Source organism: Bos javanicus, chromosome 19 (assembly GCF_032452875.1).
Source record: "Bos javanicus breed banteng chromosome 19, ARS-OSU_banteng_1.0, whole genome shotgun sequence".
In the NCBI taxonomy this organism is placed as follows: domain Eukaryota; kingdom Metazoa; phylum Chordata; class Mammalia; order Artiodactyla; family Bovidae; genus Bos; species Bos javanicus.
In genome coordinates, this window is record NC_083886.1 from 9,204,239 (window position 1) to 9,274,396 (window position 70,158).

The following is a 70,158-nucleotide window of genomic DNA, read 5'->3' on the forward strand; positions in this document are numbered from 1 at the left end:
TTGCATAGAAAATCCCATGGATGGTGGAGGCTGGTGGGCTACAGTCCATGGGGTCACAAAGAGTCAGACATGACTGAGCAACTTCATGGATAATAATAAAGGAAAAGAAATATAATACTTTTGATTATATTTTGTAAGACAATCTAAGTATTAGTCAACTGAGTAACTAAATGAAATTTACTTCTAAATATGTTGTGTATGATTTTTCTTTTACTCTAAATCACATTAAATTATCTCATTTTGAGATTGCAGATTAGCTGCATTCTATATAATAATCATCTGATGCATTTTTTAAACCTACATTGCATGTTGAGCATTTTTCCCCTGCTTTTTTGTGGTTGTTTTCTCTTTTTTCTCTTTGGTTTTTCACTTTTTTAATTTATTTTTTTTTACTTATCTATTTATTTATTCCCTCTACTGGGTCTTCATTGCTGCGTGCAGGCTTTCTCCAGCTGCAGCAAGTAGGGGCTGCTCTCTAGTTGCAGTATGCGTGCTTCTTCTTATGATGGCTTCTCTTGTTCTGGTGACACTGACAGGTGAACTCCCCAGGTCGGTAGGTGCCCAATATTCTACTGGAGAAGAGTGGAGAAATAACACCTTCTTCACAGTCCAACTTTCACATCCATACATGACCACTGGAAAAACCAAGCCTTGACTAGATGGGCCTTTGTTGGCAAAGTAATGTCTCTGCTTTTCAACATGCTATCTAGGTTGGCCATAACTTTCCTTCCAAGGAGTAAGCGTCTTTTAGTTTCATGGTTGCAATCACCATCTGCAGTGATTTTGAAGCCCCCCAGAAATAAAATCTGATACTGTTTCCACTGTTTCCCATCTATTTCCCATGAAGTGATAGGACCAGATGCCATGATCTTCGTTTTCTGAACGTTGGGCTTTACACCAACTTTTTCACTCTCCTCTTTCACTTTCATCAAGAGGCTTTTGAGTTCCTCTTCACTTTCTGCCATAAGGCTGGCGTCATCTGCATATCTGAGGTTATTGATATTTCTCCCGGCAATCTTGATTCCAGCTTGTGCTTCTTCCAGCCCAGTGTTTCTCATGATGTACTCTGCATATAAGTTAAATAAGCAGGGTGACAATATACAGCCTTGACGTACTCCTTTTCCTATTTGGAAGCAGTCTGTTGTTCCATGTCCAGTTCTAACTGTTGCTTCCTGACCTGCATACAGATTTCTCAGGAGGCAGGTCAGGTGGTCTGGTATTCCCATCTCTTAAAGAATTTTTCAGTTTGTTGTGATCCATACAGTCAAAGGCTTTGGCATAGTCAATAAAGCAAAAATAGATGTTTTTCTGGAACTCTCTTGCTTTTTCAATGATCCAGTGGATGTCGGCATTTTGATCTCTGGTTCCTCTGCCTTTTCTAAAACCAGCTTGAACATCTGGAAGTTCACAGTTCATGTACTGTTGAACCCTGGCTTGGAGAATTTTGAGCATTACTTTACTAGCATGTGAGATGAGCGCAATTGTGCGGTAGTTTGAGGATTCTTTGGCATTTCCTTTCTTTGGGATTGGAATGAAAACTGACCTTTTCCAGTCCTGTGGCCACTGCTGAGTTTTCCAAATTTGCTGGCATATTGAGTGCAGCACTTTCGCAGCATCATCTTTCAGGATTTGAAATAGCTCAACTGGAATTCCATCACCTCCACTAGCTTTGTTAGTAGTGATTCTTCCTGAGGCCCACTTGGTGTCACATTTCAGAATGTCTGGCTCTAGGTGAGTGATCACACCATCGTGATTATCTGGGTCATGAAGATCTTTTTTGTACAGTTCTTCTGTGTATTCTTGGCACCTCTTCTTAATATCTTCTGCTTCTGTTAGGTCCATACCATTTCTGTCCTTTATCGAGCCCATCTTTGCATGAAATGTTCCCTTGGTATCTCTAATTTTCTTGAAGAGATCTCTAGTCTTTCCCATTCTATTGTTTTCCTCTATTTCTTTGCATTGATCGTTGAGGAAGGCTTTCTTATCTCTCCTTGCTATTCTTTGGAACTCTATGATGGGTATATCTTTCCTTTTCTCCTTTGCCTTTCACTTCTCTTCTTTTCTCAGCTATTTGTAAGGCCTCCTCAGACAGCCATTTTCCTCTTTTGCATTTCTTTCCCATGGGGATGGTCTTGATCCCTGTCTCCTGTACAATGTCAGGAACCTCTGTTCATAGTTCATCAGGCACTCTATCTATCAGATCTAGTCCCTTGAATCTATTTTTCACTTCCACTGTATACTCATAAGGAATTTGATTTAGGTCATACCTGAATGGTCTATTGGTTTTCCCTACTTTCTTCAATTTAAGTCTGAATTTGGCAATAAGGAGTTCATATTCTGAGCCACAGTCAGCTCCCGGTCCCATCACTTCATGGCAAACAGATGGGGAAACAATGGTAACAGTGACAGACTTTATTTTCCTAGGCTCCAAAATCACTGCAGGTGGTGACTGCAGCCATGAAATTCAAAGACGCTTACTCCTTGGAAGAAAAGCTATGACTAACCTAGACAGTGTATTAAACGCAGCGACACTACTTTCCCAACAAAGACCAGTCTAGTCAAAGCTTGGTTTTTCCAGCAGTCATGTATGGATGTGACAGTTGGACGATAAGGAAAGCTGAGCGCTGAAGAATTGATGCTTTTGAACTGTGGTGCTGGAGAAGACTCTTGAGAGTCCTTGGATTGCAAGGAGATCCAGCCAGTCCATCCTAAAGGAAATCAGTCCTGAATATTCATTGGGAGGACTGATGCTGACGCTGAAACTCCAATACTTAGCCACTTGATGCAAAGAACTGACTCATTGGAAAAGACTCTGGTGCTGGGAAAGATTGAGGGCAGGAGGAGAAGGGGACGACAGAGGATGAGATGGTTGGATGGCATCACCAACTCAATGGACATGAGTTTGAGCTTCCAGAGTTGGTGATGAACAGGGAAGTGTGGCGTGCTTCAGTCCATGGAGTCGCAAAGAGTCGGACACGACTGAGCGACTGAACTGAACTGAGACTCTCAGCACAAGCATTTCAGTAGTGGTGGCACACGGGTTTAGTTGCCCCATGACTGGTAGCATCTTTCTGGACTAGAAATCAAACCCATGTCCTCTGCATTAGCAGGCAGATTCTTTTTTTTTTTTTTCTTGTTGCAGAGTGTCTTCCAATCACCAGATACTGAGCAAACTGGGAATGGAATGGGTACCTCTGCCAGGCTTGCTTTCCCTCCCGACTCCGAAGCTGGCAGAATACAAGCCATTCTCCAGATGCGATCCTGGGAGGTTAGCAGGCAGATTCTTAACCAATGGACCACCAGGGCAGTTTCTCCTTTTTCCTTTTTTTATGCTGAACATTTTTTCATCACATTTTAAAATAATTCTTATTAAACCTAGAAATTTTCCATTGTTTGCTATAAATATTGATTTGCCCATTGCCACAAAAAAAGTATAATTATTCTTGATTAAATTTGGACACATTTTATCCTCTAATTTAAAAAATTATCTTCCATATGGTTTATTACAGAATATTGAATGTCATTCCCTGTGCTATACAATAGGATCTTGCTGCTGTTTATCCATTCTCTACATAATAGTTTGTTAATCCTGAACTCCCAATCTGACCCTCTCCACCGCCTCTTCCCTTGGCAACCAGAAGTCAAGTCTGTTCTCTATGTCTGTGAGTCCGTTTTATAGATCAATTCATTTGGGTCGTCTTTTAGATTTCACAGATAAGTGATATCACTTGATATTCGTTTTTCTCTTTCTGGCTGACTTCACTTTGTATGATAATCTCTAGATCCAGCCAATGTAGCTACAATAGCAATCCTTCATTCTTTTTTATGAATGAGTAATATTCCATTGTATATGTGTGCGTATATATATATGTATATATATTGTATCTTCTTTATCCACTCATCTGTTGATGAACATTTAGGCTGTTTCCATGTCTTGGCTGTTGTAAATAGTGACACTATCAGCATAGGGGTCATTAAAAGTGTCTCTCTTTTAATTATAGTTTTGTCTGGATATATACTCAGGAGTGGAGTTGCTGGGTCATAGGACAACTCTATCTTTAGTTTTTTAAGGAACCTCAATCCTATTCTCCTAGTGGCTGCATCAGTTTACATTCCCACCAGCAGTGCAAGAGGGTTCCCCTTTTTTCATATCCTCCCCAACATTTGTTATTTTTAGGCTTTTTATTGATGGCCATTCTGACCGGTGTGAGCTGGTACCTTTTGTGCCACCTGTAAATTTGATTTGCACTTCTCTAGTAATTAGTGACGCTGAGCTTCTTTTCTTGTGCCCATTGGTCATCCGAACACATACTATTTTATAAGGATGTCATACATAATCTAAGAATATCATTTGCCTCTGTTGAATACTATTTTTGTTTTGCTGTTTATTCAATCTTTTAAAAATTAATTGTAGTAGTCTCATATATATATTTTTTGCGTGCAAGTGATGTTTCATTTTAGTCAAGAACCTAAGTGATTCCAGACACAGACACCTTAATTGGCCAAAACTGACCATGTAAAATTTTGTCATAGTGGTAACAAAATATTGCTTTTGGACCGAGGATATAAAAATACATAACAGCTATTTCTAGGATCTCTTTCTCCATCTAAAATAATTTTGCTGTAAAATTAAATACTACATTTAATTCTGCCATATTGGTGCAATGGAAAATTCTAATCATTAATTTGAATTGGCTCTTGCTAGAAACATATTTACGCTGTCAGAAGGACATGACAGCTATTTTTCAAGATCACTGTCCAATAAGCACAGTAAAGCTCCAGATGTTTTTGGTTTTCACATTCAATTTCAGCTTTTATAAATGCAATTTTCTTCATATGCTATTATTGGACAGGCCAGAATTGCATTTGGCTTCCTGAGTTATAACTTTGTTATCAACAAATCTTTTTGTTGCTGTTGTTGTTCTCATCGTTTTAATCAATAATGAAGCGTTCATTTCCTGGAGAATATGAAGTTGCAGGCATTTCATCTTTCCAAATATGAGTTGGAAGGTTTCTTTGTTCGTTTTCTTTTGATTATTAATGAGAACTTTATTGAGCAAAACATTTCTAAAATCCTTTTTTTTTATGTGAGTCATGCTCAGCAGAAGTCCACTCACTTGCATTGTTTCTAGTTCTTAGAAATTTAAGTAGAATGCTTTTTTAAAAATTGAGGTACAGTTGATTTACAATGTTCTGTTAATTTCTACTGTACAGCAAAGTGATTGTTATACATGCAATATACATACACACACACATATATATTCTTTTCCATTATGTTTTATCACAGGATATTGAATCCAGTTCCCTGTGCTGTATAGTAGCATCTTGCTGCTTCTCCATTCTGTATATAATGGTTGGCATCTGCTGGCCTGAAACTCTCCATTCATCCTCCCCTCCTGCCCTCTCCCCTTTGGCAACCACAAGTCTGTTCTCTGAGTAAGCAGACTGCTTTCTACTTCCTTCCCCTGCAGCTTTTTTCTTCTCTCAGCTCCGCTCTTCTTTTGGCGGCACCGTGTGGCATGGGGGATCTTAATTCCCCATCCAGGCACTGAAGCCGTGCCCCCTGTCGTGGAAGCGCAGAGTCTTAACCCCTGGACTTGCAGCGAAGTCCCTGAGCTCCACCTTTGCATTTTACATCTCTATGAAGATCTTGTGCTCATTTTCAAAATTATTTAAATAAAACTAAAATGTAAATCTAAATTTTTGAAAAATTTCCATTTTATTCAAATGTTAATGAAAACATCATTTTAGCATTCGGCGTGCGTCTAGTTGCCACTGTCCTTGCTCACCTGGTTGCCAATTCCTGTTTCCTGAATGTTGCACCTGAACCTGCATATGTACAAATTTGAGAGTAATATGAATTATTTAATGATATAAAATATCCTTTAGCGTTCACTTGCAGCCATTGCAAATATCAGAACCAGGCACCTCTGGGGAAATGATACCTTGTTATGCAGGAATATATGCATTCAAGCTAGCTGAGAGGAAGGATTTGACAAGTTAATTGATTTGTCTTTTTTCCTTAAATGCTTCCTCCACCTTGCACTTGGAGGCAGTGTCTAGCTCTACGTTAGTGGGAGCACAACTGGCACATCTACACGACACTTGGTCTCAGTCCCTTTGTGTTTCAAGGACAAAGGTCAGAAGTGTAAGGAAGTAACCTCTTGGGATCTGTACGTCATGAGAACAAATGTTTAGGGTTTATGAACTCTTCTGCGGCAGCACTGACTGCCAAACTCCAAATGACGGGCATGCTCACACTTCATAATACACCTATCAGTTGAGTTTGTGATTTGTAGGGTCCTCTAAAGTTCATGGCTTGGGTCCCTTTTGCCTAGGTTAAGGGCTATGGTGACCCCTTTGGATGTCGTCTTTGAAAGAGTGAGAATCGATAGAGGGTGGGATCCCTGGCAGACCAGCTACTAGGAGAAAGGAGCCTCACCAGATGAGATTTGGGAGAAAGAGAAGTGGCAGATTACCATGAGGCTAAATGAGGCTAAAGCTTCGGGTCTTTCACTTGCACAGACTTTTCCAAGACCCATACCTATTTTTGTGTTCTTTTTCTCAGCAATGGCCCCCAGCCTATAAAACATAAGGTAGGTTTAACAGGATTCAAGCCAGGCAGGTTCAGGGCAGTTCAGGATCTGTCCTCCTTCTGGCAGTAACCTGGAGTACTCAGCAGAGATACTGTTGATGCCTGGAGTACTCAGAGGCATTTGAGCTGAAGCGGAGCCCTAGGCCAACCCAGTCCAGTTTCACAGTAACATCAGAAAGCCCAGCAGTGAGATTCATCTGAATCCAAAGAACGGAGCTGATTAAGAGAAATATAATGCAAATAACAGGTGAAACTTTGAGTTTTCTAGTTTTACCTTTAAACAAGTAAAAAAAGAATCAGATGAAAGTAATTCTAATAACATATTTTATTTAATCCACTGTATCTAAAACATAATCACGTACAGATGTGAGAACTGGACCATAATGAAGGCTGAACATCAAAGAACTGATGTTTTTGAATTGTGGCGCTGGAGAAGACTCTTGAGAGTCCCGTGAACTGCAAGGAGATCAAACCAGTCAATCCTGAAGGAAATCAACCCTGAATATTCATTGGAAGGACTGATGCTGAAGCTGAAGCTCCACCTGATGGGAGGAGTCGACTCATTGGTAAAGACCCTGATGCTGGGAAAGATCGAAGGCAAAAGGAGAAGGGGGCTGCAGAGGATGAGATGGTAAGACAGCATCACCAACTCAACAGACATGAATTTGAGCAAACTCCAAGAGACAGTGGAGGACAGAGGAGCCTGGTGAGCTCATGGGGTCACAAAGAGTTGGACATGACTTAGTGACTGAACAACAAGAAAAATGCAAACCATTAATGAAGTCCCTAAAATCTGGTGTGTATTTTATACTTGCCACACATCTTAATTCAGACTACCCACATTTCAACTGCTCAATAGCTACGTGTGGCTATGGCTACCATATTGGGCAGCATGGCTCTAGATAAGCCCTCTGTCTCTACCTTCTCGTCAGTTCTAGCTGGGGCACTGTATTAGTTTCCTATTGCTGCAGTAAAAAGTCACCCCAAACTGAGTGGCATAAGACAACACAAATTTATTCTCTTATAGTTCTGGAAATCAGAAGTTTAAAATGGATCTTATGGAGAAAGTGATGGCACCCCACTCCAGTACTCTTGCCTGGAAAGTCCCATAGACAGAGGAGCCCGGTGGGCTGCAGTCCCTGGGGTTGCAAAGAGTTGGACATGACTGAGCGACTTCCCTTTCACTTTTCACTTTCATGCATTGGAGAAGGAAATGGCAACCCACTCCAGTGTTCTTGCCTGGAGAATCCCAGGGATGGGGGAGCCTCGTGGGCTGCCGTCTATGGGGTCACACAGAGTCGGACATGACTGAAGTGACTTAGCAGCAGCAGCAGTCTAAGATATTGGTCAGGTTGCCTTCTTTCTGGAGACACTGTTCCCTTGCCTTTTCCAGCTTCTAGAGGCTGTCCACATTCCTGGGCTTCTAGCCCCACATCACTCCAACCTCTGCTTCCATAGTCATATCTCCTCCTATAGCTCTAACCCTCTTATAGCTCTGTACCCCTCTTATAGGATCCGTGTGATCATGTTGGGTCCACACAGATAATCCAAGATAATCTCCTCATCTCAAGATCCTGCACTTAATGATATCTGCCAAATCCCCTTTACCATGCAAGATAGCATATTACATATTTGGGGATTAAGATGTGGACATCCTTGGGAGGTGTTTAGGAGAGGCCAAGGCTTCAGGGAAAAGATGCTAGGGCCTCTAGCCAAAGCAGGGTCAGGGGAAAAAAAAAAGAATGGCTCTATTTTGTCCAGAAAAAGAACAAGAATGAGCTGAAAGTCTATGGGAGGAAAACTAAGGGAAGCTGAAGGCGTTGAACCTGTGAAGGAACCTGGCTCAGGATCACCCCAACCAGCAGGCTCCCAACTTTTTCGGTTATTTGGGAAACTTGTCACAGTTATTAGTCCTAGAACAGAACCTCTTCTCCAAGGATCATATCCATTCCACACCCCCACCCCACCTCCTCCATCACTATCAGCTACACACAGAGACACAGAGACACACACACACTCAGCGAAAATCAGAGGCGGACTGCTCCTAAAGTGCTTGGTAGGAGAATGGATCATTTGAAAATGAACAAATTAATTGAAAAAATAAATATGTACTTTATTTCTTCATAAAGTGAAGTGAAGTCACTCAGTTGTGTCCAACTCTTTGCGACTCCCTGGACTGTAGCTGGAATTTTCCAGGCAAGAATACTGGAGCGGGTTGCCATTTCCTTCTTCAGGGGATCTTCCCAACCCAGGGATCGAACCCAGGCCTCCCGCATTGCAGGAAGACGCTTAACCGTCTGAGCCACCAGGGAAGCCCATTTCTTCATAGGAATACTATTAAAATGGAACAGTGGGCTCCTAACCAAGGACTCAGCAGTAAATAAGTTGGGGATATGGTCAAAAATACTTCCTGGAAGAAAAGATTATAAAAATCTATAATCACCTAGAACAATAAAACTGTGCTGCTCCAACTACTATAAAACAGACTTAAATATAGCTACAATGATTGCACAAGAGCCCAGCGAGCTGTAAGTGCATAAAAGTGCCTTTGGATCATATGTTTGAACTAGAATCCAATCTGACGGCTATAAAGTGGTCAATGAGAATCTTGCTCAACCCGTTGGAGTTTAGATGGCTCCTTAGAGGTGATTTAATGATCTAAGCTCTCTTGCTGCTAAGTCGCTTCAGTCGTGTCCGACTCTGTGCGACCCCATAGACGGCAGCCCACCAGGCTCCCTGGTCCCTGTGATTCTCCAGGCAAGAACACTGGAGTGGGTTGCCATTTCCTTCTCCAATGCATGAAAATGAAAAGTGAAAGTGAAGTCGCTCAGTCGTGTCCGACTCCCAGCGACCCCACGGACTGCAGCCCACCAGGCATCTCCATATCCATGATTTTCCAGGCAGGAGTACTGGAGTGGCGTGCCATTGCCTTCTCCAAGATGGCTCCTTAGAGGTGATTTAATGATCTAAGCTCTCTTAGGGATTCCTTTATTTTCTCTTGATACGCTTCACTGGGGCCAACAGAGGTGTTTAAAGCTCTTTCCATGAGTCAGTGTATCAGTATTCAATGCGTTATTGGGAATGGCAGCCACCCCAGCCAATCTGGTCCAGAGCATTGAAGAAACAAGTGCTCTGGAAGGGGCGGGGCCTGGCCCTGACACACCCACCCAGGATACGCTCTGGGAAGGCAGCCCACAGGTGGTGGGTGCGGGGAGGCTCTCCGGTTTGGCAGGTAGAACACGGAATCTGGGGAACAGGGCAATCAATAATAAGCAGGTTTTGCGTAAAATAGGAGGCATCAGGGTCATTTGCTACAAGAGGCAGATAGAGGTAACAACAGAGGGAGTAATAAATTAACACCCCTGGCGTTCTTGGATGTCACAGTTACCACTTAAAATACATTTGGGTAACCTCAAAGATCCATGACATGCAGCCATTTGTCATTTCGCCAGGACAAGCATCTTAAACACCTTGAGCACGTGGGAACTAATTGAATGAAAACCAGCCTTCCATCTCACCATGACACTGTAGTTCTTTGCTTAGAATGGAGCATATGGAAACTTTCTTTAGGTGATTTAAAAATAACAATAACCACGATGGTTTTTCCTTTGGAAGAGAAAGTTAGCTGCTGATGCTGTTATTAAACTGAAGAGAAATTTAGATGGAAGAATGAAACGTAATTGTCAAAGTCAGCTGTGCTGGGCTGGGAACGATGAATAGGTCCACTTGTATTCTATAAAAAGATTTGGAAGAAGTTCTTTGAGCATGGCACAAAAACTGGTCATCACAGGAGAATTAAATTTTAGGGAATGTTGAAAGGAAGGTGAGTATGTGATAAGGGGCTACGCACAACAAACAGTGACCCTTTGATTCTGGAGAACAAGAGTCACTTGTACAATGCAGGGGTTCAGAATGGCTTGGAAGAATATTGCTCAAGCATGTCATGGGCTTGCTGCAATCGAAAACCAAACTTGTAGGAGCTGGTTTGGGGAAAGTATGTTTGCAGATATCAGCCATTGTTCCCAGCTGGAGTTCAGGGACAGGTTTTGGGTGGAGCCCAAAGCAGGGCAGGGACTGAGTCCTGGAAGGACCAGGACTAAGTGGATAATCAAAAGAGGCTTGTTGGCCCCAGGGGTAAGGCAGAAATCAGCCAACAGGACCTATGACAGAGCAAGAAGTCACAGCTGATCTCAGAGCAAACTTAACTTTGTGTTGTATCCCCAAGCGTTAGACTAAATATCCTTAATCTTCTTTTTCTAATGTTAGAACCAGGGGACTTCCCTGGTGGTATACAGTGGCTAAGACTCCGAGCTCCCAACGCAGGGGGCCTGGGTTCAATCCCTGGTCAGGGAACTAGATCCCACATGCCACAACTAAGTGTTCACATTCCGCAACTAAAGATTCCACATGCAGCAATAAAAAGGGGAAAAAAATGATTTTACATACCCAAACTAAAAGAGTTTGCATGCTGCAACTAAAGCAAGATCGAAGATCCTGTGTGTCACAGTGAAGACCTGGCATGACCAAATAACTAAATATTTTAAATAATAATATAAAGTTAGAATTGGTCCTAGAAATTGTGACAAGGCTGAGCCTACAGATTTGGGAGAAGGATCAAGGGCTATTAGGTGTGAGAGGAGAGGGCTGCAGAGCTGGGAACCTGGAAGGGGGTGAGAAAAATTGCCCATTGAGAAGTAAGTAACTGGAGGGTCAGACTGTTGGAGAGCCAACTAACAGCTAAATCAGCTATAACAGCTAAAACAGCTATAGCATCCGGTTGTCCTCATTGGAGAAACTTTACAGGAAGTTCTTTATCTCTCTGGATAAAGGATAGAATTCGTACTGTGTCTATTTGACTAAGCTGGGGTGTGCAGTTCCCAAGATCCCTTTCTCTGTATGATTCCAGGTAGGAGCTGGCCAAAAGAGGAAATTGCAGGAGATTTGGAAGATGGAGGAGAAGCAGCAGCCATCCCCCTCCTTCATTTATCTCTACTGTACCCCATCTGCTGCTGCTGCTGCTGCTAAGTCACTTCAGTCGTGTCCCACTCTGTGCGACCCCATACCCCATCTAGTAAGTTAAATTGGCAATTTTGAACATAAGAAAAGTTCTTTCTAGCTGAGATATCCAAAGAGATATCTAGTGGTTGGAAGACACAAATAAATTGCCTAGGCCTCTTATAGAATCTGATATTAAATGAATATGCTTTAAGACCTAGTGAATTACATTAGAAACTTTAAAAACAATCACCAGGATACCACTGAGCATCTTTAACTTTTTAAAAAAATACTTACTTGGCTGTTCTGGGTCTTAGTTGCTGCATGCAGGATCTAGTTTCCTGACCAGGGATTGAACCCTAGGCCCCCTGCATTGGGAGCGTGGAGTCTTAGCCCCCGGACCACCAGAGAAGTCCTCATATTGGGCATCCTTAGATGGAACCCTGAAACATTTCACTAGAGGCTTGCTAAGATAGGCAGAAGACACTCTGGCAATGAAAGAGCTGTTACCTTCTTTATTTTTGGACATTATAGAAAACAAGAAAATGAAAGAATGAGAAGTATAAGTCTTCATTTGGGAGCAAAGGAAATGAAAGATGGAGACTATTGCAACATATCTTTACCACACTGAGTTTCCCCAGCCACAGACATGGTGTCATCTCTCTGTTTGTTTAGGAATCCTTTTAGGTCTTTGCTGCTCTGCTAAGTCACTTCAGTCATGTCCGACTCTGTGCGACCCCATAGACGGCAGCCCACCAGGCTCCCCGGTCCCTGGGATTCTCCAGGCAAGAACACTGGAGTGGGTTGCCATTTCCTTCTCCAATGCATGAAAGTGAAAAGTGAAAGTGAAGTCGCTCAGTCGTGTCCGACCCTCAGCGACCCCATGGACTGCAGCCTTCCAGGCTCCTTCGTCCACAGGATTTTCCAGGCAAGAGTACTGGAGTGGGGTGCCATTAAGACTTTAAATTTTTTCATAGACATTTGACCATATATATGAATTAAGATTTATTCCTATATAGCTTTGTAGATTTTGATCCTATTATGAATGGTATTTTTAAAAATCTAATTTTCTAATTGTTTCCTTTCTCTTTTTTTTCAAGTTTGTTTTGTCTGTAAATGGTAGTCAACTTTTTCACCAGTTCTGAGGATTTATCTGGAGTGGTTCTTGATCAGAAATTTTATCTCTTAATTTTGACACACAAGTTAGTTTTCCTTCTGTAAAACATGCAAATTCCATGATGTAAACCTGGGATTGTGATACCGTGTATTGATTTTCTTTGACTTAACAATTAATGTTTATTTAATTCTTACTGGAAACCATATGGTCTATGGAAGTGTTTTACAAAGCATGTGTCATTGACTAAGAGGAGGTTTTCATATTTCATACTATAATTATTTCTCAGAGATTCACAAAGGCCCTGAGAAGTCCTGCAAAGAAACCTCTCTACCTCACTTAAATCCTGCATTCCAAATTTATTTCATCACAGAACTCCTTTTCAGGCAATACCTTTCAGCCTTCTGAGGAACTGTTTTTAACAAAGAGCTCCCTTTGGGAATTGATGGTCTCAGGGAATAGTTATTGTGAAAACTGGTTAACTCCAGGATTGTCGTAAAGAATCTATTGTCTCTGTCACTACATTCTGTGGAAGCTAACCTGGGTAGAACAAGGCTCTATTTGGCATTTTCTGATCCTACTCTTGTGTTTAACAATAACACCCTATGGGTTAATGCTATCATGATAAAAAGAAAGAAAAATATGCACATTGGTCTTCATGAGCCTACTTATTACCTCTGTTCCCTGGGAAAGGACCATAGCTGGTCACAGTGGGAGAACGTCCTTGAAATTCTATTGCTATCTTTTGCCTGTTATGGAGATGACATTTTTTCCTGCTGCTATTACTCTTCCTGTTAAACCCCAGGCCCTCAGCTCTTCTGTAATGTTTTTTCCTTACATTGTACAGAACCACATATGTTTACTGAAAGCAGTCCTTTCTGTGTTCTGGATTATGTACAAAGGCTACAGTTTATCGGAGTATAACTAACTGGAAATGGAAAAGGCCCACAAGCAGGAACAACTTTTATCAGGGAAAAAGGGTTCTAGTTATTAATATATAAGTTTTCCTTGTATTGCTATTTCTTATCAGTGTTTATTAGAGCATTTGAAAGGATAATGATGAAGTTCATCCTCGTGTACATCAAAATCATTTGTGAGCTCTGAAAAAATATATATGTAAAAAACTGGTCCCTATCTGGGACTTTCTGAATTGGAATCTCCAGGGAGCAGCTTAAGCATTTGCTTTTTTAAAAGCTCTGCAATTTACGCCCTGGCTTTTATGATGTGGACTTTCTTTTTTCATAAACCACTTTCCCATACGGCTCTGCCTATGTTCTTCTTCTGATTTTGATGTAAAACAATAAAGAATATTTTTAAAGAAAATAAATCAATTTCAAAATCAGTTCCAAAACCCTAACACATTTTTTTTCCTTGTCTGGCTCTAGTTGCTGTTTATGTAGAGAAATTTTTGAGTTCCAAATGTGTCACTTAGCATTTTGTTTTAAAATGTTTCCAGGCTTTCATATAGTAATAATAATTGTCACTTTAGGAATCATAATATTCCAACAAGTATTTACTTGTGTTGTAATTTAGCTAACCATTTCCTTACTACTGGACATTTAAGCTGTTCATGTTTAGCTGCTCTAGGGAAAATGGCAACGAAGAACTTGGCATGTATGCACTTTGCTTTTCTTTTGAATCAGTTCCCTTGGGATAATTTTCTTGAAATCTGGTTATTGGGTCAAAGGATATGAACGTTTTTTTATGACTTTTGTTAATGATTACTAAATTGCTTTCCAAAAGGTTGAAGAAATTCACAAAGTCATGCCCCAACTGCACAGCTTAATGGCTGAGGTTTTCAGGGAGTGGCAAACAGTACTTGAAGTCTGTTGGGTGTTCCCATGTCAGGTAGAAGAAATTGTTCTGTTAGTAGTCCTGTTACCTCACTTCTCCCTTCTCCAGCAGATCTTCTCAACCCCGGAATCAAACCGGGTCTCCTGCACTGCAGCTGGACTCTTTACCAACTGAGCTATCAGGGAGTGGGTAAACGTATCGACAGTTCTCTGCCTCTTCCCCCGCCCAGAGGTGGAGCCTACTGACACTTCCCTCGGACCCTGGAACCCAGGCTGTCATGTTAACTTCTTTTGACCAATAGAATATAGCACAGCGATGCTGCCTAGGTCTGGACGTTGGTCTTAAGATGCCTGGCAGGTTCAGATTTCATCCTCTCGGAACCCCAAGCCACTATACAGAGAGGCCCAGCTTCGTTGCTGGAGAGTACATGGAGGGAGAGGGAAATTCCTGGCCAGTCCAGCTGGCAGTTGAGGCACCAGACAAAGGTGACTCCGTCTTGAATTCTCCAACCTCAGTCAAGTCACCCAGCCAACATCTGGAGGAAAAACAAACCTTCCTGATGAGCTGATAATCAAGGGTTGTTTTAAGCCATTTGTTTGGGGGTGAACTGAAGTAATACATTTTATTTTGCTGAATGTCAAATGCAGAGGCATACCAGTGATACATTCAAGCTTCCTTAACCCAGTTTCAAGCAGAATGAAACTCACTGACATTCACCACCTCTCATCCCACCTCTGTACTGACCTCTGTCACAGAACTGACCCCGCTGTGCCATCTTCATGTCCATTTGCATCTGCTTTCCCTACCACATTGTGGGTATTCACCTTGGTAACCACAACACTTTTCAGTAGGCCTGGCACGAAAGAGTTGTTAATGGGGACTTCCCTGGTGGTCTAGCGGTTGAGAGTCCACCTTGCAAGATAGGGGTCCAGGTTCAATCCCTGGTCGGGGAACTAAAATCCCATATGCCATGGGGCAACTAAGCCTGGGCTCTGCGACCACTGAGCCCTGGCGCTCTGGACCCTGTGCACCACACCTAGAAAGCCCCCACACCACAACGAAAGCCCCCACATAACACAACGAAACTCCTGAGTGCCACAGCTAAGACATAATGTAGCCAGATAAACACATACTAAAAAGCAGTTGTTGGAACTTATTTGCTGAGTGAATCTTGACTTGCTCTTGATTGAGTGATAAAAGCACTTGAAACGCAGTGATAGTTTTTATTCCTGGGCTCAGCACTGTGCAAAGTATTTTATGCTGAATACCTCATTTAACTGTCACAACAATCCCATGAAGTAGGTCTTATTATTATCTTCATTTTGCACGCGAGGAAACAGAGGCTAGGCAAAGTTACTTGAGGCAACAAGTGTACTTGTGCTGATCAAGGCAATGCTTTAGGCTTTGGCAGCAATAAGATGAACAAAGTCACTTCAGTTAGGTGGCCAAAACCCACTGACATCTGGTTAGATGACTGTGTCATAGTGGACAGCACTCTCTCTGAGACGGCTGCCTTCCAGCTGCAGGAATGTCATGGAGGCTTGTGTAGGGCAAGTTCTGCACAAGGGTATCCAGCCCAAGGTCAGGTAGGGGCTAAAATCTAGGCTATGCTCACCATGGTGCCTGGCATAGAGCTGTCTATCTGGGGGAAGGGACACTTGTTGCTCAATGTGTACCGTGTCACTGGGTGGGTTAGTGGCAGTCCTGGGTAAAATGTGCTAGTCTACGGGAAACTGGAATGCCTGATCAAACACAAGACAGAGATGACTAAGAGACATGCCAGGTTTTAGAACGGATAGAGCAAGGAGACGGTTCCAGAGAAATAGAGTATGTGGAGCCTGGGGGCAATGGAAAATCTAGGTGTGGTATCTGAGTGCTGTTCACCATCCTAGAGGTGGGTCACTTTGGCTAAATGTCTCATCCCTGGGAAGTTCCTGTCTCTCTGCCATTGTTTGAGACTTCCAGACTTTGCTGTTTCAGTCCATCCCAGCTGCAATGGTGCACAGTAAGTTATGCAAACTAGCGAAAATATTTCATAACGATTATAAACCTTGCCAGAGAGGGCTGACCGCAATTTTTTCTTAGAGAGTCCAAGCAATTCAATGTCCATACAGCACCCAGCATGTGGGGCCTTATGGATCCTGACAGTTAACCCAAAAGAGATGTCTCTCATGGAATACAATGAGATTGGTAACAGCCTCTGATTGCTCCTCTATATGCACGAGCGGAGCTGGAGCTGAAGGATCGAAACTGGTTTGGAGTAGAACTTCACTCTGTCCAAAGTAGCTTGCAGAGTCCCTCACGCTCCACTTCGAAACTGGAAAAAACTGGGAAGAGTGGAGAGGGCTCTGGGAAATGGCTAACCATACCCTTGTCAGACACCCACTGAATAGAACCAGAATTAAGATCTTCAAAATGTAGCTGGAAAATTCCCAAGAACAATGTAGCGGTGACGGTGTCTGAGTCTGGCTAGTACTTATTTGAGGCCCTTTCATCATAGCCACTTGGATGAGGCCTCTGCCTTGTGAAGACATGGCACGTGGGTCCAGACAGGCGGAAGGGGACAGCCCCCTTTTATCACCTGCTGAATGACATCACATTCTCTTGTACCACCTGGCATATATGAGCTCAAGAAAGAAAGGCACTATTTCAGTTTCCTAAGGCTGCTGTAACAAAGTACCACCAACTGGGCAGCTTAAAAGAATGGAAATGTATTGTCTCACAGTCCAGGGGGGATTAAGTCCCAAATCAAGACGGTAGCAGGGCTCTGTTCCTCTGAAGCCTGCAGGGGAATCCCTCCTTGGCTATTACCCGCTCCTGGTGGTTTGTGGGCAGTCTTTGGCATTCGCTGGCTTGCAGATGCATAAATCCAATCCACTGTCGTCACGGGATATTCTCTGTTCCCGTCTTCACAGGGCCATCTTCTTATAAGGACACCAATCATTTTGCATTAGGGGTCCAATCTACTCCAATACCACCTCAGCGCAACTGCTGACATCTGCAACGGCTCTATTTCCAAGTGAAGTCACACTCGGAGGTACTGGGGGTTAGGACTTCATCACTGGGGAGGGGACAGGGTCACACTTCAATCCATAGCAGACACGCTCCTGTATAAAACTACTTTCTGGACTCCTAGATCTGCCTCTAGTATAGTGAACTGGTTAATCCATGGGTTCTGAGTCAGATTTCTCAAGTTAAAAATTTGGTCTCTCATACAGATGGCCAATAAACACATGAAAAAAATGCTCAACATCACTCATTATTAGAGAAATGGAAATCAAAACTACAATGAGGTATCACCTTACTCTGGTCTGAATGGCCATCCTCAAAAGATCTACAAACAATAAATGCTGGAGAGGATGTGGAGCAAAGGGGACCCTCTTGCACTGTTGGTGGGAATGTAGATGAATACAGCCACTATAGAAGACAGTATGGAGATTCCTTAAAAAACTAGGAATAAAACTACCATCAGTTCAGTTCAGTTCAGTTCAGTCGCTCAGTCGTGTCCGATTCTTTGCGACCCTATGAATCGCAGCACGCCAGGCCTCCCTGTCCATCACCAACTGCCAGAGTTCACTCAAACTCACGTCCATCAAGTCGGTGATGCCATCCAGCCATCTTATACTCTGTCGTCCCCTTCTCCTCCTGCCCCCAATCCCTCCCAGCATCAGAGTCTTTTCCAATGAGTCAACTCTTCGCATGAGGTGGCCAAAGTACTGGAGTTTCAGCTTTAGCATCATTCCTTCCAAAGAACACCCAGGGCTGATCTCCTTTAGAATGGACTGGTTGGATCTCCTTGCAGTCCAAGGGACTCTCAAGAGTCTTCTCCAACACCACAGTTCAAAAGCATCAATTCTTCTGCAGTCAGCTTTCTTACCCAACAATCCAACTACTGGGCAATCCCACTACTACCCTGAGAAAATCATAATTCATAAAGACACAGTTGCCCCAAAGTTCACTGAAGCACTATTTACAATATCCAGGTCTTGGAAGCAACCTAGATGTCCATCAACAGATGAATGGATAAAGAAGTTGTGGTGCATATATACAATGAAATATCATTCAGCCATAAAAAAGAATGAATTTGAGCCAGTTCTAGTAATGTAGATGAACCTAGAGGTGGTTATATAGAATGAAGTAAGTCAGAAAAAGAAAAACACATATCACAGATTAACACACATATATATAGAACCTAGAAAAATGGTACTGATGAGCCTGTTTGGAGGGCAGGGATACAGATGCACACCTAGAGGACAGACTTGGGCACTTAGCATGGGCAGGAGCGGGCGGGATGAAGTGAGTGGGTTGCACTGAAACAAATATATTACCATATGTAAAACAGATAGCGAGTGGAAAGCTGCTGTGTGACACAGGAAGCTGAACCCGGTGCTCTGGGTCAACCTAGAGGGGTGAGAAGGGGTGGGGGGTGGGAGGAAGTTTCCAGAGAGAGGGGACACAGGTATATACTTCTGATTGATTCACTGTTGTTGTATGGCAGAAACCAACACAACATTGTAGAGAAATGACCCTCCAGTTTAAAAAAAACACAACTGTCTCTACGTCTGTGCGAATGAGGGCGGGGGAGGTTAGAATAAGGTGCAGTGCACAGCGCTGGGTATTAAGTGCTCATTTAAGTACCAGTCGTCAGTGTTTTTACCTGTCACATCTTTCCACTGACTTCTCTGGAAGGAAATAATTTATTCTTTCCTGCAGACACACACGGTCCAGGGCAGAATCAAATGCTCTGCAGTTACGCGAACAGGGAGCAGAATGGAGAGTCGGAGAGGTTAGTTTCACTTGTTCATTCAGTTAGACTGAAGGAGGAAAGCCACTCCTTCGCTGTATTACCCATAAAGGAGACAGTTCATATTTGTTAGCACTGAAAAAGTTCTCTCTGTAGACGCTTCCAGTAGGAAAGGCAGGCATTTCTCAAACACATGCCCTTGACGTTGGAGAGGTTGCTGGGAGAAGACGACTGACTCATGTTTAAAGAGAGCCTCACAAGATGATGCTTTTGGTTTTTGGTTGTTTGTTTGGCAGAGCTGAGCTGCATGTGGGATCTGTTTTTTTTTTTTTTTTTTTTTGACGAGGGTCAGACTTTATTGTGAGCAGGATGGTAGGGAGTGGGGCTCAGGTCAACCAGAGACTGAACGCATGTCCCCTGCATTGCAAGTGCGGAGTCTTAAACAAGTCTTAGACCCTGGACTGCTTTTGATGAAAGCATGTTTGAGGATGTTTTGATGAAATTCCCTGTGGTCAGGTATCAAGCCCTCACTCAGTTTTAAGACAGGCTCAGAAACTTCACAACAAAGACCCAGAACTGAAAGCTGAGTCAAACAAAAAAATGTTCATAAAAATGTACGAGATGTCGAAAACCAGAGGGCCACTTTTATAATTTGCAGTGACAAAAATCTACGTCTGTCAGACCAGAACTTTCCATCGGTCCAACCAATGGAAAGTCTAAAAGTCTCTCCTTAGACGTAATGGGCCCAAAAGGAAACGAATGATTCTCTGCCCCCATCTGGGTCGGTTGCACCCACTTCACACCCATAACCCAGGCCAGAGGAAGCCCGGTTCCCTCTTCTTTACCGTCCATGACGGTAAAGCCAGTCTTGTCGCTACTACTTCTGAAATCTGCCTTGAGTCCAAAGCGTCTCTCTTCCGGTTCACTGCCATGGCTCTTGCCTCAGGCCACATCATTTTCCCTCTGAACCTCTGTACCAGCCTCCCAACTGGTCTCACTTTTTCTGTGCCAGTCTTCCTCTAGTCCATCGGTCCCCAGCTTTTTTGGCACCCAGGGCTGTTTTCGTGGAAGAGTGCTTTTCCACAAATAGGTGGGGGTGGGGGGCCATGGGTCCAGGATGATTCAAATGCATTACATTTATTGTGCACTTTATTTCTAATCTAATGCCACCGCTGATCCGAAAGGAGGTACCTCTGTAGCCTGGAGGTTGGGGACACCCTGCTCTAGCCTGTCCTTTCCGCAACAGCTACAGCTCCCATTTCAAAGCAGAAATTACAGTGTCACTCTCTACTTCATCCTCTTTATGGCTTCCCATTCATTCACTAAACATTTTTACTGAGTGCCCTCTCTGTGCTCTACCCTCAACAGTGCCTCCATTCAGGAAAAGAAATAGTATGTAGATTGCGGTAAATGCCGTGAAGAAAAATTAAGGTGTGAAGGGGCAGGGAATTGTGTGTGTGTGTTTACAGTTATTAAACAGGGTCTCTGAGGAAGGTTTCACTGAGACTAAGTAGGAGGTGAAAGAGGTGAGAGTTGAATTCTGCAGAATATTCCAGTGGGAGGGAATAACTGGTGCAAAGGCCCTGGGGTGGAACAGAAGCATGCCCGGGAGCTGAACAGAGTACAACAAAATCAAAGCTTCACTATGGTTTATAAACTGACCCAGTTCCCTCACCCCCCAAAAAAACCCTTCCCTTGACAGTCCTCCAACCTTCTCCAGCATTCTCCCCACATCACTGCAGTCCATTCACACCAATCTAGTTCATCAGACGCTGTTTCCTGAAACACAGGCAATGTAGCTGCCTCTGCAGAAATACTTCCCATCCAACTCTTAAGTACAATTTGCTAGATGGGCTCCTTCTCATCAGGCAGGTTTCAGTTTAAATTTCACCTCAGGCCTTTTTGAACCACAGAAATTAAAATAGGTCTCTTCTTATTACTTCTTTCCTAATTGTTTCCCTCCTGTCCCTAATAACATCATACAATTGGGATTCATATTTACATATATATATATATATGAATTTATACTTACAACTCAATAGGCAAATGTTATCTCATCGTCATTTAAATTTGTATTTGAAAACTAGGGAAAATTAAGCATGTTCATAAGTAATATGAACTTTTTTCACTTCCTGTCCTCACTTCCCTGGCCAGCTGGAACCCGAACCTGTCCACCTGTACCGGGGGTTGGGGGGGGGGGGCGCAATTTATTTTCCTAAGTTTCCTCTTGGCAATAATTATTCCAAATCCCAACCGTCTTTAGAGCAAAGTGTGTCACTCCGAAAAGGGGCAAGAGTGACATGTGAGTTGTGACGGGCACTCCCATTATGCAGTTGCTGCTAAGTCACTTCAGTCGTGTCCGACTCTGTGCGACCCCATAGACGGCAGCCCACCAGGCTCCCCCGTCCCTGGGATTCTCCAGACAAGAACACTGGAGTGGGTTGCCATTTCCTTCTCCAATGCATGAAAGGGAAAAGTGAAAGTGAAGTCGCTCAGTCGTGTCGACTCTTAGCGACCCCATGGACTGCAGCCCACCAGGCTCCTCCGTCCGTGGGATTTTCCAGGCAAGAGTACTGGAGTGGGGTGCCATTGCCTTCTCCCATTATGCAGTTATTATCGTGCAATTATTAAATATCACCAAATCACGTACAATGCAATGATGAATCACACTGAATATATCTATTTAAGTGAAGGCGAGGGAGGCGCTGCCCACCAGCGGCCCCTCTGCCTGCTTCAGGGGCCTCCCGAGGCAGGCAGACGGTCTCACTAGCCCCGGAGACCGTCCGCGGCCGAGGCGGGCGAAGCCGCGCAGAGCTCGGAGCTTCACCGATGGAAACGCGCAAGAAGCGTCCCAGAGCATCCAGCGCGGCCTGTCTCCCGAGCCCCACCGAGACGACAGCTCATCTCGCGAGAGCACGGGCAGCGCCCGGCGGCGGCGACGGCGGGCGGTGGCGAGCGGCAGGCGGCGGCGAAGCGCTCTAGACCGCGCCCCCTCTGGCGCGGCCGGGAGCGGCGCGCACGCGCAGGGGTGGCTGGCCGGCGTGGGGGCACGAGGGCGGGGGGCGGGGCCTGCGTCGCGCCGCGGGCACGTCGCCGCGCGTCCTCGGTATTTAATGTGTCTGTGTTCCCCTGGCCCGGCCGAGCACGTGGGGGAGCGGTCAGAGCGCTGCGCTGAGGGGCCGCGCGGTAGAGGCGGGGGCCGGGGGGCCGGGGGGCGGCGGCGGCGGCGCGAGGACTCTGCACCCTGACGGTGGCCGAGCAGCGGTGAGTGGGGGCCGCCGGTGAAACGGGGAGCACCTGCGGGGGCCCCGGGGGCGGCGCCGTCGGGGCGGCGCTGAGGCGGCCGGGCCGTCGCCGCCTGTCAGGCAGGCCCTCTCCCTCCCACCGCCCGCGCGCCCCGCCGGGCCCCGCCTGACGCGCCTCTGGTGACCGGCCACGGCCGCCCTCGGCAGCCTCGCGGGCTCCCCGCGCGCGTCCTCGTCCCCGGGGGGCGGGAATCGCGGGCTCGGCGCTCCGTACGCCTCTCCGCGGCTTAACTTTCCGCGAGCTGCGGCTCACACCCTCCGGGGCACGGACGCCAGTGCGTCCCACCCAAGGTCGCCCGGCCTCGCGCGCGTTTCGCTTTCAAAGGTCGCGTGCGCCCGGCCTGCGCCGGGAGAGGCGGCGGCGGCGGGCAGGGCCAGGTGCTCACAAGGGCGCGGGAGTGTCCGAAGGCCCGCGGGCGCCCTTCCCCCGCCTCCTCCGGGGTTGGAGCTGAGCTGGTCACTTCAGAGAGCTCCCCCAACTTCTGGGCTCTCCCGTCGTGCCCCGGGTTTCGCCGCACCGAGGCCCGGCGGTGGCACACCCGAGCGGGCAGCCCAGCCCCTGGGAGCGGCACGCGGCGAACTCAAGGCACGGGGTCTCGGTCTGCGGGACCGCGAGGCTGAGCTCGGAGATCCGCTGTGCTTGGAACCCTGTTGCGGGAGGAGGGAGGTTTAGGGTCCTGGTATCGAAGGCTTGGTGTCTCTCGAGGACAAGCTCTCCCAGCCCCTTTACAGGGTGTCCGGGGAGACGGAGGCGTGCCGCCCCGGGCGCCCGCTGACCTCGCGCCCCGGGGCGGCCCGGGGGGAGCACTCTGGTTTCGGGGTCACAGGTCCCAGTGTGCGTGGGCAGGCTTTGGTCTGGATGCCTCGGGGGCGAGCTTTCACCAGCTCTCCTGCTTTGTGCCACCTTGGGTACGGTCGCTCCTATTTCCCACCCCCCGGAGGAGGCCCAGAGAAGGACCGGAGCTTTTGGTGGCAGGTGGTGCCCAGTCGACTGGCTGGGAAAACCGCGCGTTTCGCGGTCCCCCTTTCCCGCGGAGATGACGAGGTTGGCGGGCGCCTTCTTGCCCTCTCGTCCTCCGCTAACAGCAGCCGGGTTTCTGTACACAACTCCAGGTGTCAGAGGAGGCCTCTCAAGCCGTGTCGGGTGTATGGGCAGAGCCCTGAGGTTGAACTAGCTGTCTTTCCCCTGTACAGGCTGTCTGGTGTTTAAATGTATCTCCTGTAGGTTAATCTGGGTTGCTGGACACTAGGTACAGTCATATCTTGTTGGTTGGTTTGTTTTCCAATACCCCCACCTCCTTTGTCGAAATTCTTGATCAAGAAACCCCATTCACAAAAAGCTGTCAATTCTGGGAGTTAGTAACCTTACCTTGCTGCCACATTCTTGGAACTAAGTCCTTCCAAATAATTTTCTTTTAAATTCTAATTAGAAGTTTGAGCTCTTAGCACTGCCCATCCCCTTTGCTCTTAAAGGTACAGAGCATCTTTGAAGCGAAGAGAGGGGAGCATGACGTGCCCGTCTGTCAAATTCCTCTGTTCTTGAAGTTCAAGGGATTCACCTGCTGATGATTTAAGACATTCTTAGCACTGGAGACAAGTGAGGTAGCTTTTTTTGACTTGTGTTGAACCTTTCCTCTAACTTCTGAGCTTGTATTATGGGTTCTGGGTAGTAATTCCTGGGTGTGCATTTAGATGAAGAATGGCCTTGGGCTATAGTAGGATCTCTGGATCCTACAGGTATGCAAATCATTGAAGCCTTGGTGCCTATCTGAATTCAGTAGGCTCTATTGTCACACATATTGTCAGGTGATGGCCCCTGAAGTCGCAGAAAACTGATCCCCTCCCAGCCTGTGGTGACACTGGTCTGCTGTCTAGCTCTTAGATTATCTGCTCTTCCGCCCAGCAGTCTCTAGGAAGTACTTGGCCACTGCAGGGTGTCGGTGAGGATGTCAGTTGAAGTGGCTGCTCAGGTGCCAAGGAGATATGTCTCCAGAATAAGGTTGCTCAGCGTCAATATTTTAAAGTAGTTTATTCTACCTAGTAATGCAGATTATTCTTGGGCGTTGAACCCAGGCCAGGTCAAAATCACCGTTTGTGGGTGTAGGCTGGTTTTAAGCTTTTCAGTCTTCTTTCGTCCTCAAGACAAATTGAGATAATATTTGTGGGGCACAGCGCTGTGCCTGGCACATGTTGGGTACTCACACATTATTTTTTTTTTCCCTCCTTCTCAAGAGTCTCTGAGACTGACTTTGTTTCTCTTGAATCTGTTAAGTGACTTGAATATTAATAAAAGGACTCTATTCCCCAACCTCTCACCTGGAAACTTGGTTGGAAGGAGGAAAAATTGGCTTCCTACACATTGCCAGCCAGCCTCCTGGCTCAAGCCACGTGCCTGGTGAGCTGGTGCTTTCCAGCCCATTCTCCCCCAGTGCTTCCTTCCTAATCTTGTGAGTCTTGAATGAGAGGTCTTCTCTGCAGTGTGGACTGTTGTGCTCTGGTGGGGAAGTTTGGATGTGAGTAAATGCCTTCACCCTGCTATCTAGGGAGTTTATCTCCTCTGGGGAGGAGGTTGGTCCTTATGGGCCTCTTAGTCCGTTGAAATCGTCTCATACTATTTGAGTTGCTAATCTGTGTGGGATATATTTTAATCCCAGACCTTCATTCCTAGGGCATGTGTTTTCATCTACATCCCTTTCTGATGTAATGCCTCACACAGATTTCACCTTTGATTATTAACATCAACTACCGATTGTGTGTGGCATTCTCACTGAGCAAACCTGCTGTCCCTCATACCTAATTTTAAACTTGGGCAATGCAGAACAAGGACAGTGCTTTGGGTAGGACAGAGTGGCTGGAGAAGTCACTTGTGGAGACAGAAGCTAAAATTTAGGGGACGGCTTTTCCTTGATAGTTACTCTGCGAGGTGAGTTACAAGCAGGCACCTCCCTGTTCCTTTAATCCTCACACTTCTGAGTACAGTTGAGGAGGGTGAAGCTGGAGGTCATTCGGGATTGTTTCAGTGGCAAATAAAAATACAAATTGAAGGATAGAGAAACTGACTAAATTTGTGTTTGGACTTACACTCGGTCCTCTGGAGGGCTTTTGTGAGAAGAACAAGGAGTCGTCAAGTCTATGGGGTTTTCACCTTTTCTGTCTGCTGCTTCCTAAGCAGATTGTTGCAGTAAAAGGAATGTGTGTTGCCGTTCAGCATTCTGAGGACTGGCTTTCAGTCTTATGGAACTTTCTAGGTGTCCTCTTCCTGTCCTGTATGGTTCTGCTAAGTGGTCTTTGTTCTGTTCAGTTCTTGCCATCTGAATGTTTCCACAGCTCAGTTTGGTAAGTTTGCAGAAGTTGATACTAAACTTGCTGTCGCCATCTGGCAGTGCTGGTCCTCACTGAGGCCCATGCACTTGGGAACAGAGCAGGGCCCCAGGAAAGTTCTGGAAGTAAAGCTGAGCAGTGCTGAGGTCTTGTTTCATCCCTGAGGGGTTAGCTAACAGGAGTCTTGATTAGGGGTGGCAGGGTGAGGTGGAGGTTGAGGTCTCTACAGCTTTCAAGACTGAAACCTGGCTGGAGTTCCAGGCAGGTCTCAGTTTCTGCAGCTGGGGAAATAAAGTTAGTCAGTATGAAATGCATTCAGATTGTGCTTCTAGGAGCCCTGGAGTTAGTCTGCCCCTTACAACTGCTGGTAGGTGGAGTTGCCTGCAGGGTGGGGTATGTTTGGGCCAGGGATGCCAGGATAGTACTGCTGCTGCTGCTGCTGCTAAGTCACATCGGTCGTGGCCAACTCTGTGCGACCCCATAGACGGCAACCCACCAGGCTCCCCGTCCCTGGGATTCTCCAGACAAGAACACTGGAGTGGGTTGCCATTTCCTTCTCCAGTGCATGAAAGTGAAAAGTGAAAGTGAAGTCACTTAGTCCTGTCCAACTCTTAGCGACCCCATGGACTGCAGCCTACCAGGCTCCTCCATCCATGGGATTTTCCAGGCAAGAGTACTGGAGTGGGGTGCCATTGCCTTCTCCGAGGATAGTACTAGCCAAAGACCTAAAAAAAAAAAAAAGTCAATCCACTGTTTTAAGTGCATTTGAAGTTCACTTAGCTCTCAGGTGCTACTGTATTAAGTGTTTTTATTTCTTACTATATCTTTATTTTCCTGAATCCATCCTTAGGGCTGGGGGTGTAGAGCTGCCTGTCCTATAGATAGCTACTAGTTATGGGTGGCTAGTTAAATTTAAGCTTTTTAAAGCATTAAGGAGAATTTAATTATTAGCTCCTTGGTGACATTAGTCACATTTCACATGCTCACATAGCTTCATGTGGCCCAAGGCTGCAGTACTGGACAGTGCAGATCAGGAACGTTTTCATCGTCACAGAAAGCTCTGTTGGACAGCTCTGGTCTTAGTTCTTTGCCCAACTCTAAGAGCTTCATTGTCTCGCCTTGTAAAGCATCACGTGTTTGGCCTTAGTCTTCTATATTCCACAAACCGAACATCTTTGGTGACAAGTGATTTATCAACTCTCTCCATGGCATGTTCAGAAGCAAGTTCTGGTCTGCCAGTTTGGAGGGCAGTGATCAATCATGAAACAGTTTGAGAGAGGCGTGTAGCAAGGGGTCTGGGGATGGGAGAGAGAAGTGAAAGGCCGGACGCTAAGCCTTTGGAAAGCCATCTTGGCTCGAGAGACTGTTCATCATCGTAAAGGTCCTCGCTAGTTCTCCAAGGCCTGTGCTCATTGGCCTTGGTCATCATGTCAGCAGACTTGCTATTTGGTCCTTCAGTGGCCTGGTGACTTTTGCAGGATCCCAGCGTGGGCCTTTCTAAGCCAGGTTGCGCGCACCTTACAGACGAGTGTCATTTTCATTCTGTCCTGGCAGGCCGTTTCAGCGGTAGGAAGCCTGTCTTTACCGAAGGCTTTGGGGAGAGTTGGTTCCCAGTGGGGATCCCCAAGTCTTGGTGTGGGTCTGGCTCTGGGGAGCAGGCTTTATTTCCATATGCCCCTCATCTAGTCCTGGGTGTGCTTGGTTTTAACCCTGCTAGACTGGCCTTTGGCATATACTGTGAACTCTTTTCTTGGAGCCTGACAGAAGATTTATAAGGCATTTATTGAGCATCTGCTGTATACCTGATAACTTAGGAGGGTTTTTGCACATTATTCCCTTTTTATTCTCTCTCATCCCTATGAGGTTAAGAATTTCTAGTTTTGTGTATATGGAAGCCAAGGCTCTGCGAAAAGGAAGCTGATTCCAGGACACAGGGCTGGGCTGGGTCAGGCCCTTTGGGGCTCTTTCTTATTAACTGCCCTGTTACCCCTCCATCCTCATCCAGAAAGTGAAACCAGGCTTTTAAAACGTAAATTTATTTATCCCACAAACTGAGTCAGACTGTTAGATCATTCCAGCCTCATTCAGCCTTAGGAGGGAGGTATTTGTATCTCATTTCTTTCAATGTTATTTTACGGGAAACGGGAGTTAAGGATCTTTAACGCCCTTATAGTTCCAGTGTTTTTATCGTCAGAATTATGCAACCGTCCAGTGCCTTCAAGCTGCACAGTAATGGCAGTGACTAAGAGCAGACAGCCTCCTAAGTGAGGTAGCCCTGCCTTAGGGCCTGGAAAACTGCTCTGAAGACTCTATGGCTTAGTTTAGTCACCTGGCTGAAAAGGCTGTCGTGAAGCCACTCAGTCCTTGGCTAATAATAGTGTGGCCTGTCAGACCTTGCACAGGGTCACGGGACAGTCCCCTGGCCCTCAAGCAGGCTGCAGCCCAGAGCAGCCTGGTCCCTGTTGGAAGAGGCTGCCCCACCGCCCCCATCACTTCCCTCCAGCCTTGGCTTGGAGGACAGGTTTCCACCCCCACCCCCCGCCCTGTGGATTTCCACCCCACTCACCTCCCCCTTCCTGTCTCTCCAAAGAGAAAGGAGTGGCTTGCCCGGAGCTGCATGGGCTGGGCCTGAGAATAACCTCCTCGCTTTGTCCTTTGACTTTGGTGCGGCCTGCCCGGCCAAGCATGTGCTGTCATGCTATTTTTAGCAGGTGGTTCCTTTAGGAGGGCCAAGTGCGTGCGGCTTCAGTGTGTGGGGCAGGTCCTAGCTCCAAAGCCGCCGCCTCTCTTAATCAGGGAGGAAGGGGGAGAAAGCCCCCTAGAGACCACCGTGGGTGTGGGAGTGGCCACTCATGAGGTCCCCGGGGCTGCCGCTTCTATTGGGACCTGTGGCAGGGACCCAGCCCTTTCTCCTGAGCAGGCAGGCATGTGACCGAGGCAGCCCTCTGAGCGGACGCTTGTAGGTCAGGACTGCCATCCTGGGGAAGGACAACCCAGCGGCTGGGTGCTGTTTCCATGGGAAGTCACCCAGCCTGAGGACCGGCCACTAAAGAACTGCAGCCTGGAAACCGGCGTCCTCTGGCTTAAGCCAGAAGAAAACCACGAGGGAAGGGAGACTCATGCCGTTCACGGGGAATTCTTCCTGGGGAGTCACTGAGGCCCAAAGGAGACGAAAAAGGGGGCTGACGGATACGTTTTGTCCCTCATTGCCCTCCTTCCTCACCCTGCTCCTCCCTCGCTCCTTCTTTCCTCTGACTCGAGCTGCCAGCCCCTCTCCCTGTTTCTGATTAAGGAAGCTTCGAGCCATATAAGGTCCTCTGTTGCCTATGGTTTATGTTGGCTGGAGAGCAAGATTGTTTTCGCAAAGTCTGATTGAAAGAAGTGGCAAGGGCTTCTGTGGGGCTGCGTATATGTGTGTGTCTGTCTGTGCCTGTGTCTCTCTGTCCGTCACTGCCCTCTGTCCCCAGCCCCCCTCTGTGGGGGGGGCCTGGGCCCCCTTATTCTGACAGATACGTTTGAAGGTGTGAAGGGCTGAGGGTAAGAGCTTAGCTCCAGTTCCCCAAGGGTAATGAGGGGTGTGCCCCCGGGTCTTCCTGGCAGATGAATTTGCTGAGGGAACCTCTTGTCACAGCGTCCCTGCTGTGCTACCAGCCGCAGGGGCGCTCTGTCCTGGAATGGATTCTGCAGTCAGCTTCTGTTTATTAAGAACCTGCAGTCCCGTGGCTCTTGGGGCGCCCTCTCCGGAGGGAGTTGGGTGAGCTTTAGCTCAGCGTCTGCCCAGCGGTGCTGGGAACGGCTCCTCGGGCAGCAGCCCGCAGTCCTGCCCTGCCCTCCGCTTCTGGCCGGCTCTTGAGTCAGCCAGGCTTGTGACTGCCGCAGGACTCTGGCCTGACTTCTCCCTGCTGGAACTTCTCCCCCTCCTTTCCCGTCCTCTTAGGTCTTGGCAGAGCTGCTCCTTGCCGTTCACGCTGCTGCCACCTCTGCAGAGATCTTCACTGACGATGCTGTCTAGAGCTAAAGCTCCTCCTCTCCCGGGCGGGCTTCACCTGGCTTTCCTCGGCCCGGGCTCCTCGTTTAAACTACACAACACTTTCTCAGCTCTCCCAGCTGGTACCGTTCAGAATGCCGTTCAGTTCAGTCACCCAGTCATGTCCGACTCTTTGGGACCCCATGGACTGCAGCACGCCAGGCCTCCCTGTCCATCACCAACTCCCTGAATCCACCCAAACCCATATCCATTGAGTCGGTGATGCCATCCAACCATCTCATCCTCTGTCGTCCCCTTCTCCTCCTGCCCTCAATCTGTCCCAGCATCAGGGTCTTTTCCAGTGAGTCAGCTCTTCACATCAGGTGGCCAAAGGATTGCAGTTTCAGCATAGTTCTTCCAGTGAATGTTCAGACTGATTTTCTTTAGGATAGACTGGTTGGATCTCCTTGCAGTCCAAGAGACTCTCAAGAGTCTTCTCCAACACCACAGTTCAAAAGCATCAATTCTTTGGTGCTCAGCTTTCTTCACAGTCCAACTCTCACATCCATACATGACCACTGGAAAAACCATAACCTTGACTAGATGGACCTTTGTTGGCAAAGTAATGTCTCTGCTTTTTAATATGCTGTCTAGGTTGGTCATAACTTTCCTTCCAAGGAGTAAGCGTCTTTTATTTCATGGCTGCAGTCACCATCTGCAGTGATTTTGGAGCCCCCAAAATAAAGTCTGACACTGTTTCCACTGTTTCCCCATCCATTCCCCATGAAGTGATGGGACCAGATGCCATGATCTTAGTTTTCTGAATGTTGAGCTTTAAGCCAACTTTTCCACTCTCCTCTTTCACTTTCATCGAGAGGCTTTTTAGTTCCTCTTCACTTTCTGCCATAAGGGTGGTGTCATCTACGTATCTGATATTTCTCCCGGCAATCCTGATTCCAGCTTATGCTTCTTCCAGCCCAGCGTTTCTCATGATGTGCTCTGCATGTAAGTTACATAAGCAGGGTGACAATAAGGATGCACAGGAGTGTGGTTAATCCATTGCACGACGGGATGCCCAGGGCTCAGTGCTCTGTTGAGAGGCTGCGGGTTTCTTACACAGGTTCCCACATCTCTACAGTGTTATCTTATTACCTGAAACGTGACTCCCTACCCCTCCCTCCATCTTTGCTTCCTGAGGGCTCCCCCACCTGCAGTGGATCCTGGCTCCCTGTGAGTCTTTAGTCTTTATTAAACTGCTGGCTCTGAGGGGTTCTGCTGCCTGAGGCTAGCTTGCCCTCAGTAAGCATGTTCTCTTTCTGATTGTTGCTGTGTGTCAGGAGGCAGTTGGGGGTTTCTTGAAGCAAGGTTGCTATCAGTTAGTATTTGAAAATAAACAGTATAAGTTTGTACATAGGTGGATTAGCGCTGATACATATTAATCATATAGGTAAAAGTTGTATGGTAATAGAACATGTAGTTAATATTTAGGAGCGTATTAATTTATCATAGGGTTGCTTGTAGAAGGATTTGACTTGACTCTGCTAAGGTTTGAAAGAACAGCCCTTTGCCCAGAGTGTTCGCCCACCTGTCCTGACCCCTTCTGGAGGGGGCTGGCCTCCCTCCTGAGTACTTCTGCAGGGCAGCCTCTGGGTCTCCTGGGGGGTCGGGTCCAGACCTCCGCAGACCCAAACCCGCGCACATTCACGGCCCTGCGGGCTCTGTCCTTGGGCTCTGCGCCCATGGGTAAGGGAGGCTGGATCTGTTTCTGAGCAGTGTACTGCTTTATTTTTTCCTTCCTTCCTTTTAAAAAGTGCTGTCTCTTCTGTTTTTCTACTCTGGAAGATACGGACTTGGCCCATTCCTCTCCATTTTCCCCCTCATTGTCTCAGTAGAGGGGCAGCTCAGCGTTTGGTCATGTTACAGGGTTGTGGTATTTATATTGCCATGGCTGCAGAGTTCTAGCTTCTCCGAGTTTCCTCTCTGGTCTTCTCCCTTCCTCCTCTTCCCCTAGTTGATTTGCTGTGTTTCTTTAGCTTGGTATTCTTTGAATCTCTCTCCAGCCTCTGGCTCTACCTTGGGCCTTGGCCACTGCAGTCCACTGGTGGGAAGCTCCTCTCATGCTCACCGCGTGCTCAGCATCCCCGGGCCCCTGCGTCCTGGAACCTCCTCTTCCCCTTCTCTGGTGTTGCTTCCTTCCTCTCCTTTCTGGTTTTACTCCCTTGTCTTGGTGAGGACGTGTGCGAAGGTGGGCAGCCAACCAGAAGCAAGCTGCTCTGAACACAAGGACAAGCCCCTTTGAAGGCAGGAGTTGGGGCTGTGTGGCTGAAGGTGAAGGGTTGGTGGAAAGACGGCAGAGAAAGCCAGGCCCTCAGATCCTTTCTATCAATACCACGCCCGCAAAGACGGGCTTTACTCTCGGAGTAGTTGAAATGAGAGCGGATCCAGATTTGGGTACCAGGTAGTGGCGGGAACGAAAGTCTGCGTGCTGAACGGGCACCCCGCCCCGCTTGACTGGCTCAGTGCTGCTGTTCATGCTCCTGTCTTCTCTTACCCCGGGACAGTCCAATTTGGGACATCTGGTGGCCAGATCCTCCCCCCGCAACCAGAACCCTTGATTCACTCTCGGGCTAAACCTGTCACTTGGTCAGTGGCAGTACCAGGCCAACTTAGGAAGAGGTCACTGGGGAATTTTCCCCCAAAGAAACTGAAAGGCTTGGAAGAAGGCCGTGTTTCTGTCTGGTTCATGTCTGTGCCCCGCTGAACTTTGTACCTTGTTGGCACCAATGAATTTTTTGTTGAGTAGAAATTAGCTTATGCGTTCAGGTCATTTCTGAGTTAGTCCTGTTGCACTGGCTGCCATTTGGGAAGTCGGTGTCGTATTCCCTCTTTGCGTCTTTTGCCTCTCCTCAGCATCTTTTCTGATTCCTTTTGAAGGCATGTGCCGTCCTTAACAGCTTTCGGGTGAGCTTGCTGTCCAAGCACACCTTCATATCTTTGGGGCAGTCTTGTGTTCTCTGGTTGTGGGTGGGAACTCCATGTGCCTGGGAGCACTACCCTGGCACCTGATCTGTCACCGTCCTCAGAGACCTGTCAGAATTCACTGGTAAAGCAAGAAGGTTGCCAGAAGCCAGGGATGAGGGGCAGGATGGATGTGACATCGTCGTTCAGGGATGCAGTGGGAAGGTTTTTGTAGGAGATGCTGATTTTATCACCTGAAGCTGAGTGAGGCTAGATGGTTGTGGGTTTAGTCGGAGGAGTCAGGGGATTTGGGGTGTTCCTTGCATGGGTTTCTGGTTTCTGAAGTTTTGCAAACTGGAAGTTTAATTTTGAATTGAGCTGGAGGAGGAGATCTTGATTTGAACCATGTCCAGATGGGATGTTTTGCTTCTGACTTCTTACCTGGAGCTCTGGTACTGGACCCCAAGTTTCTGCTTCAGCAGGAGAAGCCTTCCCTGAGCAGATCCTCTCACCTAGACATTACTGGGAGAAGGCTCCAGTCTCCTGGAGGGCAGCCAGGAAGCACCCTGTGACTTATGGGACCGCGGGTCCCACCAGGGTGGGCAGTGTGGCGGGGCTGGCTGCGCTGGCTGCCCTGCTGCTGCGCTGGGCCGTCACAATGGAGGGTGTGGAGGCAGCCCTCTCTGTGAGCTAGTGTGGAATCTCTAGGGTGCTCACACGAGTCACAGCCCAGCCAGGCCCCCTAAGGATGAAGGTAACAACCCTGTGAGCACGGGCTGGGCGAGACCAACCACCTGAGGATGGCCGCGGCAGTCTGATTCCAGGGCCTCAGTCATGCTGCTGAGGGTCCGCGGCCCAGCGCACCATCGTCCCCCACCCTCAGGGGCAGGACCACACTCTGCCCGGCAAGGTAGGCACTGGCCATCGCGCCGTTGACCCGGCTCTTGTGTCTCCTTCGGGCCCTTGAGGACGCCCTCTAGCACCGCGTCTGTGCTCGGGACGCGAGGCTGCCACTTGCTGCATGTGGCTGTTTGGGTTTAAGCTGACATGAGATTTAAGGTTCAGTTCCTCTGTCGCCCCGGTCCCGTTTCCAGTGCTCAGGAGCCCCTTGTGACGAAGTGGCCTCCAGTCCTAGCCTTCGGTTGCCCCTCAGGGATGGCCCAGGCCTTTGCGTCTTGCGACCTGCTCTGCTTTGGCTGAATCTCAGCTGCCACAACTTCTCCCTGCCATCCTCGTCCTCACGGCAGAGGTCATACTCCTTTGTCCTCCCCCACCAGCTTTTTGGCTCTGGCTCCCGACTCTTTCTTCCCCTCTCTGCTGCCCCCTTCACTCCCCATTGTGTCTTGGTTCAGAAGCTCAGTTTCTGTTGTTAGCCCCATTACAACCTAAGGAGATCCTGGCCTTCTTTGAGACAGCCTCCTGGGGTGAGTACTCTTTGCCACGTCTGAAGGTGGGCTCAGCTTGGTGCAGTTCTGTGTGTGAGAGACACCCAGAGTCTTCCATTGGCGTTGTGAGCTTCTGGTGACAGGAAGTTTTTATTTGCATGGTTTAAATGTATGCACATAACCTCAGCCTGGTGAGGAATTGGGTAAATGTGTCCTGTACAGATCCAGAGACACCCTGGTAGTCCTATACAAAGACCTCTGTGTGTGACCTTCCTCTCAGGGTGGAGGGTGGTGAGGGGGGCGGGTCGGTGGGGGTGATGTTGGCCCAGCCAGCAGCCTGCTGTTCTCTGAAGGCGGTGGCAGCAAGTGCTGGGTCATGTAGCTATTTCCTGTCCTTGGAAGGGACCCCTTAAGAGGAGAAGCTCCTTAGCAAGAGTTTGATGTGCTGGACACGCAGAGATGGGGTGTCTTGCGCCCCCTGTTGGTGAACACCCCAGGACTGTGACACATCATGCTGGAATAATGGAAGAAACGTTCCAATTTCCACTTGGAGAGTGTATGACAGTCCATTCAGAACACAGGAGTGGATCCAGGCCCAAGCCCACACTGGACTTGTGAGTCTCCTGGTGTTCCCTCGGCTCTTGTGTTACGACCAGTTCCCCCGCCCACCCTGTCATGAATCACATGCCATTCTTTTTCTAACAATAACCGCAGCCAAATTGACTTAGTTACTGGGACCAACACTTGTTTTCTTGTTTAATAAATCTCCTGGAAATTTGCCTTCTTACTTAGCAGAAGGCTCTAGACTGCAGTGACTGAACTGGTCATCAGGCTTGGGGTGAGACCAGTATTTCTCCAGGGGTAAGCTCTTCTGTGGAGAAGGAAATGGCAACCCACTCCAGTATTCTTGCCTAGAGAATCCTGTGGGCGGAGGAGTCTGGTGGGCTGCTGTCCATAAGGTCGCACAGAGTCAGACACGACTGAAGAGACTTAGCATGCATGCATGCATTGGAGAAGGAAATGACAACCCACTCCGGTATTCTTGCCTGGAGAATCCCAGCGACAGAGGAGCCTGGTGGGCTGCCAGCTATGGGGTCGCATGGGGTCGGACACCACTGAAGTGACTTAGCAGCAGCAGCAGCAAGCTCTTCTGAGAAGCTGCAGGTGCCTCTGGGAGAAGGAAGAACTCTCTTTAAATCCTGGGGCTGCTGCTGCTAAGTCTCTTCACTTGTGTCTGACTCTGCGCGACCCCATAGACGGCAGCCCACCAGGCTCCGCCTTCCCTGGGATTCTCCAGGCAAGAACACTGGAGTGGGTTGCCATTTCCTTCTCCAATGCATGAAAGTGAACAGTGAAAGTGAAGGCGCTCAGTTGTGTCTGACCTCATGAACCACAGCCTACTAGGCTCCTCCATCCACAGGATTGTCCAGGCAGGAGTACTGGAGTGGGGTGCCATTGCCTTCTCCGTAGATCCTGGGGAGTCCAGGTGAATGCTGCAGTCTTGTGGGGCTGTGGCACGTGCCAGCCTTGGGCTGTGTGACCACTGGGAAGCCAGCCAGCCTGCATCTATTCCCCAGCAAATGGACCTGCTAAAAATAAACAGGCAGCTATTCAGTTCCACCAGATTCAAAATAGCCAGGCCGTCCTCCCCACCAGTGTTAAGGTCCCTTCTGCATTCTTCTGCGAGAACGGGAGGCAGTGTCCTTGGCCTCCCGGGTAGTAGGCCCTAGGGAAGGAACCTGCCTTCCCAGTGAGTGAGTGTGAAGGCTGCTAGACCTATGGTGCTAAATGCCACTTGTATCTTCAAAGGTTCAGGTTAAAACAACAAGTCACACATGCACAGAACCAGGGCCAAGAGAGCAACTCGTGATTCTGTGCCCAGAGAAGGAAGGTAGCAGTGGGCTGACGGAGGCTGCAGAGTGTGTATGTATCTGTGTGTGTCTGTGTGTGTGTCTGTGGTCAGTGTTCAGGAGAGGTGGGCGCTTCCTACACCACCTGTCCAGGTCTGTCAGACCTTGTGAAGCAGGGAAAATCGGCACCTCACTGATTCCCAAGTCTATCCAAGTGACATTAGCTCAGGTAGGACCCTTCCAGACTGAAGAGCCAAGGAAGTGAGGGGCAGTTCTTGACTGGTGGGAAGTGGGGCTCCCTATGAGGTGCTCCCAGGCCGCCGTGCCCTTGGTGAAATCCACTCGCCTCCTGAACGCGTTGCCTTTGGGTGGAGTGGCTGCTGGTCCGGGGGCTTCTGGCCCTGGTCCCAGGGCCCTTGCTGCTCTGCGCCCCACTCCCGTCTGGGGATCTGCTCGCTCTGAACTCAGGAGCCGGGAGCAGTTCCTGCGGGAGACGGGGCAGTGCAGGGCCAGGTGCTGCTGCTCACACGGAAGCTGTGGCTCCTCGGCTTGAGGGCCCTGGTGAGTGGTGGGCGCTGGGGCTCCGCTGGGACATCCCGGGTCCTGTGGGGAGGGTGACGTTGCTTCACAGGAGCAGCGTTTCCCGCCTTCTCTGAGGCCCTTTTGGGTATTGGTCCAGCTTGGCAAAGTAGAAAGTGTTTCCTGAGCTGTCATTAACTGAGTGGCCTATTGGGCTGGGTGAGGCTATAGGTGGTGACTCTTGCTGGGAGCTTGGGCCTCAGTGTGTGCGGACTGAGCTGGGCTGGAGGGTGAGGTGGGCAGGTGGCAGGTGTCGTGGCCCCAGTCTGCACTAGGAAGGGAGCAGAACGGGGAGGCGGCAGGGGAGGCCTGGCACGGGGCAGGTTGCGGTGTGCGTGTCCTGGGTGCAGGACCGAAGCTCGACAGGGGTCTGTGTCTGACCTCTGCCTCAGGGTAGCACAGATCTGATCCGGGAGTGGGGCGGGGCCTGCGGGAGAGCAGACCCCTGCCATCAACTTTAGTTCCAAGGGAGTGGGGAGCGGGTTCTCCCAGCTGTTTTGAGAAGCAGTTTGTATCTTGGATAGCAGCTCCCCACTTACACCCTGATTTTTAAGACTGTAAAAGTTGGGCCCCTGGTATGTAACGTGAGGAGACTGCCCACTCTGGGTTGTTAAGACGTAGGATTCTTTTTCTTCCTCTCCATCCCATTCCATTTAATCTCTTACCTGAGAGTAGAGAATGGCTAGAATATGATGGGAATCACAGCTATAAACTCTGGGATTGCCGAATTAGTGAAGAAGTAGAATAGGAATTTGCTGATGAGAAGAAAACCTGGGTTCATACCCCAGCCCCACTTCCTGTTGCGTGTGATCTCTTGGGTGGGACTTGATCTGATATCAGGCCAGGGACGGACTGCCTTATCCTGAGTGCCCCCTTCCCCCCAACCTGTTTTCTTTCTCAAATTTCATTTTTTAAATTTTTTATGTGAAAGACATTAAACACAAAGCAATTCTCCTTAATCTCACCTTTTCTGGGGTGTGCGCAGGTTGTTATGGAACAGTGATTCCCCAACTTCACTGCACTTTGAAATCACCTGGGTTGATTTCAGGTGGAATCAAAACCTGACGCCCAAGTCTCAGCCTGAGATTCTGATTTAATTGATCTGGGTGCCACCTTGGGGTTTTAAAGGTTCCCAAATGATACCAACAGGCAGCCAAGGTGGAGAATCTCTGTTAAAAAAATTTAAAATTCTCTTCCTGAGAGAAAGAAGACTATCTCTATTTACAGATAAGGATAAATAAATAGACAGGTCTGGGAAGATTTGCGAGATCAATGTACAAACCTCCCCCCTTCCACAACCAAGAGGCCTGACGCGGATCTTTCCCAGTTTTTCCTTGAGATTATGTGAACATAATCACAAATGCACACTGGTCTACAGCTTTTGTTTTCTGTATCACGGCAGTTTTCCCATGTCAGTACATGAGATCAGCTTCCTTCTGCAAAACTGGTATATGCATAGGTTCTGCAGTACATTTAGCAGTCATTCCTCTGAGTTTTGCTTCAAATGATACCCCAATGAATGTTCTTTTTTTATAACTTTTTATTTTATATTGGAGTATAGATGATTTACAAGCAGTGTAATAGTTTCAGTTGAACAACTGTGAGGAGTCTCCACCATTCATATACATGTATCCATTCTCTCCCAAACGCCCCTCCCATCCAGGCTGCCATATAACATTGAGCAGAATTCTATGTGCTATACAGTAGGGCCTTGTTGGTTATCCGTTTAAAATGGAGCAGTGTGTATATGTCGATCCCAAACTCCCTAACTATCCCTTCCTCCCACCCTTCCCCCCCAACAACCCTGAGTTCCCAGTGAACATTCTTAATACATAGAGATGTCTGCCTGTGTTTTTCTTTTTTTAAAGGAAAGATTTTGGGTGTGGGATTTGGGCATCATAGGATAGGATCATTAAGTTTTAAGAGAAGTACAAACTTCTTTCCTTGCTCTGTACAATGCCTTGTTTGCACACACCCTTGGGTTCTGGATTTAATGTGGAGTAGACCCAGGTTCTTTTCCATGGGGATGGTTTTGATCCCTGACTCCTGTACAATGTCACGAACCTGAGTCCATAATTCATCAGGCACTCTATCTATCAGATCTAGTCCCTTAAATCTATTTCTCACTTCCACTGTATAATCATAAGGGATTTGATTTTTAGGTCATACCTGAATGGTCTAGTGGTTTTCCCTACTTTCTTCAATTTAAGTCTGAATTTGGCAATAAGGAGCTCATGATCTGAGCCACAGTCAGCTCCCAGTCTTGTTTTTGCTGATTGTATAGAGCTTCTCCATCTTTCGCTGCAAAGAATATAATCAATCTGATTTCAGTGTTGACCATCTGGTGATGTCCACGTGTAGAATCTTCTCTTGTGTTGTTGGAAGAGGGTGTTTGCTATGACCAGTGCGATCTCTTGGCAAAACTCTATTAGCCTTTGCCCTGCTTCATTCCGTATTCCAAGGCCAAATTTGCCTGTTACTCCAGGTATTTCTTGACTTCCTACTTTTGCATTCCAGTCTCCTATAATGAAAAGGACATCTTTTTTGGGTGTTAGTTCCAAAAGATCTTGCAGGTCTTCATAGAACCGTTCAACTTCAGCTTCTTCAGCGTTACTGGTTGGGGCATAGACTTGGATTACTATGATATTGAATGGTTTGCCTTGGAAACAAACAGAGATCATTCTGTCATTTTTGAGATTGCATCCAAGTACTGCATTTCAGACTCTTTTGTTGACCATGATGGCTACTCCATTTCTTCTAAGGAATTCCTGCCTGCCATTATATGGTCATCTGAGTTAAATTCATTTTAGTTCACTGATTCCTAGAATGTCGACGTTCACTCTTGCCATCTCCTGTTTGACCACTTCCAAATTGCCTTGATTCATGGACCTAACATTCCAGGTTCCTGTGCAATATTGCTCTTTACAGCATCGGACCTTGCTTCTATCACCAGTCACATCCACAACTGGGTATTGTTTTTCTTTGGCTCCATCCTTTCATTCTTTCTGGAGTTATTTCTCCATTGATCTCCAGTAGCATATTGGGCATCTACTGACCTGGGGAGTTCCTCTTTCAGTATCCTATCATTTTGCCTTTTCATACTGTTCATGGGGTTCTCAAGGCAAGAATACTGAAGTGGTTTGCCATTGCCTTCTCCAGTGGACCATATTCTGTCAGATGTTCAAGCTGGTTTTAGAAAAGGCAGAGGAACCAGAGATCAAATTGCCAACATCCGCTGGATCATGGAAAACGCAAGAGAGTTCCAGAAAAATATCTATTTCTGCTTTATTGACTATGCCAAAGCCTTTGAGTGTGTGGATCACAATAAACTGTGGAAAATTCTTTAAGAGATGGGAATACCAGACCACCTGACCTGCCTCTTGAGAAACCTATGTGCAGGTCAGGAAGCAACAGTTAGAACTGGACATGGAACAACAGACTGGTTCCAGATAGCAAAAGGAGCACGTCAAGGCTGTATATTGTCACCCTGCTTATTTAACTCATATGCAGAGTACATCATGAGAAACTCTGGGCTGGAAGAAGCACAAGCTGGAATCAAGATTGCCAGGAGAAATATCAATAGCCTCAGATATGCAGATGACACCAACCCTTATGGCAGAAAGGGAAGAGGAACTAAAAAGCCTCCTGATGAAAGTGAAAGAAGAGAGTGAAAAAGTTGGCTTAAAGCCCAACATTCAGAAAACGAAGATCATGGCATCCGGTCCCATCACTTCATGGGAAAGAGATGGGGAAACAGTGGAAACAATGTCAGACTTTATTTTTCTGGGCTCCAAACACTGCACATGGTGACTGCAGCCATGAAATTAAAAGACGCTTACTCCTTGGAAGGAAACTTATGACCAACCTAGATAGCATATTGAAAAGCAGCGACATTAGTTTGCCAACAAAGGTCCGTCTAGTCAAGGCTATGGTTTTTCCAGTGGTCATGTATGGATGTGAGAGTTGGACTGTGAAGAAGGCTGAGCGCCGAAGAATTGATGCTTTTGAACTGTGGTGTTGGAGAAGACTCTTGAGAGTCTCTTGGACTGCAAGGAGATCCAACCAGTCCATTCTAAAGGAGATCAGCCCTGGGTGTTTTTTGGAAGAAATGATGCTAAAGGTGAAACTCCAGTACTTTGGCCACCTCATGTGAAGAGTTGACTCGTTGGAAAAGACTCTGATGCTGGGAGGGATTGGGGGCAGGAGGAAGAGGGGACGACAGAGGATGAGATGGTTGGATGGCAGCACTGACTCCATGGACATGAGTTTGGGTGAACTCCGGGAGTTCGTGATGGACAGGGAGGCCTGGCGTGCTGCGATTCATGGGGTCGCAAAGAGTCGGACATGACTGAGCGACTGAACCGAACTGAAGTGAGACCCAAGTTCAGCCCCTTGAGGTATTTTAACCTTTAGGATGGTAATAGGTATTCCAAACCAGGTAGTTGAGGATTAAACAATGCATGGGAAAGCATCTAGTGAGGTTGTGTTTGAATCTGAAGCTCCAGGGTAGCATCTTTGAAGCTTTCTGCCTGAAGGGATTAGTACAGTCTTCTGAGCCCCGGCCATTGCTTAGCTTTGCTTTTGTATTTTCCAGTCCCATTGCTTCATCTTTGAATATTAGCAAGAAGGTTTCTCTTTACAAACAAGGGAGTTTCTGGAAATGACTGCCCCCCAACGCCTTCACTTTGGAGCAGAACACTCTTCCCTGGACCCCTTCCGCAGCCTCCATGTGCTGGGGGGACCTTGGTGGTCCTGTTAAATGGCAGCGCGCGATTCAGTGGGCCCGGGGTGGGCAGCAGGTTCTCAGGTGACGCTCAGTGCTTCTGGTCCATAGACTACGCTTCGAGAAGCAAAGTTTCCAGGCCTGTTTTTGCAGTGGTTGAACTTTCTTTTGCCTTGGCTGAACATTAAAACCACCTGGGAAACAAGAGTAGGCTCTGGTATTTCCAGAGTGCACTCATGTAAATAAATTCAGCTAGTTGCTGTTTAGTCACTGAGTTGTGTCTGTCTCTGTACCCCGTGGGCTGTAGCCCGCCCGCTCCTTTGTCCTTGGGGTTTCCCACGCAAGATACTGGGGTGGGCTGCCATTTCCTTCTCTAGGCCATCTTCCTGTCCCAAGGATTGTGAACCCACATCTCCTGCTTTTCAGGTGGATTCTTAACTGCTGAGTCACAGGGGAAGCCAAGTTAAACTAGTGCAAGTTTAACAGTTAAAGAATCGTTAAAGCATCACTTACGTCCACTACCACGCACAGACCACATGAGGGATAATTCACCGTAACAGTGGAGGATTTTTCGTTTTAAGGATTCTTGTCATTTTTGCAGACAAAATAAATTTTGCTGGTAGGGAGGCAGTGCATGCAAGTGTGTGTTCTAGAACACGTCCGTCCATGCCCCTCATGAGAGCTAACCCTGCTTTACCAGCACTTCATGTATGTCTCAGCTGACCTTAGCCAGCCATTCCTTACAGTGTGTCCCCGCCTCACAGGTGGAGAAAGCCATTTCCGTCTCTTGTCTACTGCCTCTTCTGGGCTCTTAGTCCTCTTTGCCTGGATCTGACGGACCAGGTACTCAGCTTCCTTTCATTTGACATGCTCCTGTAATAAGCTAGAAGCACAGTTTGGGAGTGTGTGTTCCTTGCAAACCAAAGCTGGTTCTCTATTTACTGCAGAAAAAAGCGCAGCCTCTGCAGTGGATGCAAGAGCCTCACTGAACCCGTTGAACAGCTTGACTCTCAAACCACTCGATTTCCACAGCCCTGTGTGTTGCTGGTCCCTCGCCTTGGGGCACCCCCCATCCCTTGAAAAATCTCACTTGTCCTTTGTTCTGACTTAATTGTGGCATAACTACTGTTTCCTTGGCTGATGATTTGGGGGATGATTTTGAGGGGACGTGTCCACACGGATTTCCATGGGTATTTAAAAGTGCTGCAATATCACCTGAATAGAAGTGTTCTGGGAGTTGAGAGAATGAAAACACTAAACACAGCTAGTCCCTTGTGGGGGAACCTAGGGAGAATTGGGCATCAAGAAGTGACGCAGGAAAGGACTTGGTTTCGGGAGCCGGCTCAGTGTGTTTCAGGGGAGTGTGCCTGGATGAGCGGGCAGCAGGCCGGGGGCAGTGCGCGCCCCCCCCCCCCGCGTGGGTCACTGGCCGGGGTGTGCCCAGAGGGAGGGCTGCGCCTTCCAGGGGCCAGGGGCGCGGCTGGCCTTCCTGGGCAGTGAATCCCATCAGGAGCCCTCGCCGGCTCTCACGGCTCCCCCTTGCTCTCCTCTTCCCGCAGGTGTAATTACTCCACGCCTCCAGGATGACGATCCAGTTCCGTTCACTCTTCCCCCTGGCCCTGCCTGGAGTGCTGGCGCTCCTCGGCTGGTGGTGGTTTTTCTCCCGTAAAAAAGAGCCCCTCGACAGCCACGACAGAGCAGCGGAGGCCGGTGCGGTGGCGCTGCGGGCCGGCCCTGAGGCCCAGGAGGTGCTCCCAGTGGAAGACTCGCGGCCTGGAGCAGCCAGCCCACCGCCTGAGAGGGAGCTGTGCGGTGGTGGCAGGCCCTCGCCGGAGCCGGCGGCCCTGTTGCGGGCACACCCGGCCTGCCGGAGGTCCGAGTCCTCGGGCAGCCTTCCGAACCCCGCGGACACGAGACTCCGCCCGGGAGCGCGCAAGGAGGTGGAGCTCACCCTCGCGGGCGACGAAGCCAAGGCTGTCCCTCTAGAGTGTCCCCTGCCAGCCCCCAAGGGCCTTCCGTTCCCCCACGAGGCAGTCGAGGTGTGTAAGCGAGAGGCCGTGCTGGGCCGGCCGGGGGGACGGGGCCGCCAGGGTCAGCCTGCAGCCCCCGCGGAAAAGCCGGCCCCTGAAGAGAAGGCCCGGGAGACAGGGGGCGCCGAAGGCACGGGGGACGCGGTGCTGGGAGAGAACGTGCTGGAGGAAGGGCCGGCGGCCTGGGAGCCAGCCCCCGAGTTAGAGTTACAGAGCAGCCGGGCGGCCGGAGCGGGAGAGAAGGACCCGGGCCGCCTGCTGGAGGAGGCCGTGGTGGAGGCGGCACCCGAGGAGGAGACGCTGGCGCCGCGGGGCCTGGCGGGCCGAGCCTGGGATGGAACCTTTCCCCAGGAGCAGGGTGGGGAGGAGACTTGGGACAGAAGCGAGAAGATCGAGCAGGCTGCCTTCCAGATCATCTCCAAAGTGATCCTGGAGGCCACCGAGGAGGTGCTGGCCACCACCATGGGCAGGATTGCAGGCCGGGTGTATCAGGCCTCAGCCACCCAGCCCCAAGGGCTGAAGGAGGAGAGCTGTGCCCCCGCCAGCCAGAAAACCCCCCTGGGCCTGGAGGCCTCGGAGCCTACCCTGGCTGCGGTAGAGGCGGCCCCGGGTCTGAGGGACACGGCCCTCCCCTCCACAGAGCCTCCGGCAGGGGACCTGCCAGCGCCAAAGACCTACGTGAGCTGCCTGAGCAGCCCTCTGTCCAGCCCCACCAAGGACAGGAAGCCAAAGAACTCTGCACACCACATCTCCCTGGCCCCCTGCCCTCTGCCGGCTGCCCCCCTCCGCGAGTTGCTGGACGAGGCAGGCGGCACCGGGGAAGAGACCACCCATGTCCCCTGCGTGTCTGACGGCGGCCAGGCTGTCCCCTGTGGCGCGGCCTCTGGGCAGTGCTCAGATTCCGCCAGCACCTCGGGGCTTGAAGACTGTTGTCTGGAGACCTCCCCCAGCCCCAGGGGCGAGGCCGCCACCCCACCGCTGCCCGAAAGTACTGTGCCCGTCAGCAATGGGGTGCTGAAGGGGGAGCTGTCAGACTTGGGGACTGAGGACGGATGGACCGTGGACGCGGAAGCAGACCATTCGGGAGGTAGGCGGGCCTGGGGTGTCCCCGAGAGGAGCGGGGTGTCTCCCCTCATTCAGTTGGGAAAGGTGGCTGGCCTGCCTCTGCTGCTTCTGTAGTCATGATGCTCTTCTACACTGTGTCCCAGCGGCTTGCAGAAATCGGGGTACAGGAGAGAGCTGGGGGGGCAACTGAGAAGTGAACGCTGCCCTGAACCCCAAAGCCATGGGAGCTGTAACTTGGTTCTGCAGCCGGGGACCCTCCCCAGCCCTTCTGAAGGAACCAGCTCAAGTTGGGTTCACCCAGTAACTTAAGTGTACACACTAACTTCCTAATAGCTTTTGTAAAGACGGAGAGGCCCCTTTAGCTTTAATCCGCTTGAGTACCAAGAACGGGTGAGCTTTTTCAATGATTTATTTCCTTTTAATAACGTGCTTGTTCCCATGTCTTCACCTGCTTTCCTTCTCCAGAAGCTCTTTCGGGGTAAGTGCCCAGAGAATGGCCACAGCCTCGAATCCTTGCGGGAGGCTCGCGCCTCCTGCCTGTTGCTGTCACCTATTCCTTCGCAGAGAACCTCAGCCATTTCCTTTCTGTGCAGCTGCAGTTCCACCCCCCGGGAAAGGGGCACTTTGGTAATGAAGTGTCCAATGGGTTTTTCGAGTGCTGACCCCAGCGTAGACAGTTCAGACCGCTCACTTACAGGTCAGCAGCTCCTGACCCTGGTTTTGCAGCTTCCCTGGGGTATTTGCACTTATCTCACGGAAGAGGCCGCGGGTTCCTCTGCGGGTCTGCAGCCTGCTTGTCCTGGAGGTGCTCCCATCATCTGAGCCCCAGGAAGGCCGGGGCTCCTCTGGGGAGCTTTACTGCTCTCAGCAGCGTCTTGTGGCACCGCGTGTTGTCGCCTGTAAGGCGCTGTTAGTGACGAAGACACTGCTGTTTTGTGTGCCTGCGATGGGAAACAGTGCTGCCGGCCACCCGTGTGGAGAAGTCAGGGGCCAGAAGGGGCACCCGGCTTCAGGGGTGCCAAGTTACTTTCTTAAAGTCATTCTAAAACATCTGAAAATGGACGGAAGTTGACCCCAGTTTGGCAGTGGCAGCTGCTGGGATGAGTCTAGGCCTCAGAGGAGGGGTGGTGGGCCCTGGGCACAGCAGGTGGGGGCTGCCGGGAGTTGCGGTGTGGTCTGAGCCCCCTCTAAGTGTCATCAGGGTGGAGGCCCATCCTGCTTGGTCGGGCAGCAGCTGGGGGCCGGGTACGAGCCGAGCCCGCATCGGCCAGGTAGGCTAAGCAGACCTCTCTCCAGAAGGGTGGTTTTCCCAGCGTGAAGGCCCTAGTGTCGAGGGAGGCGCTTCGTCGTAGCTGGGAGGAGTGCCTGCCTCTGTCTAGGCAGGGCCGGGATCGCTTGGTAGGGGATTATGTCCAGGGCTTAGAGAAACCATGTGGAAAATAACCTAGTTAGTAGCCTCTCAGGAGTGATCTATTTCTGGCAGTCGAGTCTTCCATATTTCAGCCAGAGCCACTTTCTGAAGCCGTCTGACCCCTTGTCTGGGTTGTGGGCCCCCTGGCAGACCCCGAATGTGGGTGTCCTCTTGGGACCGAAGACCCATCGGGAGCCCTGAGAGCCTTCAGCGGTGCGCGAGTCAGGCCTCAGCAGAGGGAGGGGGCCTCCTCCCGTCGCCCACTCTTCCCGGCCCTGACCGGGATAAGGGCAAGTGGGGACTCTGTAGTTCTGATCGGCTGAAGGCCCCTGCGTGAGTGCCCCGGCCTGGGGCCTTGGGGCCCAGGGACCCTTCATCGGAGGAGCTGCTTGGTTGTGTGTAGACCAGCTGTGACCAATTGGGCTCCACCGAGACCTACACCAGGCGCAGGCCGCCGAGACCTTGGGGACCTGCTGGCCTGTCCCCTCCCCCACCCCATGGACTCCCCTTGCTGAGCCAACATCAGTTTCTTCCCAGTTTACCACTTGTCTCTGCTCCAGCAGCTGTGCTGGGCGCGGCTGCCAGTTCAGCAAGTGGGGCTGTAAGTGACAGGCTAAAATTAGGTGTATCTACACCCCCAGTCCGCCTTTCATTGGGGCTGTTCTGAGCCTTCTAGACTGCGAGTTGACAGTCACCTGCCAAGCCTGAGGAGGGGGCGTGGGGCGGGGGCCTCCTGGGAGTGCCAGTTTGGAAGTTGTACGTTATTAACTGCTCTGGGCCCGTGTCTGTGCGTGCTGCTTCCTCCCCTGCAGGCTCAGACGGGAACAGCATGGACTCGGTGGACAGCTGCTGTGGCTTCAGGAAGCCTGACGATTTCCAGAATGCCCAGGCAGGCTCCAATCCCAAGAAGGTCGACCTGATCATCTGGGAGATCGAGGTGCCAAAGGTAAGGGCTGTGAGCGCTAAGAGACCCCGGGTCCCAGGTCAGCGGGCTTGGGAGAGGGGGCCAAGGGGGGACCTAAACCAGGAGAAGCCCCCAGGGAGCCGGAGGCTGAAGGGGTGGGAATGCTCCGCTTTGCCTGGAGTCTGGAGAGCTCCGGCAGCACGGAGTCCCTCCAGCTGCCCTTGGGGGCGGCGTTCTCACACTCCCCGGCTCCTCCCCTCCTCAGGGCTCTTCTGGGCGTGCAGGGCTCAGATCAGTTTGGAGATGCTAGCAAAGCGAGGCTGAGGACAGGGGCTGGCCAGGAGTCCCCTCAGCACGCTCTCCTCACGCTCTCCAACGCAGACTGTATTTTATAATTGAGCACAGCATAAATCCGTATTTTAGAGAGCTTGAGGAATATAGCAGTGTAGGAAGAAAATAAAAATCAGCTTAATCCTACCCCCGAGAGTTACTAGGAAGACTTTTATTTCCTTCTCATCTTGCACCCTGTGGTTTTTAAACAAAACTAAGATTATGTTGCTTTAATTAATGCTTTTAAATATTTAACAACTTAATTTTCCTGTGTTATTCTTTGAAAATGGAATTTTAACTGCATGATTCATTGTGTGAATGTCAGTTTACTTCACCAGTCCCCCAATTCCAGGGTGCTTAAGTGATTTCTAGCTTCTTGCTTTTCTAACTTACATCTTATTAGCTTGATCTTGACGTTTGTCTCAGGGGTTCAGAAATAATTGGCCAACTGCATTCTTCTGGGCTCTTAGCCTCCTGCCAAGGTGGAAACTTGGCCTGGTGTGACCTCGAGGTCAGGCGGGCCGCTCTGACCCACACGGCTGGCTCCCTTGGTTATGTCTTTATCCCATTGATCCTGAAGGCAGAGCTGCCCTCTTTTCTCTCCTTCAGTGGTTGCAAAGGGCACACCCAGGCAGCTTTGGGTGCAGGGTGACTGTGTCCCTAGCAGCTCTGCCGGGTGGGGTCATTGGGGATTGCTTCAGGGTTTGTCTTATATTGGGCTGAGTTTGGCTCCTGTTGCTCACAGGGGATGTGTGCTCTGGAGTTGGCAGCCGGAGCCCAAGGGTTCTTTCTTAGACCTTTGTTTTCAAACTGAGGCCATTCTTTGGACCTGAGCAGACTTGGAGAGGTAGAGGACTCAAAAATCCAACCTTGTGCTTAGAAACATCCCAGTGTCTAGGAGGAGAAAATGCTGCCTTTGCAGCCTCTGAATGTGAGCCCCGTTGTGGGGGAGGAAATGGAGACTGCTGTGTCCTGGGGCTGCTGCCTGGTGCAGCTGCTGCGTAGCTGTGTGCAAGGGAAAGGCGCTCAGTTGAGTCCGACTCTGTGCGACCCCATGGACTGTATCTCCATGGATTATACAGTCCATGGGATTCTCCAGGCCAGAATACTGGAATGGGTAGCCTTTCCCTTCTGGGGATCTTCCTAACCCAGGGATCGAACCCAGGGCTCCCACTTTGCAGGTAGATTCTTTACCAGCTGAGCTATCAGGGAAGCCAGTAGCTGTGTGAGCCTGGCCAAATTAGTTTAACCTCTCTGGGTTTGTTCCATCAACTGTAAAATGGTGATAAACAGATGCTGTTTGTTTTGCACTCAGAACCGTGCCTGGTGAGTGAGTGCCGAGAATACGTGTGAGCCTGACCTGGTGTGAAGCAGAGACGGGTCTTGGGGATGCTCGAGTTTGGCTTCTTGTTAACCCTCTCACTTCTCTCTCTCTCCCGAAGCACCTGGTTGGTCGGTTGATTGGCAAGCAGGGACGCTACGTGAGTTTTCTCAAGCAGACATCTGGTGCCAAGATCTACATCTCCACCCTGCCTTACACCCAGAACATCCAGGTCTGCCACATCGAAGGTCAGTGGCAGCCGCTGCCTGGGTTTTATGACAGTTTTCTTACCTGGAACGTAAGTGACTTGAAGCATTTGAGTCCCACTTGCTCCCTTTTGGAGTCTAAGTCTCTGAATAGAAAGCCCTGCTGCTCACCCCAGGTGAAGGGAGTGGGCAAGTCTTCCCTTTAGCCTCATCTTCACTTGCGGTACTTAAAGGAGACTCTGGATCCCCCAGATCTTCTGGCGGGAAAAGGGTGGGCACTCGGGGACTGGCCAGGGGTCCTGGGCTGATGGTGGACAAAGGCCAGGCCTCTCCGTCAGCTAAGCTCCTGTTGCGTTAGTGCAGTCGTAACCAATAGAGGCCAAGTGTGAAAGGGCGACAGGCTTCCAGCTTTAGATGCATTTCACCCTAAGGCGAGGCTTGGCATTTTGGCACCTTACAGGTGCACCTGAACTCTGGGGAAAGGCGGTGCGGGGCGGGGCGGGCCTGAGTTCAGTTTTGCTCTCTGTCTGAGCCCTGTGACTGTGGTCTGGCCCCACATTCAGGCTCTCAGCATCATGTGGACAAGGCGCTGAACTTGATTGGCAAGAAGTTCAAAGAACTGAACCTCACCAACATTTACGCTCCCCCGCTGCCTTCGCTGGCACTGCCTTCTCTTCCAATGACTTCCTGGGTGAGCATTCCCCTTCCTCCTGGCTGGCCCCAGATGGAAGCTCCCGAGGCCGTGGGCAAATAAGGCCCGGGGCACACTGAGGCCTGCCCCCTCACCTCCGGCCAGTGGCCAGCTCTGCTTTTAGTTCTCTGGGTTGGGCTGGGGGCCAGGGTGCTGTAGGAAACCGGAGGCCTCTCGGTCCCTGCTTGGAAGGACCGCTCTCCCCACCTCTGCCACCTGGGCAGTCTGTTCTCCAGGCAGTTGCCTGGAAGGAACTACTCCCTCCTGACTGGCCGTGTGCAGGCTGGCTCGGGATGCCTTCGAGCTGTGCCTTGTCCTGATCACCCTGAGACCTGATTCGGGGACCCCCCGGTGGAGTTGGGTCCAGCGGTGGCCCTGGTGAAGGAGGCCCTTCCCCTTCCATCCTCACGAGGGGCACCTGTGTCATAAAGGGAAAGACCCCCACTCCACCTCCAGCCCTGGGAGCCCTAGCAGAGGAGCTGGCGTTTTGGGGCCTGTGTGCTGGGGCTGTGGGGTCTCTGGGGCCTGTCACCCCTTGCTGCTGTGTGCCTCCAGCCCTGTGCGCCTCGTCTCACTGGGAGCAGAACTGTAGGTTTCTGGAGGCTGAGAGCACTGCGTGTCACACGTAGGCTGGGTGTGCACTCCAAGAGAACGTTCAGGACGCTGGCCTTTTCATCCTGTGTCTCCTCCCTCCCGGTACCCTTGTGCTTCGGGGGAAGGGTGGGTGTCCCTTCCTTTCTTGTGGATATCTGGGAGTGGGCTGACCCCCACTCCACGCTTCACTTCTGAATCATCGGGGTTTCCCGTGAGGCTTGGCCCCAAAGCCACTCTCTCTTTTTCAAGTAGTTGAGCGGTTGGTGAGGCCTCCTGTCCTTGGGCTCTGAGTGGCTGGAGCCATGGCTGTCAGCCTGCAGGGCCGGGGGGTCGGCGCGGAGCTCTCACCTGAAGCTCTTTCTGTGGCCGCCTGGCTGGAGGTGGCGTGGATGCCCTTCTGTGTCCACAGTGCCTCGGTGTTGCCTTAGCTTGGAGGGATGCCAACAGTCACGCTGGAGCTCCTGGAGTCAGCTGCCGTTCCAAGGAGCTGGCAGAGTGGCCCTCAGGCTTGACCATCTCTTACTCTTGTTCTCAGTGGCCACCCCATCGCTGTTTGCCTTCCCTGGGTCTTACAGAGTCTGGAGAAGAGGTGGACTGGGCAGAAGCTGTGCCCAGGCCCGTGGGCGGCCAGACGCTCCATCCACCATGGACACCTGGGGGCCTCCTTGCCCAGCTGAACTGAGGCCACCTCTTGTGGTTACTTGGGGCATTGCAGGGTCAGGGCCACAGGGGAGCCAAACACTTTGAACGGCTTAAGAGAATTTTCCTTGCACCTCTGCTGTCTAGGAGCCATGTTGCTTTGGTTTGCTGTGCCTTTTTCGAAGATGTGTCGATTTGGAGTCTTGCCCTGGGGCCTCAGAATTTATCCCAGGTGTGAGAAGGGTTGCTGAACGCACATGCCCCTCTGCTCTCTGCAGCTCATGCTCCCGGACGGCGTCACTGTGGAGGTAATCGTGGTCAACCAGGTCAACGCCGGGCACCTGTTTGTGCAGCAGCACACACACCCCACCTTCCACGCGCTGCGCAGCCTGGACCAGCAGATGTACCTCTGCTACTCTCAGCCTGGCATCCCCACCTTGCCCACCCCAGTGGAGAGTAAGCGCTGCCCTCGGGGCCAGAGGGGGGCGCCTGTGCTCTGGCCAGGCTCGGGGAGAAGTTTTGGGGGGTCTCCTCTTGTTCTGCCCATGGTTTTAACCAGCAGGAGGCTGTTCTGGGGTTCTTCATGGGAATAGCATCCCTGAGTTCTTGGTGTCGGCTTGGGGTGCGCTGGGCTCCATTCCCTGGCTAGCTCACACTGGTGTTTCCATAGGCTGACGGAAAGAAGGGGTCAGAATACAGAGTTGGCACGAGGGTTCAGGTCTCAGCTCTGCTGCTCGCCTGTTGAGGGCTGGGGTGGCTACTGTGTGTGTCAGACACGCACAGTACCTGCTGCAGACGCCACTCCCATAGACGGTCCCAGAGTCTGGTGACGGTGGGTTGGGGCATCTCCAGTCAGCGGGTGAGAAAATGAAGACTCTGAAGTCAGTGACTTGCCCAGGTGGACCCTGCCCCGGAGCTCTGTTACCTTCATCACCCTCATTAGCAGAGATCTAATGTCTCTTACCTAACTTGACTCCTAACCTGAAGCCCCCAGTGGGCGTTAAGACATAAGGAAAACTTGAAATTTGGGGGACATTTTATATTAAGCTTTTCCTTTTGGAGGAATATTGTCAGGTTCTCTGACGTTGCTTCAACCCAGAAGTGAAGACAGAACTGGAGGCCAGGAGGTGACTGGACTGGACTGGGGCCTGCTCTTCAGGGTCAGGGCACAGTGAGGCCAGCCGTGTCATGGCCCCCGCCCTTGCTGCTCCGGGCTGGGGTTGGTGGCGCTCAGGGGCACTTGCGCTGTGGCCTGGTTGACTGCCCCGAGCATTCCTGCTCTCAGCACCGTCCTGAAGCAAAGGCCAGAAGTGGGCTTCGGGCTTGGGAGCCCTCGGTCTGGTCTGCGGTGGGCCAGAGCAGGTCCTGGCAGCCAACCAGAGATCTGCTGCACTTGAGGCTCTGGATTCTTTCTGAGATATTCCTTTCAGAGTATAAGGCAGGTGCTGGTCCATTCCATGAATTCTGGAATTTACCTGGCTTATATCAGGTAATCTGTGTCTACCTTGGCCTCAGAGAACGTCTCAGAGAAAGAGGCGTGGGTGGGTGCTTTCTGGTCTCGGGGGCGTTGCGGCAGCAGAGATGCACGGCTGGCAGGCCTTGCCCTTGGTCCGTGCTGGGCCCGGGATGGCCTGTGGCCACCCCGCCCCGCGCCGGCTCTGGGCACACGCTCTCGTCTGCCCGCAGTAACAGTCATCTGCGCTGCTCCTGGCGTGGACGGGGCCTGGTGGCGAGCCCAGGTGGTGGCCGCCTACGAGGACACCAACGAGGTCGAGATTCGCTACGTCGACTATGGTGGCTACAAGAGGGTGAAGGTAGACGTGCTGCGGCAGATCCGGTGAGTCGAGTCGGCCGTGATGTCTGCCAAGCGGGCGCCTGGGACGTGGGTGGGTTCTTCCTGCCGCTGCCCACTCTGTTTGGGAGAGGATGATGCAAACGAATCCCGTCCTTGCCTCAGCCAAACAGAGCAGAGAGGCCCGTCCAGTGGAAGAAGTCCAGGTGTCGCTGGGCACAGGGAGGCGGCGTCTCTTGCGCGCTTGATGGAAGCAGCGCCTCTGGGGCCGGGCCTGCGCGGGCGAGCGGGAGCAGTGGCCTGTGCCTGTCGTGTGCGCCTCTGTGTGGCTTCACTGGGTTTTGGGGTCACGGCACTGAGCGGGAGGGGAGTGTCCGCCTGGGGTGAGGCAGTGTGGCGTCCGGGCTCAGCTCGGACCATGCTTGTCTTTCAGGTCTGACTTTGTGACCCTGCCGTTCCAGGGAGCGGAGGTGCTTCTGGACAGCGTGATGCCCCTGTCAGGTAACAGGTGGGGCCGCGGGCCGGGGCGCAGCAGGTGTTGAGAGGAGGTCTTCTCTGTGAGACCCTTGTTCTCAGCTTCCAGGCTTAAGCAGCACAGGTTGCGGCCACTCTGCTTCCATGGACTGGTCTGGGTGGAGGCCCGAGAAGTTGCGTTTCTAACAAGTTCTCCGCGGTGCTGGTCCCTGGACCCCCGCTTTCAGGCCCACTGCCCTGGCCTCCACCCGGGCCTCTGGCTTTGAGAGGCTTCCTGCAGAGACTGCTCCGTCCCTAGATGCTCCCAGACCTTAGCCCTGTGCTCCCGTCCTCCCTGCCTCTCACCCTGGGTGTGTCCTTGTTAGGAGGGTATGATCTGACAAGAGATGCTGTCACGCGCCCCACCCACCTGGGACCGCTGCGCAGAGTGGACTGTATGGCCAGCTGCCTGGTCTGAATCGCACCTGCATCACTGTGGGCGCGGCTGACCGTCAGCCACTGACCCTTGTCTCACATGTTCTCACCTGTAACGTGTGTTCCTGAGTCTGTGAGATGACAGTCCATTCAGCCCCCGAATCAGTGTCTGTGGCAGCGATACTTCCACTGGAGGCAGCCTCTGTCCCCCGGGGGGTGGCATGCAGCAGGCACCCCGAGTGTACCCAGGGAGGCCTGGGGCTCTGTCCCAGGAGGTCCTGCTCCGTGGCAGCGTGTGACGTCTGCTTGGAGAACACCTGCGAGCTGTGTGACGAGTGCTCGGCCTCTGAGAGTCGAACGCTGCTTTTCCCTCTCCTCAGACGATGACCACTTCTCCCCCGAGGCGGACGCGGCTATGAGCGAGATGACGGGGAACACAGCGCTGCTGGCTCAGGTGTGTGGTGCGGGCGGGCTGGTGGGTCTGTCTCAGGAGCCCCCGCCTGGCGCCTCCAGCCTCTCTGAGCTCTCCTGGCTTCTTGTGAGCAGACCTATAGCGCCTGCCTTCCCCTGGCCCACACCCTAGGTCGACCAGCAGTCTTGAATGAGAGGGGCCTGGGGTAGCTTATTAACACCATGGGGGGTTTTTCTCTCAGGTTACGAGTTACAGCCCAACCGGCCTTCCTCTGATTCAACTGTGGAGCGTGGTTGGAGATGAAGTAAGTTCTGGCCTCCTCTCCCCCGTCACGCCCAGAGACGCTCTTGGTGGCCGCCGTTGGGGTGGGGATGCCGCTGTCATCTAGCGGGTGGCGGCTGGAGGTGCAGCTGACGATCCCCGCGGAGCTCTGGCGGCCCCGTAGCAGGACGTCCCTGGGCTCTCTTGGACCTTGTCCCTTGGGGTTTCCCCTCCGTCCCCTGGTACTAGAGTGTGGAGAGCCTGCTCGCCCGCTGGGAGAGCCTGTCCGTGAGCCCCTGGCGGGCCCGGCCCAGTCACTCAGGCGCCGGTGATGGGGCCTGGGCTGAGGGGGACCCGGAAGGTAGGCCCAGTGCCGTGGCCGCGCTCTCCAGCACCTTTCTCTCCTAGGTGGTGTTGATAAACCGGTCGCTGGTGGAGCGAGGACTCGCTCAGTGGGTGGACAGCTGCTACTCGAGCCTCTGACCCGCTCCACACCACCTCTGGAGTCTGTTTTGCACTGTTGAAATTGGGCTTGGCACTCAAGGCAAAGACTTTACAGCAGAATTACAAACACTTGTTGTCTCCAGAGAGTCCTTTCGTTCCGTACTGTAGTCATGTTGAGCTGTTTCCGTCTCTGAGACGAGGGAATTGTGGGTTCTTTTCAAAGCCATCAGATGGCGTGTAACAAGCCAGTCAGCTTAACCTGGCTCCAAGCTGTTTATAAAACAAACAAAAACGATGAAAGGAAAACTGCCTCAGCTCGGTTGTCCTGCCCTCCCCCCATTCCCTTCCTCCCTTCTTCCTGCCTCTATATTTCCTCCCAAACCCAAACCCCTGTAAGCAGACAGGCCAAGGGATGTGTTCTTGCTTTTGGGGAAGGGATTCTTTTACCTTCAAGGCTTTCTTCAGGGAGCAAGACATGAACTGACTGATGGGCGTCAATCGCTTGTATAGCTTACAAATGAATTTGTGATTGTTTAACCATTTTTTATGAACTCCATCTAGGTCTCTAAGAAGACAGACTTTTTAATGCATCTGTAAATACAGAGCAATCGTACCTCCGGCCTCAGTCAGTGATAGAGGAGGGGGGGAACTTATCTTGCCAAGCCTGGTTGTAATTTGTAACCATTTTCTATTTGTGCAAACTCTGTAAATATGTTTAAAAAAATGTAATTATTTTGTACAAGATACACTGGAGAACAAAGGGAACTCGCGGTTTTTCCACATCCCGTGTCATCTATGGCCGCTGCCTGTCCCAGCTCCCATTGCTTCCTGCATAACCGGACAGGGTGAGCGTATGGTATAGGGTGTGACCCGGGGATTTTTTTTTTTTTTTTTCCTGTACAAATTTGTTTAAAAAAAAAAAACAAAAAAAAAAACCCTCAGTGGATTACCTTGCAGTGGTGTGTGTTGATTCTTTTTTAGACTGATTTCATGCAGCATTGTGCGATTTAAGTAACTTAAACATACAAACATACAAATCTCAAATTGTATACACTGTAGCTTCTGTTTTTTCCCATGGTGCACACAGCTGGGGAGTCGTGGGGTGGTTGTGAGTGTGGCGGGCTCTAGGGTGCCACTTAAACTAGGAGACTCATGGCTCTCTGAAGACAGTTTAGCCAGAAATTTCCATCTGGTTTTTTCCTCCCCTTTGCTCCACAAGGTGGCGGCCAGCCTTCCTCTGGCTTCTTCCTGTGATGTTCTCAGACAGCCAGGCTTGAGGAGAAAGCACTGGTTGCCCAAATTCTTTGTGCACTCTTAATAAATCTGTGAAGTGATTTAAGAGCAGAACCAAGTCTTGATCGAAAGGCCTCTCCTCTCGAACATAGGCTCCGGGCCTTGAGCCGTGGCCTCTGGGCCTGCCCACCCCTCCAGGGTCCCTGGAGTGCTAATAGAGCCCCAGGGCACAGAAGGCATTCTCCCCAGAGCTGCAGCCTCTCTCCCTGGGTTTGGGTACCGAGTGGGTGAAACACAGGCTTCAGTTTCCATGTTCAGATAATGGTGGTGGTGGATGTTCAGTGGCTCAGTCATGTCCGACTCTTTCTGACCCCATGGACTGCAGCACACCAGGCTTTCCTGTTTCACTCTCTCCTGGAGTTTGTTCTAGCTCATGTCCGTTGAGTCGGTGATGCCATCCAACCATCTCATCCTCTGTTGGCCCTTTCTCCTCCTGCCCTCAATCTTTCCCAGCATCAGGGTCTTTCCCATGAGTCGGCTTTTTGCATCAGGTGGCCAGGGTATTGGAGCTTCAGCATCAGTCCTTCCAATGAATATTCAGGGTTGATCTCCTTGCAGTCCAAAGGACTCTTAAGAGTCTTCTCCAGCACCACAGTTCCAAAGCAGCAATTCTTTGGCACTCAGCCCTCTTTATGGTCCAACTCGTGTCTGTTCACTACTACTGGGAAAATCATAGCTTTGATGATATGCACATTTGTTGGCAAAGTGATGTCTATGCTGTTTAATTCGCTGTCTAGGTTTGTTATAGCTTTTCTTCCAAGGAGCAAGTGTCTTTTAGTTTCATGGCTGCAGTCACCATCCGCAGTGATTTTGGATCACAAGAAAAAATCTGCCACTGTTTGGTATCAGCCTCATAAGGCAATGAAATTGAAATATTCCTGCTGGAATGGAGCTTGGCCCTCAGCGAGCTCTCGTGTGGTCTTAACCACCAACAGCCCTCACTCCCAGCCGTAAGTGGGTTGTGACTTTGGTCAAGTTGGTTATACGCGGGGCTAAGCCTTTTCTTTACAGCTTGCATCACTGAAACGGGACGTGGCGTGTGGCAGCCTTTAGGCTAGTCTGAAGAGGGCTGTCACCGCCGGGGGTGCAGACGTGGCTTCTCTCTTGGGAAGCAGTGGAGGGGTTTTGACGGCCGGAACCCGTGATTCTGTGCAGGGTGGAGTGCAGGGGAGGTGACGGAGTGGAGGCCAAACCAGAGTGGTCTGGCTGAGATGGCTTCCTCTGGGAAGGCTCTTGGGCTGACAGGTGATGGGATCAGGACTAAGGGCCCAGGCTCATGGGGGGCAGGTTGTGCTTGGTGTCTCAGGGCTTAGCTCTCAGGGCTGGGATATTGGAGAAAACGTAAGAAGTTACTGAGGAGCCTGTACACTTTGGATAGATAGTGTTTAGGTTGCCGTGGGCCTTGGATTAATTTCCAGAGTTCTGAAAAAGGTCATTTTGACCATTTTGCTGGTACTTGCGTTGCTTTTACTGAGGAGTGGATTTCCAGGTTCGTGGAGGTCCTCATTCTGCCAGGCCAGATGGTGTCCCTCTGCTTGTTGGTGTGTTCTCGGAATTACCCGGGGGAGCCTGGTGGGCTGCCATCTATGGGGTCGCACAGAGTCGGACACGACTGAAGCGACTTAGCAGCAGCAGCAGCTTAAGTGTAAGCGTGAACTCTTAAATGGGAGAAGCTAAGGGCAGGGATGATCTCCGCCAGGTGTGAGGGAGAGGTGGATGGCTGAGCACAGGAGCCGGAGAGCCAGCCTGTTGTCACTGCAGGTGCTTGTGTGGGCTGTAGCCCCTCTCTGGTCCTTGGGGCACTGCTGCGGGAGAAAGGACTGGACCTAGAAGGGTGTCGGTGTCTGTTCTGGGGTTACTGCTGCACCACCGTAGGCTTAAGATAAGGTTGAGCTGGAGTTGCGGAGAACTTACTGTCAGGTGCTGTGCTGTTTTACAGTAATCCTTGGTCCTCAAAAGGCTCAGTGGTAAAGAATCTGCCTGCCAATGCAGGAAACACAGGTTCCATCTCTGTCATGGAAAGATTCCCTGGAGGAGAAAATGGCAACCCACTCCAGTGTTCTTACCTAGAAAATCCCACGGACAGAGGAGCCTGGTGGGCTACAGTCCATGGGGTCGCAAAAATGCTGGACATGACTTTGCGGCTAAACATCACTTGGTCCTCATGACCACCTCTGGGGTGAGCCACAGCTGACCCCAGAGATAGATGGTGGGGACTTCGGTTTGCAGGTGGAGCAGATGTGAGGCTGAAAGCCAGGTTCTGGACCACAGCTCCTCTGTGTCAGTGTGAGAATGATCGTTCCCCCTCCTGTGTCCCCATACACCACAGTGGCTCACTGACCAGCCTCTAGGAGAGTTTCAGAACTGAGAATTGGAAAAACACAGACAGGAGAGATCCATCATTTCACCTTTTAGAAAAATTAACATTTATGTAAACAAACCCAGGAGAAACTCATGGCACCTAGGCCAGACAGGAAACATTTTAAATCTGATCTAAAAGGAAAACAGTCTCCGTGGACGTCAAAGAATGTGGACAGAAAATTGAAAACCCAGACCCGTTTCTAGACCAGCTCTGTCCAGCGACATGGAGTGTGAGACGTGTATAGTTTGAAATTTTCTAGGAGTCTCAATAAGAAGGAAAGAGCAGATGAAATCAATAATGGTTCATTTAACCTATTTCAACATGTAATGGGTGTTAGAAATACTGAGATATTTGGGTGTTTTTATATTAAGTCTTTGGAATCCCATCTGTGTATTTGCACTCACAGCAGCTCAGGTGCTCCACAGTCACGGGGGGCTGGAGGCTGCTGGTCTGGGCAGCTCAGGACTGGCCTGTTGCCTTCATTACTATCACTCCAGTACTGACAGCCTCATGGGTATATTCTTACTCAGAAAATTCTGGGTTCTTTGGTGCATTTAATTCTCCAGGTAAACTCTAGAATGATTTTTTTGCGGGGGGAAGGGAATTGTGGAAAATGTTCTGCCACACCTGAAAATAATGCATTATTGTTGGTTTGGTATAAAATTTTATGTGATCTATTAAATTCAGCTTGTAAATTAAATCTGTTTTCCTTTTTTGCTGTCTCCCTCCACCCCCTCCCCCAATTTTTTTCTCTTACCTGTACTATCCATTTCTAAGAGGAGTACATTAAAGGATTTTGTATGTATTGGCATCATGTTTTCCTGTCTCCTTGACAACTTTCTGGTGAAATCTGGAAAGTCAGTAGGTGAATTTCACCTGTTCATCGTGATCACTGTTGTAATATTATTTGGTGTTTAGTTCATTTTCCTGTTGCTTTCTGACTGGCTCTCTCTTTTTTTTTTTTTGCTTTCATCATTATTTGCTTGGTCAAAAATTTTCCCTGTAGTAAATTTAACAACATTCAACAAGTATTAATTAACAACATTAAGTTATTAATGTTATTAAGTATTAACAACATTTAACAAGTATTCAACATCTTGATTCTGTGTTATCAGTGAGTTTTAAGTTACCCACTTTTCTCCCTAAACAAGAAGAAACTCAGCAGAATGTCAGATTTCTGCCCTTCCTACAAGTATGTGCACACACACACACGTTCTGTGTCCCATGAATTGTGTTGAAATATCTAGAATACAGTTCAGAATTATAAACTTTTCACATATGCCTCTATCTCAAGAATGTTTTAATGGTGACATTGAACTTCAGTCATGTTGTCAACGATTTTTGCCCAACTCACTGTTAGGAACTTTATTGCTCATCTATTTCTTTTTTTTTTAATTTTATTACCAAAAAGGAAAAATTGAAGGATGAAGGATGATTACAGTATTGTGTTCTGACCCACGCCAACACGAGTCAGCCACAAGTGTGCACACGTCCCCTCACTCTTGAGCCTCCCTCTCACCCCTCTAGGTTGTCGTAGCCCCTGTTTGGGTTCCGAGTCACACAGCAAGTTCCCACTGGCTGGCTGGCTTACACGATAGGGTGTGTGTTTCCAGGCTCCACTCGTCCCACCCTCTCTGTTTTACCCTCCCCCCATTGCAGCCTGCAAGTAGGTTCATCAGTAGTCTTTCTAGATTGCATATGTATGGGTTAATACGCAACATTTGTTTTTCACTTTCTGACTTCACTCTGTATAATAGGCTGTAGGTTCATCCACCCCACTGGTACACACGGGCACCTTAGCATTGACAAAGGAGGCAAGAGTATTCGGTGGGGCAAAGATAGTCTCTTCATTAAGTGGTGCTGGGAAAACTGGACAGCTACCTGTAAAAGACTGAAATTAGAACACTTCCTAACACCACACACAAAGAGAAAATGGATTAAAGACCTAAATGTGGGATCAGAAATAATCAAACTCAGAGGAAAACAGGCAGAACACTGTTTCTTATATACGTGTTCCTGAGTTATTTTGATTCACTTCTAAAGTTATTTTGGGTTGTGCTGGCTCTTTGCTGTGGTGAGTGGGCTCTCTAGTTGCAGAGTGGGGGCTCGCCTTTTTTGCAATGCCCAGGCTCCAGGGTGCGCCAGGCCTCAGCAGTTGCAGCTGTGCTGATGCCCAGGCCTGTGGGATCCTCCCAGACCAGGCATGGAACCTGTGTGCCCTGCATTGGCAGATGGATTCTTATTCACTGGGCCACCAGGGAAGTGCTTTTGATTCACTTCTGTTTGTTGTGTTTCTTCTGACTTTTCTGTGTTTTCAGAACACGTATGAATCGTTGGTCATCAGAACCTTTCTGTCCTGAGGTCAGCCTTAGTGTCTCTACTGGAGCAGATGCCTGCCAAAAAAACTGCCCTTCCTCCTCCTCCGCACAGTAGGATCACACATTCTGACACCAGGCGCCGTTAGCGAAGGGCGGGTCAAGGTGCCCTCAGTCCCAAGGCTGACGCTTCAGGAGGCAGCATGTGCCCTGCTGGCCCAGCATCCGCTGAGTTCCGGGTGGAGACTAGCCTGCGTGCCCGGGTGCCCACAGGGAGATGGTGAGGAATGGAGCTGCAGTCACCCGCAGAGGGGGTGTGGGGTATCCCAAGTGGGTCTGTCGTGAGTTATGAGGTCTGGGGGCTACGTGTGGCTTATCATGATCAATGGTGTTCTGGCCCCAGACTTTCCTCTGAGGACACTGAGCTCTGGCCGTGGCCTTGGGGGCAAGTTCCTTACTCCCCAAACCCCATCTGTGAAAGAGTGAATTAGGTGCGTACAGAGGTGTCTGCCCGGTTTGACTTTACACTGATCTCTAAGGGCCTTCCTGGCGATTCCTCTTAGGGGGCTAACTTATTTTGCATTTTTACAAAGCACATTATCTAGGAGAGATCTTGGCTGTTTGCCGCTAGCAATAGCCCCAGCTAACATAGGGTGGGGACAGCCTCCCTATCTTGACCTGGGGTGGCTATCTTGTCTTTCCTGGCCCCTGGCTTGGTGATGGACAAAAGCTCTGCCTGCTCCCACTGGTCTCTTCTCTCCATTGAGCGCCTGCTGTATGCCAAGCATCCTGCTGTGCTGTGCTTAATCGCTCAGTTGTGTCTGACTCTTTGCGAGCCTTCCAGGCTACTCTGCCCTTGGGGATTCCCCAGGCAAGAATATAGGAGTGGGTAGCCTATCCCTTCTCCAGGGGATCTTCCTGACCTAGGAATCAAACCAGGGTCTCTTGAGTTGCAGGCGGATTCTTTACCAGCTGAGCTGCCACATAAGCCCAAGTATCCTGCCAGGAGGCTGCAAAGATGGGGCACATTCTGGCCCTTTGGAGGCATCTCTACCTGGGGAGGCGGGCTTGGCGGGTCTGCACAGCTGGTGCTTCGCCGTGGAGCCACACTTCCTATGGGATCCTGGCAACTGCTGGTGAGGTGGGCACCGGGGGTTGAGAATCAGCAGAGCTGGACTGGAACCCAGGCCTTCCGGACTCCAGGCTGAGCTTTTCTCTGCATGTGGTGCCTCAGCTTCCCTTTATGAAGCCAAGTTGCCTGTGCCCAGCAGGAGGCGGCCTCCACCGGGCTCCGCTGAAGGAAGGGGAGGCCGAGGGAGGTGGGCAGTGGGCGGCGGAGGGGAGAAGCCGGGCGTGCTACTGAGATGGAGTTGGCCTGCGGGACTAGGAACAGAGCTGGTAAAAGTGAGAGCAGAGGAGGCCTCACAGTAGGCAGTCTGCAAGGACTTCCTGTGTGCAAGTCTTGTCTGTTTTTTGTTCTTTAATAGGTGGTGCACGTAACACAATACATGATTCCAAAGAAAAACGAAGAGAAGAGGGCACCGCCACCTCCTTTCCTGTCCCCCAGACACACGTCTCCTCTTGGGGAGACTGTTATGAGGTTCCCCTGTTCCTGCTCAGCACATGTGAGCGATAGGGCGATGCAAACCACGGTCACAGGGCAGGCCCGAGTCTGTAAATGGTGTTAGCTGCACAGGGCAGCAGCTGTGTGTATACTGTCTAGGGCTGCATTTCTGCTGCAGCCACACAGTTGAGCAACTTGGATAGAGGCCACCCCGCAAAGCCCCCAATACCCAGTCCTTTATAGAAAAAGTTGGCTGACCGCCCCTGGCTGTAAACATTTAAAAGTCAGTATGTCCTGCCTCTTTCAACCAGAAGTTCCTTTGTTGAGAATTCCAGAGCCTCAGGTTCCTTGGGATGGTGTCTGGTCGGCGGCCCCCTGCTGGAGGTCTTGTTCCTGAGCAGGTGAGCAGGCCAGAGCCTGGGGTGGAGGAGGCAGCAAAGAGTGGGCCACCGCCCAGTGCGCTGGCAGCACCTGTACTGACGCTCAGGCCCCCCACTGACCCACGTCTTCCTCTTAATAAGACTCCTGGTGATTTGTGTGTACAGCAGGGTCTGAGAAACACTGATCCAGGGGTTGTCAGTCATGTCCGACCTTGGTTGTGTATTTGGAATCGCCTCAAAAACCACGTATGCCTGGGACCCATTCTCAGAGATGCAGATTTTTTAAAATTATTTATTTGGTTGCGCTGGGTCTTAGCTGCGTCACGCTGAATTTTCCCACCCGGCGCATGGAGACTCTGCGGTTGTGGCTTGTGAGTTTAGTTGCTCTGCAACATATTAGAACTTTGTTCCTTGACCAGGGATCGAACCCTCATCCCCTGCATTGCAAGGTGGATTCTCAACCACTGGACCACCAGGGCAGTCCCCAGAGATGCAGATTTAATTGACCTCAACAGCCTGGGCATTTATTTTATATATATTTAATACTAAATATATATATTCTTCCCTGGTGGCTCAGCTGGTAAAGAATCTGCCTGCAATGCAGGAGACACATGTTCGATCCTTGCGTCAGCAAGATTCCCTGGAGACGGGAATGGCAATCCACTCCAGGATTCTTGCCTGGAAGATCCCTTGGACAAAGGAGCCTGGCAGGCCACAGTCCATGGGGTTGCAAAGAGCCGGACATGACTGAGCGACTAACGCTTTCACAACTTTCACTTTTCATATTAATATATATAATATACAAACACACATATAAATGATTACCTTTGGAGTATAACGTATACTCTCTATTTGTGTATAGACTGCACAGATCTTGAGTAGAGAATGTACACATTTTTTTGCATAATTACACCTAGGGTAGCCATTATCCAGTGAAGAAAGAGGAACGCTTCCCGGGTTTCTCTCACGACGTTTTCTGGTTGGGACCCCCTTCCAAGGAATCCTAATTCTTGTGTCACCCTAGGGTTAGCTTCACCTGTCGTGGAGGGATCACCCAGGAGGTGCGTGAGGTCACGTGCCTCGGTGGTGCCTTGCTGTGCCAGCTCCTCCTCGTGAACACGCCGCAGCTCTCTGATCCAGCCTTTGGACGACTGTCATTTCAGTTTCCACGTTCAGGCTGTAATGAATTAAAGTGCTGTGATTTCTTCTTGTGTTTTTAGTGGCTGCTGCTGCCAAGTCGCTTCAGTCGTGTCTGACTCTGTGCGACCCCATAGACTGCAGCCCACCAGACTCCCCCGTCCCTGGGATTCTCCAGGCAAGAGTACTGGAGTGGGATTTCGTGGCCACGTGTATCCATTTCTCTTGAGCCCACACCTGGGCGGGTGCTTGCTGGGCCATGGGGGAGGACTAGGTTTACCTTCAGTAGTTACTTGTGTACTGGGACTTTAAAATGCTCAGCAGGTGACTCTGATGTCCTGCTGTTATTTCTTCCAGCTGCTGTTCTGTCAGTTTCCCCAGTCACCTTCCAGTAAATTCCTCACCCACCTCTGTTTCTTGCCACCCGTAAGCCCTGTCTACCAGACGCCGGGCAGTTCCCACCCAACCCCTGAATCCCCTTCAGTGTTTAAATCTCTCCCCATCATCCCTATCGACGGGATTCTGTCCAGCCTCACTCGGTGTCTCCCCTGCCAGCAGCCTAGCTCAGACTCTGGACCCAGTTCTTCCTCCTGGGCCCTCCAGGCATGGACACAGTAGCAAGCTACCACAGGGATGTGGTGTCTGTCGATTCCCAGCACTCTCCCTGTCTTGAGAGCCCTAACACTGGGTTGACAAGAGGGTGAGCAGGCGTAAAGCCTATAAAGCACTCGGCACAGGCACTGGTGGACAGTACTCAATAAATGATGCCCAAATGCAGATAACAGAACGTTTCCCAACTCACTCCAAGTTTTGATGGACAGTACGGTGTCGAGACTTCCCTGGTGGCTCAGAGGTTAAAGCGTCTGCCTGCAATGCCGGAGACCCGGGTTTGATCCCTGGGTCGGGAAGATCCCCTGGAGAAGGAAATGGCAACCCACTCCAGTACTCTTGCCTGGAAAATTTCATGGACAGAGGAGCTTTGCAGGCTACAGTCCATGGGGCTGCAAAGAGTCGGGACGACTGAGCGACTTCACTCACTCACTCACTCACTCATGGTATCGAGAGCCGCACTATCTGATGGGGCAGCCTCTGACCACAGGCAAAATCTGATGGGGCAGCCTCTGACCACAGGCAGAGAGCTCTTGAAAAGTGACTTGTCTAAACTGAGGTGTGTTGTAAAATATATACTTTGTGAGAAAAATGATTACATGTTGAAATAATATTCCGGATGTAGGGGGTTAAAGAAAATAAACACCCTGTACTTTTTTTTATTGCAAAATTTTTTTTTTGGTTTTTACTTTTAAGCTGGATAATTGCTTGATTTATTCTCTCTAAACATGTTTATTTTCTTTATTTTTGGCTGCACGGGGTCTCTGCTGCTGCGTGCAGGCTCTCTCGTTGCGGCGAGCAGGGGCTGCTCTTTGGTTTCTCACTGCGGCGGCTTCTCTTATTCTGGAGCCCGGGCTCCAGGGTGCACAGGCTTGGTAGCCGTGGCGAATGGGTTTCGTTGCTCCAAAGCATGTACAATCTTCCCAGACCAGGGATCGAATCCACATTCCTTGCATCTCAAGGCGGCTTCTTAACCACTGGACCACCGCGGAAGTCCTGGTGTTTTTCAATTTTTAATTAATTTTTTTTCTTTTTGTCTTTCTCTTCTTTCTTTCTTTGTGCTTTTAAATGGCTGATGGGCACGTGAAGATGGCTCAGGTGGATCACAGGTTCCTGTTGGACTGCGCTGGGGAGAAGCATGTCATTACAGGAGGTCACTTTTTCATAGAGTGTTTCTCAAATTAGGGGCTCATGATTTTTGCTTCAGCGTTTATATGGAGTGACTCCTAAAAATGCAATGTGCGGTGCCCTAACCAGAAACTCTTATTAAGAGTGAGACTGGGAATCTGCATTTTCAACAACCTCCTCAGCTAACTCCTGCCCTCTTAAATATGAGATCTACTTCTTCTAGAACTTGGGGTATTCAATATTCCTCTTTAACAGGTATGCTCCCGTACTTCAGATTGTGAAAAGATGGAACTCTTATTTCCTACTTTGACTTGGCTGCCAGGAAGTGCTGAGAACTGCTTTGGGTTAAATTAAATCAGCAATTAATTCCTGTGTAACCCGGGTGGCTATTTTGCTGTCTGCCAGTATGTTGGAATTGTCATGCCTTAGGTTGGAAGCATCTGGGGGACACACACCAAAGTTTGTATTGTTGAGTTTCTGGCTTCAAAAGACTTGTCTTCCCGTTTCATTTCTGCCTGTGGCTGTTCGGAGGATGAAAACAATCATTTAACTTCAATAAGAAGTTTACCTAAAGAAAAAAAAAGGAAGAAAGAAACAGGAGTTAACCAAGGGAAATGCACTCCACACAAGTCAACAATTTCTTGAGTCATTTACAAGGGTCTGCCATTCTTTCTGTACGGATTGCTGCCACTATGGTCTCAGACCACTAGATGGCACCATCGCACAAGTTTCTGGAAGTGTTACCTTCCTCCAACTTCTCTCCCAACTGATTGAACAGTGGTTCTTCAAGTAAAGTCTCAATCTCAGAATTTATTAGAGATACAAATTCTGAGGTTCTACCCAAGATCCACTGAGTCAGAATCTGCTTTAACGTACCATCCAGGTAGCTCTGCTGCGCGCTAAAGTTTGAGAATCACTGTCCTAGAATCCACCTTGGGATTCAGTTCAATTCAGTTCAGTTCAGTCGCTCAGTCGTGTCCAGCTTTTGCGACCCCATGGACTGTAGCACACCAGGCCTCCCTGTCCATCACCAACTCCCGGAGTTTACTCAAACTCATGTCCATTGAGTCGGTGATGCCATCCAACCATCTCATCCTCTGTTGTCCCCTTCTCCTACCTTCAATCTTTCCCAGCATCAGGGTCTTTTCCAATGAGTCGGTTCTTCGCATAAGGTGGCCAGAGTATTGCAGTTTCAGCTTTAGCATCAGTTCTTTGAATGAATATTCAGGACTGATTTCCTTTAGGATGGACCTGTTGGATCTCCTTGCAGTCCAAGGGACTCTCAAGAGTCTTCTCCAACACCACAGTTCAAAAGCATCAATTCTTCAGCGCTCAGCTTTCTTTATGCTTCAACTCTCATATCCATACATGACTACTGAAAAAACCATAGCTTTGACTAGACGGACCTCTGTCAGCAAGGTAATGTCTCTGCTTTTTAATATGCTGTCTAGGTTGGTCATAACTTTTCTTCCAAGGAGCAAGTGTCTTTTAATTTCATGGCTGCAGTCACCATGTACAGTGATTTCCGAGCCCCCAAAATAAAGTCTCTCACTGTTTCTGCTGTTTCCCCATCTATTTGCCATGGAGTGATGGGACCAAATGCCATGCTCTTAGTTTTCTGAATGTTGAGCTTTAAGCCAACTTTTCACTCTCCTCTTTCACCTTCACCAAGAGGCTTTTTAGTTCCTCTTCACTTTCTGCCATAAGGGTGGTGTCATCTGCATATCTGAGGTTACTGATATTTCTCCCGGCAATCTTGATTCCAGCTTGTGCTTCCTCCAGCCCAGCGTTTCTCATGATGTACTCTGCATAGAAGTTAAATAAGCAGGGTGACAATATACAGCCTTGACGTACTCCTTTTCCTATTTGGAACCAGTCTGTTGTTCTATGTCCAGTTCTAACCGTTGCTTCTTGACCTGCATACAGATTTCTCAGGAGATAGGTCCGATGGTCTGGTATTCCCATCTCTTTAAGAATGTTCCACAGTTTGTTGTAATCCACACAAAGGCTTGGGCGTAGTCAATAAAGCAGAAGTTTTTCTGGAATTTTCTTGCTTGTTCGATGATCCAATGGATGTTGGTAATTTGATCTCTGGTTCCTCTGCCTTTATTAAATCCAGCTTGAACATCTGTAAGTTCATGGTTCATGTACTGTTGAAGCCTGGCTTGGAGAATTTTGACCATTACTTTGCTAGCATGTGAGATGAGTGCAATTGTGTGGTAGTTTGAGCATTCTTTGGCATTGCCTTTCTTTGGGATTGGAATGAAAAATGGACCTTTTCCAGTCCTGTTGCTACTGCTGAGTTTTCCAAATTTGCTGGCATATTGAGTGCAGCACTTTCACAGCATCATCTTCTAGGATTTGAAATAGCTCAACTGGAATTCAATTCCCTCCACTAGCTTTGTCACAGTGATGCTTTCTAAGGCCCACTTGACTTCACATTCCAGAATGTCTGTCTCTAGGTGGGTGATCACACCATCGTCATTATCTGGGACATGAAGATCTTTTTTGTACAGTTCTTCTGTGTATTCTTGCCACCTCTTCTTAATATTTTCTGCTTCTGTTAGGTCCATACATTTTCTGTCCACTATTGTGCCCATCATTGCATGAAATTTTCCCTTGGTATCTCTAATTCTCTTGAAGAGCTCTCTAGTCTTTCCCATTCTACTGTTTTCCTCTATTTCTTTGCATTGATTGCTGAGGAAGACTTTCTTATCTCTCCTTGCAATTCTTTGGAACACTGCATTCAAATGAGTATATCTTTCCTTTTCTCCTTTGCCTTTAGGGAGAGTCACTAGGGAACCCCCACCTTAGATGAAAGGTCCTGAACCGGGAAAAGAAACGCAGGCTGCTCAGCCTAGGTCTCCATTATGGAGAGACACCCATTTTTCCTTTTTGCATTTCTTTTTCTTGGGGATGGTCTTGGTCACTGCCTCCTGTACTATGTCACAAACCTCCATCCATAGTTCTTCAGGTACTCTGTCTATCAGATATAATCCCTTGAATCTATTTGTCGCTTCTACTGTATATTTGCAAGGGATTTGACTTAGGTCATACCTGAATGGTCTAGTGGTTTTCCCTACTTTCTTCAATTTAAGTCTGAATTTGGCAATAAGGAGTTCATGATCTGAGCCCCAGTCAGCTCCCAGTCATGCTGAAGAAGCTGAAGTTGAACGGTTCTATGAAGACCTACAAGACCTTCTAGAACTAACACCCAAACAAGATGTCCTTTTCATCATAGGGGACTGGAATGCAAAAGTAGGAAGTCAAGAGACACCTAGAGTAACAGGCAAATTTGGCCTTGGAGTACAAAACGAAGCAGGTTAAAGGCTAACAGTGTTTTGCCAAGAGAACGCACTGGTCATAGCAAACACCCTCTTCCAACAACACAAGAGAAGACTCTACACACTAGCAAAGTTATGGTCAAAATTCTCCAAGCCAGGCTTCAACAGTACATGAACCTTGGGGTAGCTTGGGTGAATGAAGGTGAGTGGAAGTGGCTAGAGGCCTTGCTGGGGAAGGGTGAGGTGAGTTGGGGGAGTGGGGAGGCTGGGAAGGGAGACAGTGAAGGTCGCTGGTGCAGGGACAGGTCCACACTGTCTGTATTTGGACAGGGCTGGTCCAAACAGGACAGCAGTTAAGGAAAAGGGAATGGGTGGCGATTTTGTATCTTCCTTTTTAGGTTAGGCATGTCAAACGGTATCAGCTGGATGGGGGTAGAAAGGGAGAGTCACTAGGAAACCCCCAACTTAGATGAAAGGTCCTGAACCGGGAAAAGAAACGCAGGCTGCTCAGCCTAGGTCTCCATTATGGAAGGCTATCTGTTTCTGCCCATTCTGAAATTTCACCAAAGCAGCCACTGTTAATGAACTAAAATCTCACAACCCTCCTGAGATGATCCACAAAGATGGATGCTCAGAAATAAAAAAGAACCTTGAGACTAGGGGGAACTATCTCTAGTGTATTAAAATCGTGTCTCTGTCAAGCCTATCTGTATCCTAAGGGGAGGCCAGTGCCAGAATTAATTCATATCTTCTTTTTCCTTTTGCACGCAGACAAAAATTCCTCTCGCGGGTGGTTCCTGTTCTTTCAAAGGAGCAACGCATCATGCAAATAATTTTTTTTTTCAGCTGTGACGTGTACAGTTTAGTTTGATTTATTTTTGATGTCAGAAACAAAATGGAAAGTTGGCGCTTTAAAAACGAGTGTGGCTGGCTGAATAAATAAATAATATGCTCTGGGCCAGAACCTGCCAGTGCCTCCTTAATTGCCCATTGATTCTTTAATTCTCTGCACTTTAACATCTGCAGAAATTAAGAGGCCACAGAGCATGGAGATGTCTTTTGTTAAACAAATGAAGGAAGCTGGGTTTTAGAAGGTGTAGTTCTTCCTGGGCTCTGACCTGGTATTTAAAGGCGGGAGGAGGAAAGCCAGGAGCCCTTGGTGGTTTCTTCCGGAGCAAGCGGGCCTCACTTGTTTCCAGCCATGAATATTTATGGTCTGTTCCCAGCCCTGAGAACACGGAGCGACTTAGTACCAGGACATCATGCGTCCCTCCTGGGGTTTCCTGGGTGTAGGGAGGCAGCCTGGCCAGGTCCCTCTCTGGAAGGTCAGGGATTGATGTTCTACCCTCGCCCACTAACCTGAGCGGGCAGGCCACATGTCCTGGGGAGCCACCTCCATTTCTCGCAGGAAGGGAAACCTCCCCGGAAGATTTCTTTATCCTCGTTTCCAGGCTGGATGGAGGCACCAGCCATTCTCACCAGCCTCAGGAGAGACCCTTGGTGTGTCCCCAGAAGGCTTCCAGAACCCCGTGGCCTCCAGAGCATCCAAGCTCACCACCACCCTTAACCTTCATCGGTCATTCCAAACTTTGGAAAGTTCGAGCGCTCTCTCTCCTCCGTGCCTCTGCCAAGACTGTCTCCGCTGCTGCTTGCCTCTTCTTCTAACATGTGAGGTTCTCGCTTCTAGGAAAGTACTTCTGTGTTCTTTCCACCCCTGGACTCCCAGCCTCCTACCCAGATGTGGAATGGTGGCCTTCCAACCCCCGCT

The 70,158-nt window shown here is 49.6% G+C and overlaps 1 protein-coding gene and 1 non-coding gene across 4 annotated transcripts; one reads left to right on the forward strand and one right to left on the reverse strand.

The window, feature by feature from the left end:
- Positions 1–3,131: 3,131 nt before the first annotated feature.
- Positions 3,132–3,271, reverse strand: LOC133233136 (small nucleolar RNA SNORA7). The gene has a single exon (XR_009731612.1). It is a non-coding gene; the product is annotated as a small nucleolar RNA SNORA7 (small nucleolar RNA).
- Positions 3,272–22,305: 19,034 nt separating this feature from the next.
- Positions 22,306–58,784, forward strand: AKAP1 (A-kinase anchoring protein 1). 3 transcript variants are annotated; one of them, XM_061390041.1, is made up of 12 exons: positions 22,348–22,506; positions 24,021–24,149; positions 42,890–44,447; positions 46,649–46,782; positions 48,513–48,639; positions 49,161–49,288; positions 50,800–50,977; positions 52,208–52,358; positions 52,747–52,814; positions 53,582–53,655; positions 53,855–53,917; positions 54,283–58,784. In XM_061390041.1, exons 3-12 carry the CDS (start codon positions 42,914–42,916, stop codon positions 54,355–54,357), a joined length of 2,532 nt encoding a protein of 843 aa, XP_061246025.1. In that variant the 5' UTR covers positions 22,348–22,506; positions 24,021–24,149; positions 42,890–42,913; the 3' UTR covers positions 54,358–58,784. The 3 variants fall into 3 exon arrangements, with proteins under 3 accessions (XP_061246024.1, XP_061246025.1, XP_061246023.1); XM_061390040.1 differs by lacking the exon at positions 24,021–24,149 and having other exon boundaries at positions 22,306–22,506; XM_061390039.1 differs by lacking the exons at positions 22,348–22,506; positions 24,021–24,149 and adding an exon at positions 33,497–33,703.
- The last annotated feature ends 11,374 nt before the right edge of the window (positions 58,785–70,158 follow it).

Bases quoted from the DNA above. Each gene is read 5' to 3' on its own strand.
- AKAP1 (XM_061390040.1), top strand. From the start codon at position 42,914: ATGACGATCCAGTTCCGTTCACTCTTCCCCCTGGCCCTGCCTGGAGTG. The intron at 44,448-46,648 runs GTAGGCGGGCCT...CCTCCCCTGCAG, and splicing joins GGAAGCAGACCATTCGGGAG to GCTCAGACGGGAACAGCATG. The intron at 46,783-48,512 runs GTAAGGGCTGTG...TCTCTCCCGAAG, and splicing joins GGGAGATCGAGGTGCCAAAG to CACCTGGTTGGTCGGTTGAT.